The 72,089-nt window shown below is 43.4% G+C and overlaps 1 protein-coding gene across 2 annotated transcripts; it reads left to right on the top strand.

The window, feature by feature from the left end:
* Positions 1-30,969: 30,969 nt before the first annotated feature.
* Positions 30,970-68,151, top strand: YWHAG (tyrosine 3-monooxygenase/tryptophan 5-monooxygenase activation protein gamma). 2 transcript variants are annotated; one of them, XM_040336862.1, is made up of 3 exons: positions 31,182-31,270; positions 39,553-39,671; positions 64,839-68,151. In XM_040336862.1, the coding sequence occupies exons 2-3, from the start codon at positions 39,603-39,605 to the stop codon at positions 65,493-65,495; spliced, it is 726 nt and encodes a 241-aa protein (XP_040192796.1). In that variant the 5' UTR covers positions 31,182-31,270; positions 39,553-39,602; the 3' UTR covers positions 65,496-68,151. The 2 variants fall into 2 exon arrangements, with proteins under 2 accessions (XP_040192795.1, XP_040192796.1); XM_040336861.1 differs by lacking the exon at positions 39,553-39,671 and having other exon boundaries at positions 30,970-31,270.
* Positions 68,152-72,089: the final 3,938 nt, after the last annotated feature.

The following is a 72,089-nucleotide window of genomic DNA, read 5'->3' as shown; positions in this document are numbered from 1 at the left end:
TGGCTAAGAAAGCTGTATGGGGATATACAAATGCACGGCAAAAATGATCTCCCATCGTGTTTGACTGGCAGGAAAGGAGGAGAGGGTGCTCTGATGAGAGTGGGGGCATTGAGGACGTGTGGGGGAGGTGTTGGGGGGTTCTGTTGAAGAAAGGAGAGAGAAGGTCTAAGGCCTAGTTGTCCCCCACCATTTTCCTTTTACTCACAGCCAGGGCTGCTGTTAGAAAACCCGGGGCCCGTACAGCCTACCTGACAGGCCCCCTCCCCCCCTCGAAATATATCAAAACAATATTTTCACAAACAAATACACTAAAATCATTATTAGCAGACACAAACATAACAGAGAACCTGTGTGAACTAGCCCTTTTTAAAATATTTTTTGAAAATCTTTAAACTTTTTTTAATATCATTTTTTAAAGAATGATAAAATGTATTAAAATTTATTTTATTTTACAATTTGTTATTTTTTATGACACAGGTAAGCCAGCAGTGCTGTGGGGGGCAGCACAGTGACAGGGGGCACAGAGGTGGGTCAGAAGCAGGCAGAACAGGAGGGGGATTGGTACGGGGGAAGTAATTCTGTAATTGCCCCTCCATCCGACCACAATGATCCCCTCTGTTTGCCCAGCCCCCCTACAGGAGGGCTGGTGGCCCCCCCTATCTGCGGCCCTGCTCACAGCTGACACACAGACAGCTTCTTGAAATGTTTTGCTTGACACAGTTCCAGCCCTTGCTCGCTACAGCACCCACCTTGATGCACGGCCATTTCTATAGGAACGTGTGCGTTGGGATTAGTGCATTTTAAGTCACCAGCAAACCCCCCACAACCTGGGGCCCAGGGCAGGTGCTCACTTGGCCCCTCTCTCATCCATGCCTTGCATGCAAATAAGAGACAAAGTTGACTTTAATGAAAAAGCAGTATGCTGCAAAATCGTGTCCTATATCTTTTAGCAAAGCTTTGAAGTGTATGCAATGTATTAATTCAATTAGATCCCATTGACCTTGTTCTCATACAAAAAATAATACATCCAGGAAATATACTTGCATTATTTATAGATGAATGCTTAGTGCACACAACTTTAAGACACACTAAACCTTAAATACAGCCTTGTTTATGTTGTATTATGTGAAAACAGTAGGTAAGCACAAAATTATATAATTAAAGTTGCTATATCATTGTCAATCATTTGGCATAGACGGCACGCACTTGTGCAGTAGTGGGGTATCTCGCACCGGCGTAGTGTGGGAAGTCAGACCAATTGACGTCACATGCAGTCGTGAGCACCGCGGATGTCCTTCTCCAGGGGGTCAGGAATGGCAGACAACAGTAAGGTAGGATCAGGACCTTGTGGCCAAATCTGGGCGGGTTTACCCCCTACCCCTTCCTTGTATCAATGCTGTATCAATTGTATCAATGATGCATTCATTTTGCTTCTACAGACTTATCTGACACCCATTGGCTCCCGCCTGGTCACAAAAAGATCCCTCACCAGGCACCTGTTTTATGTCCAATGAACTCCCAACCAACTTGATGACTTAAAGCTAAATTCCAGGAATGCAGCTCCTTTGTAAAAACTGAAGCCACACTATGAGTTAAGTGTGGCAAGATGCATGACACCTCCAGCTCTATCGTTTATATCTGACCGCTTTATACTTTATAGTACTCCCGGAAGAAAGCTATCTTTGTAGATTAGGGAGAGTGATGCTGATCTCTCTGAGCTCTGCATCTTGAACAGGAGAGTTGCTGCAGTTGCTATACCCACCTCTTCCCTCCTCCTGCCGATTCACAGAACTTTTTTATTTGAACACATTCATAAAATACAAAGGTGTTTCTCAATTGGCTATGAGTGGGCATGGCTGCTCTGTGTGCCTTTCTCTTTTCTCACAGCCCCAATTGTCTGGAGTGTAAATCCTGGCAGAGTAATGAACCCATTAGATATAAATAATAGAGATAAGCCCAGGAGATGTCATGTAGGTCCTTGGACTTAACTCATAGTCTGCCTTCACTTTTTACAAAGTGGCGGAATTCCTGTAATTTAGCTGTAATCAGTATCCAGTCAACAGGCTGATGGTGTTAAAGCAGATGGATAGGCCAATAAGGGCAGTTTTAGTTAATAGGGAGATGGTAGATCGATGATGCTTAGTTCCAAGGAGTGGCTTTTTCATGAAGTTAAACTCCTGTGACAAAAAAGATGACAAGTGCACACAGATAAGACCTTAAAGTGGAGTTCCACCCAAAAGTGGAACTTCCATTTTAAGTACTCCTCGCCCCCTGTCATGCCACAATTGGCATGTCATTTTTTTTGGGAGGGGGGAGTGGGTACCTGGTTTTGAGAGGGGCTCCCTGTCCCACTTCCTCCTTCTGTCTTCTGGCCGCCTAGGTGACCCCTCCCTCCCTGCAATCTTCTGGGACACATCACAGGTCCCAGAGGGTTGCCTGGCCACTGACAGAGTGCAGTGCAACTCCCGCATGCGCAATGTGTGCCCAGCTGTGAAGTCACAGGCTGTCACAACTGGGCGCCCACACTTACAATGCCGGCACCGCGGAGAGGCAACAGACGGCCGCATCACTGGACCGTAGGACAGGTGAGTGTGTGTTTATTAAAAGTCAGGAGCTACACTTTTTGTAGCTGCTGACTATTAATAAACGTAATAACCAGTGGAACTCCTCTTTAAGTTGGCTCTAAAGGCTCAAGGTTTTTTACCTCCAGCGAGAGCCTCAGCTGTCCACTCTCCCTCCTCATTGGCTGAGACAGCAGCGGGAGCCATTGCTGTTAATCACAGCCAGTGAGCCAATGAGGAGAGAGGGGGGTGGGGGCGAGTCACAGCTCTGTGTATGAATGAACATGCAAAGCCGTGTCTTGGGAGCGAGCCTGCTCAGGTGCCCCCAGAGCCAGCTGCTAGCTCTGGGGGCACTTGACAGAAGGGAGGGGCAAAGAGCACTGGTGAGAGACCAGAGAAGAAGAGGAGGATCAGGGCTGCCATGTGCAAAACTGCTGCACAGAGCAGGTAAATATGATTTATTTATTTGAATTGCCTTTAATATTACTTTAGTAACTGGATAAGTATACATCTAAGTAAATCAGGCAGATACATTTTATGACTTATTTATTCTGGTCTCCCAATCCTAGGTGTAAGCCACAAATGTTTTTTTTTTGTTTTGTTTTTAACACTGATTATGACACTTTTAAAATTTGTTATACTTTAACAGTATTTATCTTCAGTTTTTAGCCCAAATTTACAACTGGAACCAGTGAGAAATGTGGACAGATGATACCACTTTCTTCATTCCTTATTATGCTTTCATCGGTTTCCTTTTCTGCACTTTGGACAATAAAATGCAACAACAGAAAAAAAAAGGATCCAGTGATATGGTTTAAAAGTGTATCTTGTACAACTGATCTGTAATAAAAGCTGTCATTGTTACCTAGAAATACGTGTTTCAGAAATCGTGTAAGTAGACCCCCCCCCCGGCCTATCGTTTTCAGCCAAGGAAGCTGCCATGTTTGCATTTGTTTAATCTACATCTGCCATGATGCTACACATGTGATCAGTTATGACACCAGCCATTGGATGGTTTGACAGTTTGGTTGAGAGCACAACCAATGGGAGTGTTACATTTCCAGCACGTGTCGCAAATGAAACTGTTTACTTCCACTTTAAGATGTAACAGTATAAGAAACAGAATATATTTGGGGCGAAAACATTTATCAAAAAATTATTCAGGATATTTCTGCAGTACAAGTACATTTTCCCTGCTATAAATTCAGTGTGCTCCCAACTTCCTGTAGTGAGATGACAACGTTGTGTCTCTGATGCTCTGCAATGAAGGTGTTTTTTTATGCTATGTGAGTACCCTCATCGTTTTAATAATAAACTACCTATTGGATTAAAAGTACTACACTATCCGGAACCCCCTTTCTTTTTATTACTTTCCTTGTTTCCACTGAAAGACAAAGACAAGTACAGACCCATATTGGTCCAGGAACACAAGGGAGAAACAGCCATTACAAGTGTGTATATGTATAAAAAAAAAAATATATATATATATATATATATATATATATATATATATATATATATATATACTGTAAGTCTCTCCTGTGGAGGATTCAAAACAGCATGACCTAATTGGGCTCCTCGATCACCCATTAAGCCCGGAACCGAACAAAAACGCAGGACATGACCCGGCTTCCCACAGTATAGACGGAGGCCTAGCGTCCTGCGTTTGGTATGTTCACAATTAGACAAACGCACAGCCCCTACATCCGTGGGTACTTTCTCAGACCCGACAGGAGAAGAGACAGTATGGGTCAGTGATTGCCAAGGAGGAGATTTACAACCAAGTCTAAGAGGATTATAATGTCCTTGGCACTCTCTCTCTAACTAACATTCAGAGAAGCGAATGTCCACCAGGATACACAAGTTGATAAAATCCTCCAGGCCCACTGGGACCTCATGGTTAGGTAATTCGTCCGCTAGTCCTCTGTGGAATAAAGCCTTAAGGGCGCATTTGTCCCAGGTGGTCTCTGCCTCTTGTGTGTGAAATTCTATGGCATAGGATGTTACCATGTGTTTACCCTGATGTGAATCAAGAATACTGGACTTGGCCGCAGACACCCTGTCTGGAACGTCAAATATTTTCTCAAAAATCTTCATGAAAGTGGGGTAATCAGTAAGTACAGGAGACACTTTCTCAAAAAGAGGTGACAGCCAGGACAATGCTCTGCCCTTCAGCAAGGAAATAAAAGTCACCTTGGCTTGAGCAGCAAACACTGAAGGTTGATTTCTAAAATGCAACCGGCAGTGGTTGAGAAATCCCCTGCAATCAGAAGGGTTACCATCATACCTCTCAGGGAGAGGTATTTTAGGAGCAAGAGAACCCAGGGGGGTTAGACACGAAAACATGTTCCCTAGCCCCAGTCCCTAGGTTAATAGATGCAGCAGGACTGGACTCATGTGCTATAGACAAAGAGGATAACATAGCTGAGATAGCACCTAGTTTCTCCTCCAATGACTTCACACAGTTGGTCTGTTCTGCCAAACATTGTCCCTGAAGAGCGACTGCCTGCACCAACTCGCTGAGGTCCATCTGGCCCTAGTATAATATCCGGTCTGCCAGGAGACTAACTATCCCTCCAGTTTGCTGACCGGTAGTTATACCAGTCTTAGGTGGAAGGCAGTTGAGATCCTGCAGCCAAAAATACAGGACCACAAAGTGAAGTGCAAACAGACTAAATTAAGGAACACCAAACAAACAACTCATGGTTGGTAGAGAGTGAAGTCAGCGAACCCTGATCAGAGTAATTCAAAGGAGTAGTCCAAGAGACAAGGCCGGGAACAGGCAGAGTTGGCAACAGTAATGAGCGAAGCCCAAAGGAGTAATCCAAGAAGCAGAATCAGGAACAAGCGGAAGTTAGAAACCAACAAAACAATATCATACACCAACAAGCAATAATGGGAACCTATATTAGATGAAGACAGGAAGGGGGAGTGAAGATTTATAGCAGGGATATGTAATTAGCGGACCTCCAGCTGTTACAGAACTATCAGTCCCATGAGGCATTGCAAGACTCTGACAGCCACAAGCATGACACCTAAAGGCAGTGGCATGATGGGACTTGTAGTTTTGCAACAGCTGGAGGTCCGCTAATTGCAAATCCCTGATTTATAGGGTCACTAGATAAGGTGACTGCCTACAGCTGGTCACAGGGTGGAGCCAGCATCCAAACTCATTCTACCTTAAAGGAAGTTCCCTGGTGGCTCAGGCAATAGGAAACCATCCAAAGAACCCCAGTTTCCAGGATCAAATCCCAGACATGGCGTGACACAGATGATGTAGAACACAGATACCCTTCTCCTGGAAAAGAGCAAGAATTACCACCAATATCTTGGTAAAGGTTCTGGGTGCTGTTGATATGCCGAAGGGCAAGCACTGGAACTGTAAGTGAAGTTCCCCTATGTTGATCCTTAGAAATTATTGGAAATCATGATGGATTGGTATATGTAGGTATGCATCTTGGAGGTCTATAAAGCCCATACAATCTTCTGGCTGTACTGTTAGGGTGACCCTGTTGAGGGCTTCCATCTTGAAATGTTCAATCTGGATAAACCTATTTAACAATTGTAGGTCTAGAACTGGTCTCCATCCCCCAACTTTTTGCCTACCAAAAAGATTGGGGAATAAAATCCTAAGTACCTTTCTGATTCTGGAACTGGTATCACTACTTGCTGATGGACCAGTGTTTGAACATATTGTAGAAGGATTTCCCTTTTTTTCTTGGAAGCTGTAATCCTAGTGGGCAGAAAGGAGGAGTGGGGCGGATGGTGTTTGAATCTCCAAAAATACCATTGAAGGATTGTTGAAGTGACTCACTGATCTGCACAGGTTTCCATTCAAACCCGAGTAAATGCACTCACTGGCCCAGTTTGGGCGGGCAAGGAGTAAAAAAAACTTAGATTTTTCATGCGCCGGGGTAGTAGCCTTTTGCTTTCCCATCTTCAAAAAGGTTGCTTGGGAGTCCTTCCAGCCCCTCCTGTATTCTCTTCTGAGGAAATATGTTCTGGCGTCCGTGGCCTTCTGCTGAAAAGTCGATTTTGTTGCAAATTTCCTTCTCTTATTCCTATTTTGAGGAATCAGGTAGCTCTTGCCCCCTGTAACCCTATTAGTTGCGGTCTCCAACTTCTCACCAAATAGGGCTTTCCCGTCATGCAATGCAGCACCATGTTTGTTTAGAGGAGGGATCTTATTTCTTGAATGGTAGAATAAAATACCTGGTGGGGAAAAAAGTACCAAAAACAATAATAATATGTCTAAAATACAGTCCATTTTGTTCTGCTCGCAACATAATATAGAATATTATAGTATAAGGCCCGGATTTAGATACGAGTTACGACAGCGTATCTCCGGATACGCCGTCGTAACTCTGAGTGTGCCGGGTCGTATCTATGCGACTGATTTGTAGAATCAGTTACGCATAGATTTCCCTAAGATCCGACCGGCGTAAGTCTCTTACACTGTCGTACCTTAGGCTGCATATTTACGCTGGCCGCTAGGTGGCGCTTCCGTAGATTTACGCGAGGAATATGCAAATTAGGTAGATACGCCGATTCAGAAACGTACGTCCGCCCGGCGCATTTTTTTACGTTGTTTACGTAAGGCTTTTTCCAGCGTAAAGTTACCCCTCATAAAGCAGGGGTAAGTCATGTTAAGTATGGACGTCGGAAACGACCGAACAGCGTCGTATTTTACGTCGTTTGCGTAAGTCGTTCGCGAATAGGGCTGTACGTAAGTTACGTTCACGTCGAAAGCATTGACAGTTTGTGGCATAATTTGGAGAATGCGCACTTGGAAAGATTCACGGACAGCGCATGCGCCGTTCGTAAAAAACATCAAATACGTGGGGTCACAAGTAATTTAAATAAAACACGCCCACATCATCCACATGAATGAATTAGGCAGGCTTAAGCCGACACATTTACACTACGCCGCTGTAACTTAGGGCGCAAGTTCTTTCTAAATACGGAACTTGCGCCCTAAGTTACGGCGGCGTAATGTATCTGTGATACGTTACGCCCGCCGATAGATACGAAAAAGTATCTGAATCCGGGCCTAAATGTATATTTTTGGCTTGCTTTTTAGTTTCTGCAAAACTATGCTTTTACACATTCTTTTTTGGTGTGACCTAAACAGGGCAAGAAAAATTGTGTTGTTTGCCTTTCATTCTCTGTAGAACACATGACCTAAAAAGACATAAAACAAAAAACCTGTAATCTGCAAAAGTAAACGTTTTGCTGAAGAGGGAAATGTTAGAAAACACAGGCTTTTTTTGCCCTAAATAATATAGTACTGCTGTTTTGTCATTGGTATTGGAAAATTTCTGATGTAGAGTTTCCTTTGTGATCTGAAAAATGGATGTGAAAGGCAAGAGTCTTATAATCTGCACAATAGCCCAAAAAAGTCAATACCCAAATAACAGACCATTTTCTGACCTTCTGTAAGTGCTCATTCTAGGTGGGTGCATTAATTTCCCAATGCAAGGGGAAAAAAATCACATTATTTTTAATATAGCCCATTTTCTCTAACAAATACACCAGAATGAAGATGTGCAATAGCCAGGAGTAACTTACAGACCATGGGGCAGATCCACAAAGAAATTACGCCGGCGTATCTATTGATACGCCGGCGTAATTTCAAAATTAAAATTAAAATTTTACTCTGACCTTCTCTCAGCCCCAAACCCCTCCCCACCCTCTCTACCATCCACGTGGTTGAACAATCTCCCCTTCCCTAAACTCAATCAAACACAAATAGACAACCTTAACATGCCATGCTCAGACGAAGAATTAGAACAAATTATCAAAACACTTAAGAAAAATTCCGCCCCAGGCCCAGATGGATTCTCGTCACTTTATTACAAACAATATTCTCAGATCCTAGTCCCACACTTGAAGAAACTTTTTAATTGCGTCTTAAAAGGCGATCACTTCCCAGACGAGATGCTACTTGCCAACACTTTTCCAAGTCATTTCTCACTTCTCACATGGGAATGTACCGTAGGAAGTCTTTTCTGACAAGATTTTTTCCTGCGTAGAAAATGTTTAATTTTAAGGCTTAAACATGTTTTCATATTTTAGTTAGCCCACAAAGAGATAAAGCTTTGTACTTCCCAGCTTTTTGGCTTTGCAAGCTAAAATGTTGTGGACAATGACAATTTGTTGTATATGTTTTATTCACTGAAAGAAACAATATTCTTCTACAATTATACCATTTTCTTATTCAATATACTTTAGATTTACCTTCAGCGATGTCGTGCAAGAGACTGATTGCATACAGTTTGAAAGTGTTTAGGCTTGACCTCATATTATATGGTTTTGATAAATCTAAAGGACACCTATATCATATATGGCCAGCCTTAGGTGTGCAAATAACAATTTCTCTATTATTTGCTTTTTTTTTGTTTATTACAGGTTCCTCATGAAAAATAAAAATTAAATGTCGATTCACAAAATAAAAAACAGTGTTCGTTACCTGGTAATTCAGTTTCCATGAATTTTCCAGGACAGCATATGAGAGAGAAGCTCCACTTATCTAAAACAGAAAGCACATGACTGACAATTGTAATTGTAAAAAAAAAAGCTCAAACTATTTGGTTCAGTAATAAGAGAGAACCAAAGGTGCTCATATTCCTAGCCAGGCCTACTTGCCCGTTCCACACACCCTGTTCTACAGTTTCCCATATCTCCTTTATAAGGGAGGGTATCCACTACCTCTCTTCCCCAGTTTCTTACCCTTGCTGTCCATAGGTTGTAAGCCCTTAACATTTCAACTAAATGTCCTGAAACACTTGACAGCTTATCCTCCCCATGTATTTTTGAATGGCCATCTGGCCTTACTCGATCCTGACTGAACGCCATTTACAGCTATACCAAAACTGCTTTATACTTACAACACTTATATTGTTTCTTGTACTTTTAGACTTTTACTTATTGTTTCTCTTTTTCAAGTTTTTTTTTTAATATACCAGAAAATTAACAGCTGACCATGTTGTCTTCCCTCCCACAACACAGTTGGCTCCCAGAAGGTGTGTCCAGAGGGCGCTAGACAATACATTATACTATACATACAAATTCTAAACTTGCTTAAATTGTTTACATACGTTGGTTACTATTTGTTAGGAAATGGTTTACCTGCTAGTGGCGCTGTTGGTTCATTTTATCGCAGTACTAGTGTCAGCCAGCAGGTGTCTCCTAGCAGTCTGGAGCTGTCAAGAAAGGTTTCACCTGCTGGTGGCACTGTTAGATCTTTGGGCCACAGTACTGGTGTCCACCAGCGGATGTCTCCTGGCAGTGTGGAGCCGACATCATCTCTTGCGATCAGGCGTCATCTGAGGCTAATTGCAGCAGATGTGTATTTATACCCAGCAAGCATTTACACACTTGCCTTGGTATTGTCCTTGAGCCCTGACCTGTCTGTGAACCTGTACCTGAACCTGTACCTGTTCCTGTCCCTCCTGTTATCCGGTACCCCTGCCCTGCAGCCTGATCCCATCAACCTTCTCCCTGTCCTGTCTTGCTCCTTGCCCCCATCTGGTGATCTCCCATATATGACCCTGGCCTGGCTACGTTTACGGATCTGGTATTCCCCATCTATTGTACATACTTGTTTGTTATTTGTGGGTCACTGTCTGGTTGTTGGATTGTTGTACACTGTTTGGCATTGAAGGCGTTTTTGCATCTATATTCACTTATCTTAATTAAAGCGGTGGTTCACCCTTATTAACATCTTTTTAGCATAAAATGAGGCATAGTAGCGCGAGCTACAGTATGCCTGTCTTTATTTTTTTAGTCCCGTACTCACAGTGTAATCGTAGAGACAAGATTCCGACTCCCCGCGGGGAATGGGCGTTCCTATGGAGAGGGAAGGTGATTGACGGCCGGCTCTGGCACGTCACGCTCCCGAAGACAGCCGGAACAGGTCTCGGCTCTTCACGGCGCTATACAGCGCCTGCACACAGACTATGCGCAGGCACCGTGAAGCGCCAAGTCCTATTTCGGGTATTTCCGGAGAAGCGTGACGTGCCATAGCCGGCCGTCAATCATGCTCCCTCTCCATAGGAACGCCCATTCCCCGAGGGGGGTCGGAATCTTGTCTCTACGATTACACTGTGAGTACGGGATTAAAAAAATAAAGACAGGCATACTGTAGCTCGCGCTACTATGCCTCATTTTATGCTAGAAGAAATTTTTTTTTTTTTTTTTTTATTAATAGGGTGAACCCCCGCTTTAACTACATTATTTCACTTCCAGATGAAGTCGAACTTGGCCAAGGTGGGTAAAGGTAATGCTCAGTCCCCAATAGTATGCACACAACAAAGAACAAAAATGCCCATGGGACTTTAGAAAATCACACCTCAATTTTTTTTATGCACTTTAAAATACAACTTAATTTACCTCTCGAGTTATGCTGTAGGCATTGTGGAGAAACTGTTTTCAAAACCTACAACAGAGACACCAAAAAATTTTTATTTTTTTATTTTCTAGTAAAACCCTCCAATGTAGACAAACATGCTTCTTAGCTCTTAGAAACCAACTAAACCCTTATTTCAGAGTCTTTGCTTTGAAAATTAAGCTTCTCTATTAGGGAAGGTTCAGCTTCCCCACGGAAAATTAACCACTTAAGGACCGGACCATAATGCTGCCTAAAGACCCAAGGTGTTTTTACAGTTCGGGACTGCATCGCTTTAACAGACAATTGCGCGGTCGTGCGACGTAGCTCCCAAACAAAATTGGCGTCCTTTTTTCCCCACAAATAGAGCTTTCTTTTGGTGGTATTTGATCACCTCTGCGGTTTTTATTTTTTGCGCTATAAAAAAAAATAGAGCGACAATTTTGAAAAAAATTCAATATTTTTTACTTTTTGCTATAATAAATATCCCCCAATAACATATATAACATTTTTTTCCCCCTCAGTTTAGGCCGATACGTATTCTTCTACCTATTTTTGGTAAAAAAAATCGCAATAAGCGTTTATCGATTGGTTTGCGCAAAATTTATAGCGTTTACAAAATAGGGGATAGTTTTATTGCATTTTAATACATTTTTTTTTTTTTTTACTACTAATGGCGGCGATCAGCGATTTTTTTCGTGACTGCGACATTATGGCGGACACTTCGGACAATTTTGACACATTTTTGGGACCATTGTCATTATCACAGCAAAAAATGCATTTAAATTGCATTGTTTACTGTGAAAATGACAGTTGCAGTTAGGGAGTTAACCACAGGGGGGCGCTGTAGGAGTTAGTGTTCCCTTAGTGTGTGTTTACAACTGTAGGGGGGTGTGGCTGTAGGAATGACGTCATCGATCGAGTCTCCCCTATAAAGGGGATCACTTGATCGATGCAGCGCCATAGTGAAGCATGGGGAAGCCGTGTTTACATACGGCTCTCCCCGTTCTTCAGCTCCGGGCAGCGATCGCGACGGAGCGGCTATAAACAAATAGCCGCGCCGTTGTCCCGGATCGCTCCCCGAGGGGACCCGACCGCCGCAAGTCGGGCGGGGGGGTCCTGATCGGACCCCCCACCCACGTCTAGGCAGGGACGTACAGGTACGCCAATGTGCCTGTACGTGCCATTCTGCCGACGTATATGTACATGCGGCGGTCGGGAAGGGGTTAAAAGTCAGCAGCTACAAATACTGCAGCTGCTGACTTTAAATATATGGACACTACCTGTCCTGGGAGCCCACATTTGAGTGGAAATCCGCTTTAATTTGTTTTAATTACTTCAAATACAAGCAGCTAGAGAGCTTTGGATTGCGAGCATAATTCATTCCAGAAACATGCTTGTAATCCAAAGCACTTGTATATTAAAGTGAATTTCCCCATAAGAAATAATGGAAAGTCAGATGATTCATTCTCCAAATATTTATTCATAGGTCCTTCAGTTTATAGTCCATATTAAAAGATTATAGCAATGTGATAGGTTGTGTAACCATAAAATGTCCATCCACAAATGGAAGCTTCCACAAGGGGATTAGAAGCAAAATCCAGGGGGCGTGGCCTGGACGTCGATGGCGCTGGACGTGTTCTGAGGGAGCTCTGCCTGTCCTAAACGAATCGATAGCCATCCGGTACCGAATCAGGATTCTATTTGCCCCAAACTTAGAATCCGGTACCCGGGACTCTCCATAGGCCGCATCGTTCCTTTTTGGGAGATCCGGATGATTCGCCAGCTCTCTGGTACATGAAGAGGCCTGATCCCTCATAGGATCACAGCGGCCATTTTGAGGCCTACAAAGCCTCGGACATCACCGCGCTCAATTTTGGTCGGATCGGCGGAGCGGTAAAAAAAAAAAAAAAAAAGAAGAGGAAGAAAGGGGGAAGGGAAACGAGAAAGAACCCCCATCCACGTTATACCGGGCTGCCTGACTCATAGAGCGGGCGCCACTGGGAGAATACCCGTTCTTCAGCGGAGGAGCTACCCGCTATAGTGACGGACACCGAGGCCTTTTACCTCACGGGTGCACAATCGCCATAATATTGCCTAAGTAGACACGGTCGGGTGGAATAGGGATTGCTGACGACCCGATCGTAGTGACACTCTTACCTGATGCCCTCCACTCTGCGGGTGATATCCGGATCACACACCCCATCTTGAAACTGGAGGAAGGACTCGTTTGCATAGTAGGAGGCCCTATGACGCAGATGATATTACTGATGCTGAGGTAACGTTGCCATCTTGTGGCCTACCAGTATACCGACACAGGACACTCAAAGTGAGGTAGATATTACAGCAATTGAAAATTTTCCCTCACTAAATCTGCATATAAAAGACTAGCCTTCAGAATAAGGTAACCCTGAGCCATATATAGGTCATTAATATACTATCTACAACACCGTGGATGTGGGAGACTAATATTCAAACATGTTGTTCTAAGGCTAGCAGAGACCTTGATTTTTACCAGATAAGTAGGAGATCCACTGACATACAACGGAATTCTACAAGGATTCATACTAATAATATTAACAGAGGTATAGGTATACACAGTGATCCTTACACCCTGTGGGGTGTCAAATTATCGCCTCAGAACTGGATGAAATACCTTGGAAAACATTTATCTTTTCTATAAACTGAGGATTATCCTATGATTATCCCTACTATGGGAATTTACTGAGGTGTTTCAACGCACCGTCTGATGTTAGTCGACATGAGCTGCAATTCTATATGCTAACATGAAACCTGCATGATATGTAATTTGAGGCGTTTTTATGAAGCTGGTCTTTTTACAATACTTGCTATAAAGGCTCAAAACTGATGACTGATCACATAATTAACGCCCATTGACTGATGATAGTTATAGGTCTACTACACCTATAGGAGCTGATATTGGAGTGAACTGTAGATTCTAAACTATAAAGCGACTTTACTCATACTGATACGGTTTCTTTACAGCGCTTCTCATATATGAAGGGGAAACAGGTTAAAAAAAAAATAAGAACTCAATTATCAAAGAGTGTCTCCTTGATATGGACACCCCTCCTATTACAGGTCCTCAGGTGTCTATGGTGGAACCTCAGTTAACAGAACAGTTCTCGTCTCATGTGCCGCCCTCCTCATCATCTCCTTTATTAGGTTCATCTACAACTACAGCCTTATTTTCATCTGTAGTTCGGGAGGGCATAATACCCGCAATGGCAGAACATGGGATTTCTGTGGTGCCTCCCTCACATGACCCTGTACAAGTGACTGCTAATACTGAAAATGCTCCAGAAGTTTCTTTCAATGTTGCTGATCTCTATAATAGGATCTCTGAAATGATGGAAAGGGGTCTAGCTCTTACGGCTGAGAAAATTACTAAAGATATTAGGGCAGACTTCCAATGTCTTGGCAACAGGATTGACTCGGTGGAACATAAATTGGACACTAACGTTTCGAAAACTGAACAACATGATGACCATATCCACTTCCTACAGGAACAACTAGAGGCCGCTCAGGCTAAAATTGATGATTTGGAAAACAGGTCAAGAAGAGAAAACTTCAGGGTTAGGGGTCTACCTGAGTCCATTATGGACATTCATTCAGCAATACGAGACATTATGAAAATCCTCCTTCCATCTATGCCTGATATAAAATTAGAAATTGATAGGGCTCATAGATCATTAGGCCCACTAAGAAAAGATGGCTTACCCAGGGATGTGGTGGTCAAGCCTCATTTTTTCTCTACCAAGGAGGACATTATGAAACGGTCCAGACAACAGGAGAATCTTCAATACCAAGGTAATACCATACAAATATTCTCTGACATTTCTCCATATACCATTCAGAAAAGAAGAGCAATGAAACCGTTATTGTCTGCCCTCATCAACAAAAACATCAAATATAAATGGGCTTTCCCCTTCGCCTTAAAATTCAATTATAATGGTAGGAACCATGTGATCCATAGTTTCCAAGAGGGTGAAAGACTTCTGTTTGATCTGAAAATTATTTCTCTTGAACCTGCTATGGACACTACTCCACCTCCAGTTCAATCTACCAAGAGAAACACTCCTACTAGTCCGACTCAGAATCCATGGAACAAGGTCAAATACAGGAAAATTGGAGGTGACCAAACACCCTGAATATTGAATAGACTTACTCAGGACGTATTTCTTATTCTTTAATTCAGATGAATTTTATCCCGGATTCTTTTTTTTAAAAAAAGGGAAGACTCCGGGATTACATATCTAGTTTAATGCCGTTTTTATTTAGATTTTTCTCCTCTTTTTTGGTCATCCTATGATTCAAATGCCTTTTTTCTAAAATTTGTTTTAAGGTGTTATGTTTAATTTGTCGGCAACTGACGACGGTGAGGTATTGAACCTCAACTTACCTCTTGTGTCGACACTTTGTCGACCCAATGGGTAAGAATATAGTCCTTTTCTGGGACTATGCAAAAATTTCTTGTTTGAATGAGGGAAGGAGAATCAATCTCTTCCCCCATTCTGGGTCACGAATTGACCTTGCACGATCTAATAGTTTATTGTGCTATATGTTTTTTTATTTTTCTCTTCTTATCTCTCCTTTTCATTTCTTTTTCTTTCTTCTTCATACTCTCTTCGTTTCTTCAGCCTGCCTGCCATTGTTCGTATTTGCGAGACTATTGATGATATCTGTACGGTCCTGCATGTTCATAGATGTCGACAAGACTTATGGCTGGATCGAATGATGTATCTAAACCCCTTAGTGTTGTTACTCACAACACTCAGGGGTTGAATTCTCCTGTTAAGAGGCGCAAAGCTTTTCAAGTATACAAATCTCTCCGTGTAGATGTGGTTTTCCTTCAAGAAACCCACTTTCCTAAACGATACAACCCTTCCTTTATGCATGCCCACTTTCCATTGTTTTACCTAGCTAAAGCAGAAAACAAAACTAAGGGTGTGGCCATTTTGTTTTCTAGGTATTGTAATTTTAACCTGACTAAAGAATTTGGAGATCCGGAAGGTAGGTTTCTATTGTTACAAGGTACCCTTGATGGCAGACTATACACATTTATTTCTTATTATGCTCCTAACAGAGGTCAGAAAAAGTTTTTCTCTCAGATGCTTGACACCCTCCGACCATTTATGGAGGGGATCATTCTTATGGGTGGAGACTCTAATCTAGCTTTTGACACGGGATTGGATAAGTCCAAACCTTCTGTCAATGGAATCGTCAGACCGACTAAACTTAGTCTACAAGTAGCACGCATTCTACATCAGTCTAGATTAACTGACATCTGGAGGGAGTTGAACCCCAAAATTAAGGACTATACTCACTATTCTAACCCTCACCATTCTTATTCGCGTATAGATCATATATTAATCTCTAACCATCACGTCCCAGCTGCCATTAAGTCTCACATAGTTGATGTTTCTTGGTCAGATCACTCGATGGTTCTATTGTCACTGAGGAGAGAGGACACTTCTCCTAAAGTGTCTCATTGGACACTAAATAAGTCTATTTTGAAGGACCCTGCCCTAATGAAGGATATTGAGCAATCTCTTCTAGAATACTTTAAGCATAATGATACAGGAGATGTGTCCCCTGAAACTCTGTGGGCTGCCCACAAGGCTTCTATCAGAGGCAAAATTATACAAGTGGCCGCTGGCCTCAAGAAACAAAGAAACATAGACATAAGGAAGCTGGAAAACAACTATATAGAGCTCCGTAAAAAACATAAATCTGATCCTCTTAACTTTCCTACTCAGGCACTTGATGCAGCTAGATCAGCCCTAAACTTGGTACTTACCACTAAAGCTGGGGAAGATATGGAATGGACTGGAGCTAATTTCTATAAATTTACAGATAAAATAGGCCCGATGCTAGCTCATAAACTCTCTCCCAGATTTCAATCACGATCTCTCCCTAAAATAAGGATGACTGATGGTTCTCTTACCCTGAATCCTAGGAAGATAATGGAGGCCTTTCATGATTTTTTTTCTAAGCTTTATGCATCCACTGAAGATTCTTCTTCAGAGGGAATGGATGATTTTCTAGACAATTTGAATCTACCTCAATTGACTGAAATACATAGAGAAATGATGGAGTCTCCCATATCAGCTGAAGAAGTATTGTTAGTAATTAAAAACCTGAAATTAGATAAAGCTCCGGGCCCTGATGGGTTTTCAAGTGCTTATTATAAAACATATTCGAGCATTTTAACACCCTACATGGTTAAATTTTTCAATCACATGACCGGTGGAGTTCCCATAGACAGGCAACTTAATTTAGCTTATATTTCGGTTATCCCAAAGCCAGAAAAAGACCATAGCCTGGTGGAAAACTATAGACCTATATCCCTCATTAACAACGATCTTAAGATACTCACTAAGGTAATGGCCAATAGAATGTCCTCTTTCATTGGCCAGTATGTTAGTAAAGATCAAGTAGGCTTCATAGCTGGAAGGCAAGGTCCTGATCAGGTTAGGAGGGCTGTGGATCTGATCTCCATTTTGAACTCGGGTTGGACTGGTGATACTAATCAAAGGGGAATGCTTCTTTCTATTGATCTACAGAAAGCATTTGACTCAGTATCATGGCCATTCATGTTAGAAGTGATGAAACGTTGGGGGTTTGGCACGAAATTTCTTGGAGTCTTATCTGCACTTTACTCTCATCCTAAAGCTAATATACGCTTTCAGGGTATTTTTTCGGAACCTATTGAGATTCATAGGGGTACTAGGCAGGGTTGTCCTCTGTCTCCCCTGGTGTTTGCAATAGTTATGGAATCCTTGGCTATAGCTATTCGTGAAAACACAAACATCAGGGGAGTTAGATGTGCCAAAATGGAGCATAAATGTGCCTTATTTGCAGATGACCTTTTACTGTTTTTGACCGCTCCAGTTACATCCCTACCGGAATTATATTCTCTTTTAGACAAATTTTCTATGGTTTCAGGTCTAACTGTAAATATGGCCAAGTCTAGGGCCCTCAATGTTTCTCTCTCTGAATCCACGGTTTCTCTACTGAAGGAAAATTATGGATTCAAATGGGACACCTCTTATATCAAATACCTAGGTATATATTTGACCCCCAACATCCAAAACTTGTATTTGGCCAATTATCCACCTATGTATAGAAAACTTGAGAAAGATTTGAGAGATTGGGGGACTCAGAATATAGGTTGGATTGGTAGAATTAACTCGGTTAAGATGACTCTTCTCCCTAGGCTTTTGTATCTTTTTAGATCATTACCCATACCGATAATTAAAAGTCATCTAAAATCCTTTCAAGGAAAGATTATCAAGTTTATTTGGAACAATAAGGGTCCACGCCTTCCATCTCGCACTCTCTATAACTTACCTGAACAGGGGGGTCTGGGGGTACCCAACTTATTATGGTACTATCAATCAGCAAGATTGGCACAGTTATCGGAAACTTTTCTTAAACATGAACGCCCTGACTGGTTAGATATAGAAGAGCAGGCGACCCCGAATCTAACGATAGAGGAGTTAATGTGGAGTCCTACCAAGAATAGGCCTTCTATTTTATCTCCGACTCTTTCTCAAACTTTTGTTTTATGGGATTCACTTAAAAACAATCCCTCTCTAATTTCTAAAGGCAGACCTTTATCGAGTGTTTTTCTAGACCCACTCTTTATTTCTAAAATTGAAGTAGATTCGTTCAAATGGTGGCATGACAAAGGGTTGTATCGTATAGGCCGTTTTTTTTTCGCGCTCGGGTCCACTTCCTGAACAACACTTCATTGACAAGCTAGGTCTTCCTGTCTCAGAAAAATTAAGATTTTCTCAACTACATGACTATGCACAAAGCCTATGGGATAGTGGCTCGATATCTGGACTATTGACACCTTATGAAAGTAATTGTGATCAGGGTTTAATCAGGAAGGGGAATATTTCAATCATATATCAATCGCTTGCTAATAACTGCACCAAATTACCTCATATGCTGGCCTGGGAAAGGGAACTTAATAACAACTGGGATTTATCTGACTGGTGCAGTAATTATACTAGATCCATTAAAGGATATGTGAATATATCCCTTGTAGAGGCTAATGTAAAAATTTATACTAGGTGGTATTTAGTTCCCGTTAAACTGGCTTCCATGTATCCGTCAACTTCGCCCCTTTGCTTCAGAGGTTGTCAGGGATTGGGGTCTATGGTACATATATGGTGGGAATGTCCCAAAATACGTGGATACTGGAATAAGGTGTTCAACATAATAAGACGTGTCACAGGCTGTAATTTGCATCAATCCCCCACTATCGCTTTACTTCACGGGATGTTACCCCAAACCTCCAAGGTTACTAGAAAACTCATCCTATACATTCTGACAGGTGCCAGGATCACAATTGCAGCTGCGTGGAAAAAATCTACTGTCTCCATCCGGTATATGAAACAAAAGGTTACATGGATTATGAAACAAGAAAAGAGTGAATTATATTTGGAATAATAAAAAACATAGGGTGTCTGCTCAAATTCTAAAACGGGCCAAGAAAAAGGGAGGCTTAGCTGTACCCGACATCCGATTGTACTATAATGCTTCGGTTCTCTCAAGGGTTATAGAATGGGCTAAAGAATCCCAGGACAAAAGATGGATAAATATTGAATGCACATTAGCAAGGGCACAGTTAGGGAGATTAATTTGGAATCCACCACAACACAGATCCTTACACACTTCAACACACACAATTACTCATAATGCATGGAGGATCTGGGATAGACTTCACAAACAATTAAAAACAGAATTCAACTCACCCTTTATTGATATAAAAGAAAACGAATATTTTATCCCAGGAACAAAAGAAGTAGGGGGAAATTGGATCACAAATAGAACACAGTTAAAAGATATAACACTAGATGGTAAAATTAGGACACTTCACGATATTAAACATAGGATTGGAATTAGGGCGCTCGACGAGTGGAGATACTTGCAGTTAGTCTCATTCGTCAAGCGCCTACCACACCCTTTGAGGTCCCAAGAGGATTACACCTTATTGGAACAATTGTGTAGCACCGAAAGCTCAAAAGGAAATATATCTAAAATCTATAATTACTTGCAGAAAATGGAAGAGTCAGACACGCTAAAATACATCCAAAATTGGGAAAAGGACTTAGGGGTCCCAAGGGGGAAAACGACCATAGGAAGAATCCTGAAAATGACGCACACCTCGGCAGTAGATGTAAGAACTGCCGAGATGAACTTCAAATGTTTGACGAGGTGGTACGCCACCCCAGATAAAATGGCAAAATTCAGAGGGGGAGAGTCAGAGAAATGCTGGAGAGGTTGTGAGTCAAGGGGAACAATGGCACATCTATGGTGGGACTGCCCGAAAATTAAAGCTTATTGGAAAAAAATCTTGGCCCTGATAAAGGTAATAACAAAAAAAGAATTGGAAGATAACCCATGGGTAGTGCTCTTTCATGGGGGGGAGACTCCAGAGAAGGAATACAAGGATTCACTGATCCCTCATTTATTGAACGCAGCGAAAAGATTGATTCCCCTTAAATGGAGAGACGCGAAAAGTCCGCAAATGTGGGAGTGGATCGACTCCGTAGAGGACACTTATAGGAGAGAGAAATTAAAATACGGGAGCTATCAACACAAAGTAGGGGAAAAGGATATATGGGTACCCTGGATGGAATTTAAAAAATCCTGGAGGTTCGCAGAAAACCTGAGAGAGGAATAGGAACGCATTTTTTTTCAATTAAGGGAAGGAATTCTTACAGTGGAGTCGTGGGATGGTCAAGGGAGGGGAGGGGTAGGGGGGGGAGGGGGTATTTAGTTGGGGAGGGGGGAGATGGGGTGCTGGGCTTTTCTTTGTCACGCAGATAAAACCTTTTAAATAGTTCCGTACTTACTATAAAAGAGTGAGTTCTAAACGGTGAAAAAAAAAAAAAAAAAAAAAAAAAAAAAAAAAAAAAAAAAAAAAAAAAAGAGATGAAAATATAAAAATAAACAAATAAATAAAATATAAATAACAAGTATAAAAAATTGCAAGAGAAATGCACCACAAATGATGCTAAACCTGATGTAGAGACGGAATTATGAATAAAATCATGAGCAAGTCTCTCGCTGTGGGGAAGTCTGAAGTGGCAAAAAAAAAAGAAAAAAAAAAAAAAAAAAAAAAAAAAAAAAAAAAAAAAAAAAAAAAAAAAGAAAAGAGGGTCTGTTCCATGTTGGATATGTCTACTCTTTTCCATGAAATATGGGAACCGTGGATGAAATTTATGGGAATATCTTTTATCCCATAAAGGCTGTGGTGATATTTATATCCTTAGGACGATGTTGTTCGTTGGCAGGCAGGCTGCCATCTCTTTTTCCTTTTACTTTCACCTGATCTTCTTTTTTTTTTTTTTTTTTTCTTTTCTTCTCTTTTTTTTCTCTTCTTTTCATTGATTGTTATTTGATTTGATAATTTTGTTTTTTACACGAGGATAACATCCTTGTTATTTCTCACTCTCAGAGTGTTATGTTTAGAAAAAAAAAAAAAGATATATATAAACATTTGTATTAGCCTATGTTTGAGTTATCTAAAGATTCCACCAAATTTTTGGGGATGTTAGGTATGTTAAGGGTTTTGAAAATATATATTTACAGTTACTGGTGGGTATTGGTGATAGTTATTGGAGGGAGGAAAGGGGGATTTAAAGGTTTGCTTAACCTCTTGGACACAGACTGTTCCCAGTGGGGGTGTCAGAGAGGTCTTTGTTATACAGAAATCCTGCCCTTTGTTCGTTCCATGAAATTAGACCCAGTACACACATGGGTTTTTTTTTTATTGTGTGACAACAATAAGTCTAAGGAATTATATAGTATATGGAAATATCCTTTTATTTATTTAATTATAAATTATTGGTTATACCTAGCTTTTCTTTTTAACTATTACAATCTGTTATACTCTCACCGTATGGTGATAGCATATGATATGGCTGTATATGATAGTCAGTTTCTATGACAAGAACATCTTCTATGTAAAGCAATGCATTGGATTTATTATTTACTGTGTATTACTAAATTGTATACTGCTGTTTTAGTACAAATGTATGTACTTTTATTGAAAATAAACATAAATTTGAATGAAAAAAAAAAAAAAGAAGCAAAATCCAGCAGAAGCTACAGAATACAGAGAAGAGAGGAACCTCTAAGTGTAGCAATATGTTGCTAAATGTTGTACCTTTAATAAATGTAACCATATTGCTACATTTAGAGGCGCTTCTCTTCTATTTTATACTCAGTTGTGACATGACGCTACTTGTATATCAAGACATCGCTTGTATATCAAGTCAAATTTTTTTTTTTAATTTAGCTTGTCTTGCAAATCGCTCTCAAACCAAGTTACTCTCAAACCAAGGTTTTACTGTACTAGAATAACACCTAAAAGCATGTACTTCTTTTATCATCACCCAAACCATCCACAACTGATTCAATTAAAGTTTTGCCATCATTACCAGTTCTGGGCAAGTTTAGGCATCCAAAAATAGTTTTCCTTCAGTATAAATATATGTGCAGATGTTATTTTTGGATAGATGTTCACTTAGCCAGAGTCATACTCCTAGAATAACTATGATTTAAACAAATGAGCTAGTAAAAATCACACTTAAGTTTAGGCCCATAAGGTGTGGCTGAAAAAGACATTTACAGTATGATTGATGCATGTCCATGAAAGATAATCTCAGCAAAATGCCTCAATTGTTTAAATAACGAAACAATAATTAAATAATTGTTTAAATAACTAAACTGGAAGAATAACTAGAACATTTGGAATGTTATTTACATATATTCTATCCAAACTTTATCAAACTAATTATGGTAAATAAGGACAGTCGCATCAAACAAATGCTGTATTATTACTGAACAGAAGTTCCCGGTATATCTAAAACCACACCTTTTGTTATTTGTGTTTAACCATTTGAAGACCAGGATAATACTGACACTTTTTGTTTACCAGTAAAATCTGTATTTTTCTTTGCTAGAAAATTACTTGAAACCCCTAAACATATTTTTTTAGCAGAGGTCCTAGAGAATAAAATGGTGGTGGTTGCAATTAAAAAAAAAAAAACGCTTTAATGAATTTTAATGCAAAAAAACACGATATGTAACCCACAGACACTTTAAAATTGTGGACGTGTGTGAAATGGCGGCAAACTACGATATTTAAAGATCTTGATAGGTGAGGCTTTGATAATGTTTACAGGTTACACGTTTAGAGGTCTAGTGCAAGAAATATTGCTTTGACTATAAAGTTTGTGGCGATACCTCACATGTGTGGTGCAAATACCGTTTATATATGCATGCATGACCTATGTATGCGTTTGCTTCTGTGCATGAGCACAAAGGAATGGGGGCACTTTAAAAAAAATCATTGTTTTTACGCTATCCCCTTTTTTTTTTAATTGCTTTTATTCCTATACCAAGAAATGTAAATCTCCTTTACAATAGAAATAAGAGATAACAAGTCCTCTTTATGGAGACATTTGTTTAGTTCATAAGGCCCCAAATTTCTCCTGAAAAGCATGAGATAAAAAACAAAAAAATCAAGGAAAAATAAAAACACGGATCTCATGGTTTGCAAGAAAGCCCTTCCTCTTCTGGAGCCTGAAAATGTAATCCAGTTGCTAATCAGCTGCTAAGATTGCTTTAAGATGAAAAAGCATTGCTGGCTGAAAAAATAAAAAAAATACCAGGGTTATGGCATACAGCTGTAGCCATAACCCCAGTATGACCACTTGAAGCCACCCTATGGAGAAGGGGCATTTTTATTTTATTGCTGTATTTGTCCCATAGATTTCTCTTTGCTTCTTGTCCCAGAGCCATAACAGGACACAAGAAGAAATCTCTCCAAAGTCAAGGTAAATACCTTTGTAACGTTATCCCCGCAGGAGCTGCTTGGTAGATTGGGTTCTCTGTTTTGTTTGCCTCGACTTTGATAACAACCTCCGCTCCACTGACACACCAGATTAAGTAAATGAATACTGCTCTGCTACTGGGAGCACAAATACATATACCTTGCACACAACTAAGGTTCAGTATCAAAAGGCAAATATCAGACTGGTTAATGGCAAATGAATGCAATATATTGGCAAGGGTTGCAGTAAATAACAGTATGCACATAAATGATTAAAGGGGTTGTAAAGGTTTGTTTTTTATTTTCTAAATAGGTTCCTTTAAGCTAGTGCATTGTTGGTTCTCTAACCTTTTCCTTTTAAATTTCCCTTCTAAATGTTTTTTTTTCTTTGTTTTCTTTGTCTGAATTTCTCACTTCCTGTTCCTCCTCAGTAAGCTGTTCAGTAAGCTGTTCTGGCTGACTAACCACCGCTACGCCTGCCGTAGCATATCGTATTAACGCTACACCGCCGCAACTTTGAGAGGCAAGTGCTGTATTCACAAAGCACTTGCCTCTAAAGTTACGGCGGCGTAGCGTAAATCTGCCGGCGTATGGGCGCGGAATTCAAATGTTAAAGATGTGGGCGTGTTTTATGTTAATTTTACTTGACCCGACGTAAGTTTTTTCTGAACGGCGCAATGGGCCGTCCGTGGGGGTATCCCAGTGCGCATGCTCGAAATTAACCCGCAACAAGCCAATCCTTACGACGTGTACGTCATTCTACGCAAAGCCCTATTCACGAACGACTTACGCAAACAACGTAAAATTTTCAAAATTCGACGTGGGAACGACGTCCATACTTAACATTGAGTACGCCTCATATAGCAGGGGTAACTTTACGCCGAAAAAAGCCTTACGGAAAAAGATGTAAAAAAATGCGCCGGCCGGACGTACGTTTGTGGATTCGCGTATCAAGCTAATTTGCATACTCAACACGGAATTCGACGGAAGCGCCACCTAGCGGCCAGCGTAAATATGCACCTTAGATCCGACGGCGTACTAAGACGTACGCCAGTCGGATCTAGCCCAGCTTCAGGCGTATCTTGTTTTGTGGATACAAAACAAAGATACGCAGGAGCAAAATAGAAGTTTCGCGGCGTATCAATAGATACGCCGTCGCAACTTCTTTGTGGATCTGATCCACTGTATATAGCTGGTTGCTAAGAAGGGGGCCGGGAAGCCGGCCGCCACTTCCTTAACATTCGATGAGTTATCAGCTGTCAGTGGGGTTCCCCGCTAACACCTAAATGTAAAAAAAAGAATTGCCGTGATGGCAGTGGTGAAGGCTACGCACTCGGGGCTGGCTGCTCCTCCATTTGGAGCACCAGATAACACTGACTTTACTGCTAACTCAACATGGCTCTTTGCCCCCCACCCAAAAGCACCTTGCCCCCCATGTTGATGAGGACAAGGGCCTCTCCCCCAACAACCCTGGGCTGTGGTTGTCGGGATGATGAAGAAAAGAATGGCGGCACTTCCAGCATAACACTTTTTATTTTATTGAAATTTCATTAAAAACAAGGACAAGAAGGGGCCCCCAGATTCCGCCCCCCCCCCCCCCATGTGAATGGGTATGGGGTACATCACATGGTTGATGATTAAAACAGGCACATCTAAGGGCTCATGCAGAAAAAAAAACGAGCTGTAATGCCAGGAAAAAGCAGCTGTAAAAACTTGCTTTTTAGTAGCTTTTTTGTTTAGGCATTGATGCACGTTTAGCTAAACTAGCTTTTAGCGGCATTTCTCTGCCTCTATTCAAAATCAATGGTTCCCTATGAGACCCTATTGATTTAAATAGAAGTCGCACCAGAAGTCAGATCACGATGATCCGACTTGCAGTGCGCTGAGGGTCTTGAAGAGGATCCCCATGCCAAAATGAAAAAAACAACGTGGAGCCCCCCCAAGATCATTTTAAGGGGAACCCCCACACCTAAAAACGGCATTGGGGTCCCCCCAAAATCCATACCAAACCGTTATCTGAGTATGTAACCTGGCAGGTCAGGAAAGTGACATCACCACCCCATCATGCCCCAGGCAGTGACGTCACAAGGAGCGGAGCCTCCATATGATGTTGGTGGGTGGCCCCGCCCCTTGGCTATATATGTATTGGCACATGGTGGCCCTAGCATTACATTGGGAGAGAGTGTTGAGAAAACATTGATGAAAGGACAGAGGGAGAAGACAGAGAAGACAGCGAAGATAGGAGAAGAACCGGAGGATGAAGACATCGCTGGAGGGAGAAGAAATCGTAAGGAGAATAGACGCCGGAGCTGCTTTAATAAATTACTTTCAAAAATCTGTTTAATGTTTTTATTTTTGACACTTTTTTGGGGGTGAATGGGTAAGATGTACCCCATACTCATTCACAAAGGGTGGGGGTCCAGGATCTGGGCCCACCCTTGTTAAAGGGGGCTTACAGATTCTGATAAGCCCCCGCCCGCAAACCCCAGACAACCAATGGCCAGGGTTGTTGGGAAGAGGCTCTGGTCCCCATCAACACCCCCATGTTGAGGGCATGTGGCCTGATATGGTCCAAGGGGGAGGCACTCGCTGGTCCCCCCTTTCCTGACCTGCCAGGCTGCATGCTCAGATAAGGGTCTGGTATGGATTTTGGGGGGACTCCCACGCCATTTTATTGGCGTAGGTGTTCCTCTTAAAATCCATACCAGATCAAAGGCGTGGGTTTCCTCCTAAAGATCCTCAGCGCACAAGTTGCACTGCAACTTGGATCATCATGATGCGACTTCTATTCAAATCAATGGGCTCTCATAGGGAACCAGTGATTTTGACATGTAAAAGAAAAACACCTGACGCAGCTTTTAGCAGCGTCAGATGTTTTTACAGCTCAACAGCCTCTGCTCCTGAACGCAAAGGCTGTCGTTTTTTTCTACTGCCCCTAAACCCTTATGCCTCCAAGTGCCTCTGGCAGTTTATGTGTGCATGGACACATAGGCTAACATGGAGAGGCATTTAGAAGCAGTTAAAAAGAACGTCAGACGCCCCTAACAGCAGCTGTAAAAATGTCCTGTGTGCATGAGCCCTAAGTATGCAGGCATCCAGGGTAAAGCTGTCCACATAGACCGCCCTCCGCACCGTCGGCTCTCACCGCTGTCAGTCTGCAATCATGAAAGACTATCCTGCAGAAAAGCTTACTAAAGCAAAGGCTTGAAGTGCTCGTGGAACGCGTCTATGGCGGTGTGGAGGATGATCTATGTGGATAGCTTTTCCCCGGATGCCTGCATACTTGAAACTGCCTGTTTTATTCATCAACCATGTGAGTTACTAAATGTTGTACCTTCATTAAATGTAACCATATTGCTACACTTAGAGGCGCCTCTCTTCTTTTTTATACTGTTGTGACATGACGCTACTTATTAAGACATTGCTTATTTATCAAGTCAGAATTTATTTTAAAAAAATTGTTTGTCTTGAAAAACACTCTCAGACCAAGTTATTCTTAAGCTCTGTACACACGATCGGTTTGTCTGATGAAAACGGACCGTTTTCATCGGACGAACCGATCGTGTGTGGGATCCATCGTTTTTTTTCCATCAGTGAAAAAAATAGAACCTGTTTTACATTTTTCCTTTGGATAAAAAAACAATAGAAAAAAACGATCAGTCAAAAATCCACGCATGCTCAGAATCAAGTCGACGCATGCTCGGAAGCATTGAACTTATTTTTTCTCAGCACGTAGTAGTGTTTTACGTCACCGCGTTGGACACGGTCGGATTTTTAACCGATGGTGTGTAGGCACGACTGATGAAAGTCAGCTTCATCGGATATCTGATGAAAAAATCCATCGGATTAGATTCCATCAGATATCCGTTTGTGTGTACAGGGCTTAAATCAACGGTTTTACTGTAATGAAACAAGACCGAAAATTTGGAAAAAACAAACAAACAATATTTATTACTTTCTGCCATAAAACTATTTAAATAAAAAAAAAAATCTAATTTCTTCATAAAATTTTAGGCAAAATGTACTCTGTTAAATGTTTTTGAGAAACAAAAATCACAATAAGTGTATATTGATTGGTTTGTGTGAGAGTTATAGTGCCTACAAACATTGGTAAACCAATATGGTGTGTATATATATATATATATATATATATATATATATTGGATTTTTTTTCTCTTATACTACTAATGGTGGTGATTAGGACTTACAATATAGGGGCACTGCGATAGTGCGGTGGGCAATCTGAAACTGACGCAGGGGGGAACAGACTAACTGCCACTGACATCACCAGTGACACTAATACAGTGAACAGCATACCTCCCAACATTTTGAGATGGGAATGATGGACACCTACTAACTAACGTATGTAGGCATAGGACACACCCCCTGCCACACCCCCTTAGAGCAGAATTAACCAAAAAAAAAGTTAATTAAATCCACAAGGACTAATTTTTACCACTACTATTCCTTTATATTGGCTTTTAAAATTTACAAATGCAGCAATTTAGAAATTAGATGAAAGGTTTAGCACTGGGAAACACTTTTTGAAAGATAAAAAGTGCATTTTTTATACAACTATGTGGATCAGACCAAAATGAGCGACAAATGAGGAGGAAAGAGGGACAGAGGGACATTGTTCCAAATCAGGAACAGTCCCTTGAAACCAGGGACAGTTGGGAGCTATGGTGTACAGTGATACAGTGGAACGTCGGATTGCGAGTTAACGAGCGTTTCGCAATACGAGCACTGTATTTTTACAAATCCTGACTTCGTTCCAAAGCCTTTGTGAGGTTTTGCAAGTTCAGCCGAGCTGTCCTCGGACGTTTCTGAGTGTTTCTGAGTCTCTCCGACCCCCCCCCCCCACCTCTGGCCACATAAGGTATTGCATGCCATTGAAGTCAATGCGGAACTAATTATTTTCGTTTCCATTGCCTTCTATGGGGAAACTCGCTTTGATATGCGAGTACTTTGGATTACGCGCATTCTCCTGGAACAGATTATGCTCCTAATCCGAGGTTCCACTGTAATACTATATGCTGTCATTGTACTAATGCCACTGGCTGGGAAGGGATTAACCTCTAGGGCAATCAAGAAGATAAATGTGTGCCTAACTATGTGTAAAGTGTGCTGCTTTTACTACAGATCTGTTTCTCATCCCCAAAGCAGGGATGAGAAACTGATAAATCGCACCCTGTGTACAGAGCTGTGTTTTTTACCAACACAGAGCTCTAGGCTGTGATAGCACACAGACAATCAGCAGGTCCTGGACATGAATCATTGGCTGAGACTTGCTGACAGGCTCCCCCTGTGTACAATCACAGTGTGCGCCCTAAGACCCCTTTCACACTGAGCCGCCCATAGCGTTGGCGGTAAAACTCTGCTATTAAGAAAATATTGTGTTGCGCTTGCGCTTTTTACACAAAACTCTGCTATTTTTCCCGCAGACGCTATGGGCGGATTTCAGCCAATAGCAGGGCGCTTTTAACCCACGCTACTGGACGAGAAAGGGTTAAAACCGCCCGCAATGCGCTGCTGAAGCAGCATATTGCGGGCGGTATAGCTGCGGTGTCCCATTGATTTTAATGGGCAGCAGCGGTGGAGGAGTGGTAAACACACCGCTCCAAAGATGCGGCTAGCAGGGCCTTTTTTACCGTCCTGCTAGCGCACCGCTCCAGTGTGAAAGCCTTCGGGCTTTCACACTGGAGACAATGTAGCAGCTGTTTTAGGGCCGATTGCAGGCGCTATTTTTAGGCTGCATTCACACTGTAACGCGGCGTACGCGGCATATTTTGACACAATTTGTTAACTTTTTTTTTTTACAAATCATTTGCATTGATGTCTATGCCGAACGTCGCCTGAAAAAAAGGGTCCGGGACTTGTTTTCAGGCGGCAGGCGTACAGCGTTCGGCGTGAGATGTGAACCATCTCATAGACATCAATGCAAATTCGCCCCTCCAGCGGCACGAGTGTCGCGCTTCAGGCGTATATACGCCTAGGTGTGAATGGGCTCTAAATGTTATAGCGCCTGCAATACGCCCTCAGTGTGAAAGGGGTCTTAACCCAGAGGTAGGCAGCAATACTTGTGGCTTTGCCTACAGCGGCCACTCATCTGCAGTACATTGCGGGCGGTTGGTTGCCAAGTGGAGCTTCAGTCTGGGCAAAAAAAAAAAAAGAAAAAAAGAAAAGTCAGCAGCTACAACTACTGTAACTGCTGACTTTTGATATAAGGACACTTACCTGGTTTCCTACTGCGCATGCGTGAGTCGCGCTGCGCTTTGTGAATGATCCTGCTGTGTTGTGAGACCTGTGCGTGTCCCAGAAAGCAGCAAGTAAGGAGTAGAAGCAGGAAATACTCGGAGATCGCCACAGCGATCTTACCTGGAAGTGGGAGCGGGTATCTGTCAAACCAGGTACCCACTCCCCCCACCCAAAAAGTGGCAGTGAAGGGAGGGATGCAAACACTTTTGGGTGGAGCTCCACTTTAATGTAGAGAACGGATTGAGGTAAAATAAACGTTTTGACTTTAGAAGCACACAATTCCAGAAGACAGTCAGGGAGGGCAGTATATGTCCTCTTTGAGGAGGCTCTGCATGTGTATGGGATAGACATCATTCCATGGACAATGTTTGGTACTTTATCCTTCCTCCACAGTACAGGAGTGTGGAACTCTGAGGAGAAGTTACTATTGAAGAGAGCCCGCTCCATGCACACTCCTCCATATGAGGTAACATGGTGCTACATGATGAGGACAGAGCGCACAGTCGTCCTTCGCTGGGACTTGTAGTCTTTTCAGCAAGGCGTTTCCCTCTACAGACGTTGACGCCGCAGGTCTGGAAAGACTACCATTCCCACACTGCAAAGGGGCGCAGCCATGAGCTCCTCGGCCGCTGTTTCGTCAGATTAGGGGACCCGTCAGAATCTGTAACAGAAGTGACGTTCTATCGCGTCCATCTTGGTACACCCAGCACACGGCCGCAGTAAGGATACCGCCTCTAGCCACCGCCCAACAACCCGTGTGCGCCTCTCACAAGGCTGGGAGCCGCCGACTGGCCTTTTACGGCTGCTGACATCAGCGTAGGAGGAGGAAGAGTGGGAGACGGAGTTAGGAGGGTGATGACGCCACCGGGCGGTTCCACACACGATAGGAGGCGCGAGTAGGGTGGGCGGTCCCCGGAGGCACGCGCAGACAGCAGGGAGTCACCGGCGAGAGCAGAGACCGTTATTCAGCCGCAGGAGCAGAAAGCTGACTGACACAGGGATAGACAGGCAGCGCTCAGCAATACAACAGGGCGTAGCTCTCTCTCTCCCCCTGACACCTTCTCCTCAGTGCCAGCACTCGCCTTTCCGAGCTACAAGATGGTGGACCGCGAGCAGCTGGTGCAGAAAGCCCGACTGGCCGAACAAGCCGAGAGATACGACGACATGGCCGCTGCTATGAAGGCGGTAAGTGTGTTCATGCTGCACCCCGTACCGGGGACATGGGGGAGAGTCTCCCGCCTCTGACTGGTAGTACTGACCCTAATAGGGCTCCTCTCTCCATAGGGTGCATGTGGCCTTATGGGTGGGGGAGGACAGATGTACACTGCAGAGATCTGTCTGCTCCATGGCTCATCATGGCACTAGGTGGAGGAAGGAGCCTCATGTGCTGGCATCAGGCTGCGCTGTCATACCTCTCCTGTCACTGACATCCCCAGGCATCACCCCCCTCCCCTTCTAGAATCACAATTCACCATGTCTGTCTGTCCCAGGAATCAGCTGCTGCCACCCATCACACCCTACTACATTCGCCTTCATTTAAAGAGCCAGCCCCACTGTCTGCCAATCTCTAGCCCTGATCTTCCTTTTCTCTGTCCCTTCCATTCAGAAAGAGGAAGAAATATCAGGCAATCACATCTTTTCTTAACCCCCCCCCCCCCCCAGACAAAGCAATGGTGGGAGGCAGTACCAGTCCTTCCAGAAGATTCTGCATTTGTCATATTGCAGAGAAGAGGCTGGACTGTCTGGAGGAGGGAGGGGAATCAGAAAAGAGGCAATTGTTTAAATGGATGGCTGGGAAAACTTGCTTGCAGGTGCATTAGACTTTTCTTTTCCTTTTTTTTTCCTCTCCTTAATCAGCTCTACATTTAAACATGATGAAATGATGTAGGATGGTCATCAGTCCTTGCATAGTACCATGGCCTCTTGTGTTGTCATATAGGTAATGCACTCCTGTCTACTGATTTGTCTACATTTTATGGTGTTTCTTTGGAGGCAGTTATTGGTCCTTTTACACATTTAAAGCACACATTAGGGGTGTGTGTGTGTGTGTGTGTGTAAGAATGCACAATACACAAGTCGCTTACATACTCCCATCATTCAAACTGTGTGTGTGTGTGTGTGTGTGTGTGTGTGTATATATATATATATATATATATATATATATATATATATATATATATATATATATATATATATATATATATATATATATATATATATAATTATATTCTTTTTTTAATATATCAATTTATAATACACACACTATATTTTGTATTTTTTCACTGAGGATTATCAATGGATGTGTGTGCCCCCAAACCCCCCCCCCCCCCCCTCAATCCATGGAGGTAATGCACGCACAAAAAAAAAGAAAACTGCTAGGGGACAATGAGTTTTCTATGCAGAAAGTTGTCTACACAGATGACTTGTATGCAAAACGATGTCCTTCTCTGCCCTCACACAGTTCAGCTGGAAAGTGTTACCTCACCTATTTCCATGGCAACCAGCGATGTCATTTGGAGACGGAATCTGCATTGCACCCAGGTGGTTGGTACCAGACAGCATGTATGGCGGTTATCCAAGCTAGTGCAGCGATGAGACCACATTTTAGCTTGCCAGATCGGAGATGCATTACAGCAAGGAGTTGCACGAATTAGAATTATTATTGGTTTGTTTGAAATGGTTCGATCTTTCAGTTTGAATACAGGGTTTGTTTTTTCAAATCTTTGATCCCTATATGACAAACGATACTATAGGTGAACATGGGTTTCACAGTACAGATGTCATACAGGTTATTCTTTGTACATCATGTTCTGTATATTCAAGTAAAACACTGACTTCCAGAATCTTTTGCATCTGCATAACTGATACTGATTTGTGTTTTGTCCCATGCCGAATAGATTAATATACTTTTGTTCCCAGGTCAGTGTTTCTGTAAAATGTTGCACTGCTTTTGTACAAAGGACACAAGATGCAGACTAGGCTGCTATGTACAACCTGCATTTTCCAGTGGTTGTAGCTAAACTGCGCAAAGCTGGCCACACATTAGTCTGGTTCTACAACCTTTTTATAAGCTACCAACAGCTATCTAGTACAAGGGCCTGCCTGATTGTATACAAATTGATTGGATAGTTTAGGTAGGTCCTCCATGCTTTTGCAAGGAAAGTCCCATGAGGCATTGAAAGCATGACTCCCAAAGGCATAGGCATGATGGAACCTATAGTTCTGCAAAAGCTGGAAGGCCTGAGGTTGGTCACCCATGTACTACATAGTGTTAGTCAGATCATTATGTATATGGTGAGCTGATGAACCAAATATACATTCTGCTTATGGACATTTTGAAAATGAGTAAGCCATTTAGAAAATGATCACACACCTCTTATGTTTAGCTTAAAATGTTCTTCATTTGATAGCACCAGTAGGTGATGCACTCTTTAGTTAGAAGATCAGGAAAACATTCTGATCATGCAAAGTATGAAATGCAGCACTCGTGTGACATGCATAAGTGGATTAAAATTAAAAAAAAAACTTCTGATTTTAAACAAATAACTTTTCTATAGCTTCAACAGGGCAGCGTAAGCATGTGTATAAAGCTGTTCAATATATAAAGTAATTTACCAGCTGACCAGAGTTTCATCCCTGTTCTAATTCAGATTTAGTGTGAGCTGAGCCATGGCACTTGTCTTTACCTACGACTAAGATTTATTATTTTTCTCTTTTATACATGCATGTCTGTTTAAAAAGAGACTATTTATTAAAGGCTTAACCAAAATGATTTACCAGTAGGTGGAGTTCTGCTGAGTCACCACCTCATTTACCTGGACTTCAGTGGGATGTTTGTGCCTTTTTTGGTCCTGTGTCTCCCTTTAAGTTTTACTCTTCCAGCTATAATAGTAATTTTCTTTTGCTTCACCAACAGGGTGGAGTCCATTTAAATTGCTAGTAAAAATGCTTTATTTTTAAATCCACTTGATTTAAATCATACTTTTTAAAGACCAGCTGTCATCTCTGTCCCGTAGCGGCTTCTCCTCTGACAAGCTGTTGACTCACCGACAGTCGCATTCACTTTAATGGGACGCGTGGTGATGCGCTGCTATGATGGATCTGAAATGACAGGTGCTCTTTAAAGCGGAGGTCACACAAAAATTAAATCTCCGCTTTTCGGAACCCCCCCCCCCCTGCACCCACTTCTGGGCAAAGACCCCCTGCGAGGGTCAAGCCACTCCCCCTCTCGATGTGTTCTGCGGAAACACGCAGGTCCCAGAAGACAGCGGGGACCAGTGAGGGCGCGACTCGCGCAGTAGGGAAGCGAAGCCGCAACGCTTCACTTCCTGATTCACTCTCCGAGGATGGCGGCGGGGGCAGCCATTATTTCCGATACAGCACCAAATACATTAGTTACATGTAATGGTGTATATCCCATTACCTGTATGCTGCTGCAAATCTTTTAGTGTGCTGGATACTGACCGCCTATCTTACAGTGCTCTTGGATGCATTGTGTAAGAATAGTAATGCCTGCCCTCTGAATGGTGGATAGGGAAGAAAGGGCTTGGCAAGTGGCATAACTCATACTAACAGCAGTGGCTGTTAAATCTCACAACTCCACAAGATAGTTTCTCAGGACAGTATCCAGTGGGCATAAAGGAGATACTGAAAAGATTTTTACAGGAAGCGGCCTGCAGGTAATAGGATCCACACCATTACACTTAAAGGGGTTGTAAAGGTGTTTTTTTTTTTTTTTTTTTTTTTATAAATAACATGGTATACTTCCACTGTGCAGCTTGTGTCCCCAAATGGCGTTTTCTGGGGTCCCACAGCACCTCGGATTACCTCTTCTGGGAAGCGCTCTCCCAAGGGGGTTACCTTGTGGGCGGGCTCCTGTGTCCTGTATTCGGTATCCTTAGCTGCCTACTACAGGACTCAGCCCTGCCCCCCCTGGGGCAGTGTCATTGGATTTGATTGATAGCAGCCATTGGCTCGTGCTGCTGTTAATCTATCAAATGAAGAGCCGAGAAGACCGGGCAGAGGAACAGCACGTTCATGACGCAGGGCTCATGTAAGTAAAATCTTAAAATGTTGTTTCACTTTAATGCATAGGCTGCATTAAGGTGAAAAAAACATGAACCTTTACAACCCTTTTAACTAATGTGTTCTGTGGTGTATTCCCCCCCCCCCCCAAGATACTATATTTCCACTTTAGGTCCTTTCTGCTTCAATTTGGAACAAGCATATGCTGTAAATGAGTGTCGAAGCTCCATATCTCTGTACTTGTTCTGAATTGGCAACTCGACACTGAAGCTGACAGCCAGAAAAACAGTGTTGTCCAAAGGAGAGTTGGGCCTCATGCACACAGAGCTTAAAAAAAAAAAAATCCTGCTTAATTATGCAGGCGTTCAGTTGTGGGTTTATTTTGATATGCTTGTAAAAGCACCTCTATATTAGCATATGTGGCCATGCGAACATAGTTTACGGGAGAATTTACAGCAGAGCTCCACCCACCAGGAGAATCTCTGCTTGTTCACACCCTTTTTCTTCCAATTTCTCGCAGACAAAATGCTTGTTTTTTTAATTGGGGGCCGACCGATATTTCGCTTTTTTAACGAAATCGACATCGGCCGATTTGAGTGAAAACAGGCCGATTGTGAGGGATCAGAAGCAGGGGTGTGCTGGGTGGAAATCTCCCCCCCCCCCCCCCGTGGCCTCCCCCCATCTATTCGAAACGGCTATCACAGCCGCTGTTTGCTGATTTTTTATTTATTTTTTCCCCAGTGGAGGAAGTCTGCAGCTGATTGGCTGTTACTGGCCACTCTGCTGGTGGACTGACATTATTAATTACATTCTTGAGCTGTACTGTGGGCACTGGTTGGCATTAGTGAGATGCACTGGTGGGCCCTGACGGGCTCCACTGGTGGGCACTGACAGGCTGCACACCACCTCTCCACCCTAAACGATAACCTCCTCACCACCCAAGATTTGCTGAGATGAAGGGAAAAAACAAATAAAAATCTGCAACATATTTCGGCCATCGGCCCCCCCGATTTCTAAATATCGGCCAGAGAAAAAACCATATCGGTCGTCCTTTATTTATAATCCTATGTGGGCTTAAGCAATGGCATCCCTATGATTCTCACATGGCAGAATCCTTTTATGAATGTGTCAAAGTGATCTCTTGATTCCTCCTGCAACTGATGTTGAATGAAAATCAGGCAGCAAGGCTATAATACAGTATCTCACAAAAGTGAGTACACCCCTCACATTTTTGTAAATATTTTATTATCTTTTCATGTGACAACACTGAAGAAATGACACTATGCTAAAATATAAAGTAGTGAGTGTACAGCTTCTATACCAATGTAAATTTGCTGTCACCTCAAAGTAACTCGACACACAGTCATTAATGTCTAAACCACTGGCAACAAAAGTGAGTACACCCCTAAGTGAAAATGTCCAAACTGGGCCCAAAGTGTCAATATTGTGTGGCCACCATTATTTTCCAAGGCAGTGGTAGTTTTGGAGGTGCATTTGGGGTCATTATGTTGGAATATTGCCCTGTGGCAGGAGGTGTCTGTGGTTGAACATGTGATCCGCTTCCATACAATGCTGAATGTGAATCTGGGAGGTGGAAGGAAGCTCTGCAATCTCACCCTTGTTTATGATCTCCCATAACTTGGAAACCTGATTATTAGGAGTGCATCCTGTGGATCGATCGTTTACGGTTTGGAGGTGGAGGAAGTTCGGATGGTGCAGTTTGTCAGTGCTTGTTGAACTCAGCCTTCTGGTGAGTAGATACCCATGAGGGGAGATTGACACACGGGAGAAGTTTGTGCAGTGGAGTGTACACGGTGGAAGTCGCCTGCAGTGGCAAGCACACCATATTTATAAGCACCTTTTCACTGGACTCTGTCACATGCCCTTTTCTCAAGAACTATTTCTTCTATGGACTATCGTAGGAAAGAGGGGTCACGTTTGAATAGTGACAACTAGCGCTGCTTTCGTAATGAGACTCGCTTGTTGTAGATTTATTAAATTTGTTTTATGTCCCAGTACATGTTGTCATTCATGGTTCCCTCAATGAACTGTAGCTCCCCAGTGGCGGCAGCACTCATGCAGCCTTAGAACATGACACTCCCACCACCATGCTTGACTGTAGGCAAGACACACTTGTCTTTGTACTCCTCACCTGGTTGCCGCCAAACACGCTTGACACCATCTGAACCAGTTTGTCTTGGTCTCATCAGACCACAGGACATGATTCCAGTAATCCATGTCCTTAGTCTGCTTGTTTTCAGCAAACTGTTTGGGGGCTTTCTTGTGCATCATCTTTAGAAGAGGCTTCCTTCTGGAACGACAGCCATGCAGACCAATTTGATGCAGTGTGTGGTGTATGGTCTGAGCACCAACAGGCTGACCCCCCCCCCCCCCCCCACCCCTTCAACCTCTGCAGCAATGCTGACAGCACTTGTGCGTCTATTTCCCAAAGACAACCTCTGGATAAGACGCTGAGCATGTGCACTCAACTTCTTTGGTCGACCATGGCGAGGCCTCTTCTGAGTGGAACCTGTCCTGGTAAACTGCTGTATGGTCTTGGCCACCGTGCTGCAGCTCAGTTTCAGGGTCTTGGCAATCTTCTTATAGCCTATGTCAGGCCTCGACAAAATCTGTGCGCTCGGTCGCAATTGCGACAAGAAATTCTGACCTGGCGCCTGGGGAAGCTTAGTCCTGCAGAAGGCCGCAAAGCCGCAGCTTCAATTACCGGCCGGCGTGGGCCTGCCGCGATCGCGCGGCGGGGGAGGTGGGGCGCACGGAGACACAGGATTCTGTGTCTCCGTGCGCCTGCCGGCAATTGAGGCCGCTTCCTTCTGTGATCTGGCGCCATCTTGTGGTGGCCGTTGGCATTACAAGTAAAACAGCAGTTCTAATGTGTTTTTCACTGCCATCTCCTTCCCTCTAATTAGAACCCCCATACATCTCCTCCCCCCGCGATCGCGGCAGGCCCGCCGGTAAGAATAGAGAATAAAATGGCGGTTGTTGCAATACTTTCTGTCGCACTGTATTTGCGCAGCGGTCTTGCAAGCACACTTTTTTGGGGAAAAAAAATACTTTGTTTTTTTTAATTAAAAAATAAGACCGTAAAGTTAGCCCAATTTTTTTTTATATTGTGAAAGATAATGTTACGCCAAGTAAATTGATACCCAACATGTCACGCTTCAAAATTGCGACAACGTTTTACCCTTTAAAATCTCCATAGGCGACGTTTAAAAAATTCTACAGGTTGCATGTTTTGCGTTAGAGGAGGTCTAGGGCTAGAATTATTGCTCTCGCTCTACCAATCACGGCGATACCTCACGTGGTGTTTGAATACCGTTTACATATGCGGGCGCTACTCACGTATGCGTTCGCTTATGTGCGCTAGCCTGGCGTGACGGGGTGCGTTTTCTGGCTTTTAACTTTTTTAGCTGGCTCCTAGATTCCAAGCAAATTTGTCAAACCCTGCCCTAAGTCATCTTTATGCAGAGCAACATTTATTTTTATTTTTTTCTATTCAGATTCTTAGTTCTTTGCCATGAGGTGCCATGTTAAACTTCCAGTGACCAGTATGAGAGAGAGTGATAACACCTGAGACCTCCCCATTCACACCGGAGACCTTGTAACACTGAATCGCATGACACCGGGGAGGGAAAATGGTTAATTGGGCTCAATTTGGACATTTTCACTTGGGGTGTTCTCTTTTGTTGCCAGTGGTTTAGACATTAAAGGCTGTGCAAGTTATTTTGAGGGGACCACAAATTTACACTTACAAGCTGTACACTCACTACTTTACATTGTAGCAAAGTGTAATTTCTTCAGTGTTGTCACATGAAAATATATAATAAAATAATGCTGTGACTCGGCTCAGGTGCCCCCCCCCCCCCCATAGCAAGCTGCTTGCTGTGGGGGAACCCAACAGGAGAGAGGGGCCAGGATCACAGAAGAAGAACCCAAGTATAACATGTTTGTTTTTATAGGGAAAAAGAGACTTTACAATCACTTTAAAGCGGACTTCCACCTGTGTTTTAGTTTATTACAAGTCAGCAGCTACAAAAAGCATAGCTGCTGACTTTTAATAAACAGACACTTACCTGCCCCACGGTCCAGCGATGTGGCTGTCCAGAGGCTCGCTCCTCTTTTGGGTGGAACTTCGCTTTAAAGCTGAAGTTTAGTAAACCATTTTTGTTATACAGCAGCAGGGACATAACTTGCTTGTGTCCTGGTTAGTGTAAAAATCCTCCCTTTTTAGTGTCCTCCACAGTGGTGAGTTTACAGCACTGCACAAGTTATTTACCTTGACTCTAATTCACAAAACTTGTATTTATACAGAGTTCTGTGAATGAAGAAGGTGATCCTGTCATTTATCTGTCTGAAAATGCTTTGCTTTTGTGAAAATACAAGAAGTTCTGTACAGAGCTTGACAAATTTTGTTCTGAATCTAGGAGCCAATTAAACTTGGGAGCGACTGAGGTGGTCGATCTTGAATTTGCACATGGAAGGACTGGAGCCAGGCATGCTGCTGGGTGGGACCGCTTTCTCACTGGGTGGTTTCAGGGGATTTGTGAGTATAGAGATTTGACACTTGAGGTTGTTGGGGTGTGCGTGGCATGTTGTGTGGGCTGGGCTCTGCTCTCCCTACTTGTGTTCAACACCACCCATGGGGACTGGCAGAGAGAAGGGGTGGCCTAAGGTGCACAAATATTTGACAGAGGGGTGTGGGGGGGACCCTCTCTGTATGGAGAGAAACATTGTCTCTGCTGTGGGTAAAGCAGCAGAGTTGGTGTTTCCCATTCCGCCAGTGAGAAGCCGTTCATCCTTGGACACTGCTTGGACATTGGAGGAGGGGACAGTAGAGGAGCCTGGCTATCCCTGACTGTTGCTCACAAGGGGCAGAACATCAGACTCGTGCCCGGCCTGCTGCTCGCATTTGGGGAAACCACAGAGACCAGCTAGGGGGAGAGAGGGATTGGCTGCATGTCTGGGGTGTTGGGCAATGGGAGTTGCAGCGAGTAAGCTGGCAGAAGCCCAGGTGCCAGTATGCCGTTTCCAGTCGCAGTGTCAATTTGGCGCTTGGGAATTTGTTGAGCCCTTGTTCTGTGAATGGTAGATGTGCTGGAAGCTCATCGCTGTGTGGAGGACTCTGCCTCACTGGAGGGAGGATTTCTACAGTAGCTAACAGGTTGAGCTGCACAATTAATAGTTAAAAAGTTGCAATCTTAATTAAATTTTCACCCCTCAGTTCAAAATTTGAAAGTGCTTTGAGAACTGACTTTTTTTGTATTATGTGACCCTACAGCAGGGTTCAACCAGCGCCAGGTCACCGTAGCGACCAGAAACCACGTCCTGTCGCCTAGGCTGCCACCAGCCCACTTACGGAAACTGATGCCCCAGACATGCAGCTCCGGGTGCCAATCCCCCCCCCTCCCAGCTGGTCTCCATGGTTTCCCCATCTGGCGGCATCACCGTGCAGTCCTGTAGAGCAGTGGTCCTCAACCCTGTCCTCAGGGCCCACTAACAGGCCATGTTTGCAAGATAACTTAAATACATCACAGGTGATATCATTTGCTGCTCAGTGATTGCAGTATTCTAGTCTGCATCTCCCCAAGGTAATACATAAAATCTGGCTTGTTAGTGGGCCCTAAGGACAGGGTTGATGACCACTGCTGTAGAGGAAGAGGTGCTGGGAGCTTGTCACAACCTCCGTCCACTAGTTGTTGGGACAGCGAGTGGATTCATGTGCTCCCTTCTCCTGCGCTCTGCGGATCTCCTAACATGTGCAGAGCGCGGATAATGGCCGCCTGACTGAGCTCCCTGACCTTGTCTCCGGGATGGACTGCCGTAGTGGAGGACCTGTCAGCAGGCATTGTGATCAGCGGGGGGCCAGTCTGCCGGAGTCTCAAGGTACTATCATAATTATCCCCTCTGTCGTCGCCATCATCACCCCCCCCCTGCCATATGCATTCCCCTGTACCCCCACTGTCAGCTTCCTACCACCCACCCCCTTAAATTTACTGGTGCACATTACATATGATGGATGCAGGGAATTTTTTTTTGTCTTTCAGACACCATCAATGGGCAGGTACTTTTTTTTTTTTTTCAGTGACACCAAGGATGCAGGTGCATTTCTACCCAAGTCCCTGCTCACCCATAGTGCAGTGACCTGTGTTTTAATAAACATATGCATCCCCCGGTCATCACCCCCCCCCCCTCCCTGTACCCCCTTTTGGTACATCTCTCCCCCCCCCCCCCCCCAATGGGACAGGAAGTGTTTGTAGGATTGGCAGGTAAAAATAAATGGGGTGGAGCTTGAAAATAACAGTGCAGCCAAGAACTGGTTAAGCAGTAATAGATTACATTGTTAGGTTTAGATACGCTTTTGTCTTGAGCAATTAGCATGACAGAAAGCTTGGGTACACCAGGAGCTCATCAAACTTGGTAAGCGAATTCCATCTTTTTGAAAGCTCTTGTATCCCTTAATACAGTACTGTTGTCTCTGCTTGGTCCAGTGAGTCTGCAGTAACAAAGGGCACAGAAGGTGCTTTCAAGTTGACAGACATTTCGTTTCGGTTCCTAAAGCAAAACTTTACCCATAACTTGATAAAAAAAATAATTGTGCTACTAAAATGAGTATGCTGTAAATTGCCTCCAGCATGTTCCTGTTTCTTCTTGCTGGTGGCTGCCACTTTGCCGAAGCCCGGAGCCCCTGAGCAGCAGTGAATCTCTAGGCTGTCAGCAGATCGGCCTCTACATTTTTGGCACAGTGCTGAGTAGAGCAACTGAGCATGTGCAGAGAAGAGTGAGATAGTGTATTACTGGATTTTAAATTTGGAGGTGTTTTTCAGGCGCTTTATCGCTAAAAATAGTGCCTGTAAAGCACTTGAAAAAAGCCTCAGCTGCAAAACCCAGTGTGAAAGCCTGAGTGCTTTCCCACTGGGGTGCTGCGGTGGCAGGGCATCGAGAAAAGTCCTGACAGCAGCTTCTTTGCAGCTCTTTAGGAGCAGGTAACTCAACGCTTCTAAAGCGCCCCTGCCCATTGAAATCGGTGGGCAGCAGCAAAACCCAACTTTTAACCCTTTTGCGGCCGCTAGCAGGGGTTAAAAGCGATGCCGAAACGGTAAAGCGGAGCTTTACCGCCGACGCCCGGGTGCTTTCAGTGTGTAAGCAGTCTTAATGTTTTACATAGATGTACTTGCAAAAGGGGCCAGCATGAAATCTAGAAGCACTTAATTTTCTAAACAAAGTATAATAAAATGGTTGTGAAAAATTAAGGTAAATGTTTAGGAGTCGATAAGCCTGCTCACACAATTTGACCCCCAACTTTTTTTTTTTTTAATGTAACCATTAACTGGTTAAGTGAGGGCTCTGGTGATTTAGCTTTGGTTTCAGAAATGCATCCCTTGGAAGGTTTCATAACAAAATTGAATGTGGCCTAGTGCAATGTTTCTCAACTCTGGTCCTCAAGTAATCCCAACAGGTCATGTTTTCAGGATTTCCCTCAGAAAAAAGGCAGTAAAACTGATCAAATCACCTGTGCAAAATAATGGAAAGCCTGAAAACATGACCTGTTGTGGGTACTTGAGGACTGGAGTTCAGAAACATTGACCTAGTGCACTTTAATGATGTGCCTCAATTCCTTCATAAAAACTCCATACAACCAATGTATTTGTCCTGGGACGCAACACATAGGACCAATGAATTTTATTATATATATATATATATATATATATATATATATATATATATATATATATATATATATATATATATATATATATATATATATATATATATATATATATATATATATATATATATATATATATAATTTTAGCCACTTGCCCACTGTACACCATCATATGACGTCGTGGGCTTTAAGTGGTGGCATTTGAATGTTACTTGTTACATTTTTTTCAGCCACTGATTCCCTGCAATGTAATCGCAATCATAGCGGCTTTTCAATTTTTGTCTTGCACTTTTAAAGTCCTATTTGTAAATGGGGACATGGTGTCTGAAAAAAAACCTTACCATCCTAGGTTGCAATTATTGAAGTATCTGTAAGGCTGTCTTTTTACTAAACTGACTAGCTATTAGGGACTCGCGAACCGTCTTTCCGCACAGAACAGGAATGTGTGTTTACATCCCTGTTCTGCCTCTCGCGGCCTGTGTTCATCGTCACCGGTCACGAGCATTGGCGCACCCCCCACCCCCCCCGATGCAGCGGGCGTGCACCTGCTCAAAGGGACCACTGTACAGCTACGTTTTGCGGGATCGTGCCGACCTGCTACTGAAAAAAGACGGCGCCTAGTCAGCATGTGGTTAAAGTGGAGCTGTAACTGGAAAAAAAATCTTGGGACCAGTAAAATTTAAAAGTACATGATATTCATGTGCAAAGGAATGTGTAAACTATATGCTTGTAGTCCAAAATAAAAAAACATACCTTTTTGCACCTCCTTTTCTTTCTTTTTTTTGTGTTCCTCATCATACCTCTTCCTGGTAGCGTCATTTTCCCACAGTCGGTCACCTCTAAATCCTGTGTGTGCACTGTAGTAATCGGCTTTAACATTGCTAACCAAAGACATCCTTCTGTATGTGGTCTGCTTGGTCCTGCTTTACACTTGACTGAACAGTGAGCACAGAACAAGGTTTCAATTATGTCCCCCCCCATCCTCCCCTTTCTGTTGCCTTCTCTTCAGTGCTTCATCAAAATTACTTAATGTTCGCAGTGGCTTTAACCCTTTAATATAGCCTTGTGAACGCTCAGTGCCTGAACTGTCCAGTGATTGCAGGTGGCCATAGTCGCTGTCAATAATCGCATGGAAAAATCCGACATGCTGCTTGTACTCATGTTGATCGATCGTTCAGTGTGGGTACAATTGGCCTGCCCATGCATGGTTTGAATCTTGGCTTGTCTCTGCTTAACAGGAAGACATTAGAATGGTCTATGACTTGCTTTAGACAGTAATGTAACAAGTAGGGGGGCATTTGTCTCAAATGAGGGCTGCAGAGGTCAGAATGAAGCCCAAACCATGTATAGACACAGATTCAGCAGAGAATCGCACAGAGGGGAATATGATTTCCCTTTCCTCTGCAATGGAACCTTTGTCTGAGATGACGGGGATTGAGTTACTAAACGGATGAGTGATGCAATATCATGAGGGGTAACGGCTATTGCTGTTTCTTGGGAGATCAAGCTCTCCCCACAGTGAGCTTTTAGCAGATCTTTTACATGACGTCCTCCAAGAATTGCTCCCCAGGGGCACCCGGCAATGTCCACGACCACGGATCCTCAAGACCCGGCACATTACAGATCAGGGGTAAAGGGCCAATGATGGCAGCACTTTCAAAAAATATGGACAGCCGCACACCAAAATCAACCTTGGAAGGTAACCTTTATTGGTGCAAAAGGATACAAGCACTACAAGGCACAGCAAGCAGTGGGATACAAATCTGATGCGTTTTGCACAGAGGTTTAGTGCTTGGTCACTATCTAAGCACTAAACCTCTGTGCGAAACAGATTTTTTTATCCCACTGCTTGCTGTGCCTTGTAGTGCTTTTATCCTTTTGCACCAATAAAGGTTACCTTCCAAGGTTGATTTTGGTGTGCGGCTGTCCATATATTTTTCGTTTGATTTTTGCCTTGTGCATTGCCAGCACCCACGGTCTCTGAGGAGGACATTGATTGCTTATTGCACTCGCCAGGAGCGGCAGTCTTTCTTTCCCCATTTGATGGCAGCCCTTTACAACGTCATCAGGCTGTCCAATGACTGTGTGATCACTTGTAAACAAACCAAAACATGCCCAGTTCAGCTCCTCCCCCTCTCCTCATGCTGAACGGTACAGCATGTGATGAGAGGGGGAGCCGGGTGCATCAGCGCTGTGGGCTGGATCTAAAGTGCCCACAACACTGATCTAGGCTCAACCGTCCCCATCCATGGCTTATTCAGGCTCATCCATGTCACTACCGTGCCCATCAGTACCAGTGCAAAGAATTGTGGGTAAAAAATTACAACTGCAAAAAACAAAATTATCACTAAATACCTTGGAATGTCTACTTTCCAAAAAGAGTAATTTTGTTCTTTTCTGACTTGTGGTCTCAAGAAATTATATAGGCTGTCGGTACATCAGGTGTGATCAATTTTCAATGATTTGCACCATAGCTAGGTTACACCGATTTGCGTTAATTTTTAGATATGTAGCAGTATACATTTTGGCGATCAAATACCACCAAAAGAAAGCTCTATTTGAAAAAAAAAAGGCAAAGATTTCATATAGGTACATTGTTGCATGACTGAGCAAGTTGTCATTCAAAATGTGAGCACCGAAAGCTGAAAATTGGTCTGATTAGGAAGGGGGTTTAAGTTCCCAGTGGGCAAGTGGTTAGGTCCTACTAGAAAAATAGCAGTGCACTCCCCAGTGCCTACTGCCTTTATTAGCCGTATATCAGTTATGAGATCTACTGACTGATTTTTAGTCTTGAGATTTAAAGCGGAGTTCCACCCAAAAGTGGAACATCTGCTTCCTTCCCCTCTCCGGTGCCACATTTGGCACGTTTCAAGGGTGGGTGGGAAGGACGGATGGTGTTGACAGGTACCCTTCCCCACTTAGGGGAGACGGTCCGCCGTCTCTCAGAGTTTCGGCCTTCCTTCCACCGCTGCCAGGCCAGTTAGAAAGCTGTTCTGTTCGTGCATGCACAGTAGGGAATCGGCTGTGAAGCCGAAAGGCTTCACTGACCGTTTCCCTCATGATTTGCGGTGGTGCCGAAATCGTGTGCTCCCTGGACAGGCAATTGTTCATATATTAACCGCTTGCCAACCGCTGCACGCCAATATATGTCGGCAGAATGGCAGCGGTGGGCAAATGGGCATACAGGTACGTCCCCCCTTTTTTAAGAAGGCGTGCGCGCTGCCGGATGCGTGCCAGCCACACTCCGTGATCGTGGGCCCCGCAAACTCTGTTCACCGGCGGTCCGATCATGTCACGGAGAGGCAGGCTGGGGAGATGCCTTTGTTAACCAGGCATGACAGGACACTGATCTACTGCCCCCCCCCCTTTAGAATCGCTCCCTAGGTCACGCGTAACCCTCCTCGCCCCTATTGGTTAACCCCTTTCCTGCCAATGTCATTTACACAGTAATCTGTGCATTTTTATAGCACCGACCGCTGTATAAATGACTGTTCCCAAAATAGCGTCAAAAGTGTCCGATGTATCCGCCATAATGTTGCAGTCATAAAAATCTCTGGTCATGAAGGGGGTAAATTCTTCCGGGGATGAACTGGTTAAAATTTAGCAGCTACAGTATGGAACTCCTCCTTTAAGCTGGCCATACATGCATACATTATACCATTTTCTTCAATTTCCTTTAGATTTACCTTCAACAATGTAGTACAGAAGCCTGTCTGATTGCATACACATTGAAAGCGTTTGACCTCATTTACATGGTTTTGGTTACATGGGGTCCCTGGGTTACAAACAAAATAGGGTCTGTAGGTTTGTTCTTAAATTGAATCCATTTGTAAGTCGGAACAGGTACACTTTTTAAGTGTAGCTCCAGTCCAAAAAACTATTTTTAAAGCGGAGGTTCACCCAAAAGTGAACCTCCGCTTTTCGGAACCCTAACCCCCTCCGGTGTCATTTGACACCTTTCAGGGGGGAGGGGGTGCAGGTACCTGTATAAAACGGGTATTTGCACCACTTCCTAATCTAGATTTTGGCGGGACTCCGCCACCTCTGCATCACCCAAAGACGTCCCCCCCCCGCGCCGTTGTGTTCTGGGAAACACGCGGCTCCCAGAACACAACGGGAGCCAGTGGGAAGGGCACAGCATGACTCGTGTATGTGCAGTAGGGAACCAGGCAGTGGAGCCGCAGCGCTTCACTTCCCGATTCCCTCACCAAGGATGGTGGCGGTGAGTGGTTTGATCTTGTTCTTTAAGTTATGTACAGTGCATTGAAAGTATTTATACTCCTTGAAATTTTCCTAATTTTCTATGTTGCGACCAAAAACTTAAGTGTATTTTATATGGATTTTATGTGATGCACCAACACAAAGTGGCACATAATTACGAAGTGGAAGGAAAATTTATAAATGTTTTTCAATATTGTTTTATAGATATCTAAAGCAGGGGTTGACAAATTTGCTTGGAATCTAGGAGCCAGCTAAAAAAGTTAGGAGCCAGAAAACGCACCCCGTCCCGCAGAAGCGAACACATACGTGAGCAGCGCCCGCATATGTTAACGGTGTTCAAACGCAATTTTGAAGCGTGACATGTTGGGTATGAATTTACTCGGCGTAACATTATCTTTCATAATATTAAAAAAAAATGGGGATAACTTTACTGTTGTCTTATTTTTTAATTAAAAAAAGTGTAATTTTTCCCAAAAAAGTGCGCTTGTAAGACCGCTGCGCAAATACGGCGTGACAAAGTATTTCAACGATCGCCATTTTATTCTCTAGGGTGTTAGGATAAAAAATATATATAATGTTTGGGGGTTCTAATTAGAGGGAAAAAGATGGCAGTGAAAATAGTGAAAAATTACATTAGAATTGCTGTTTAACTTGTAATGCTTAACTTGTAATACCAACGGCCACCACCAGATGGCGCCAGCTCACGTGGTGGTAATAACTTGTAATACCAACGGCTCACCACCTTCCAAGCCAAGTCGCCAGGACACTATTTCTAGTCGCCATGGCGACCTGGCGCCCGGGATTTGTCGATCCCTGATCTAAAGTGTGGCATGCATTTGTATTCTTCCCCTGCTGAGTCAATGCTTTTTAGAACCGCCTTGCACTGCAATTACAGCTGCAAGTTTTTTTGGGGGAATTCTTGCCCATTCTTTGCAAAATGGCTCAAGCTCTGTCTGATTGGATGGAGAGTGTCTGAATAGCAATTTTCAAGCCTTGCCACAGATTCTCAATTGGATTTAGGTCTGGACTTTGGGCCATTCTAACACATTTGCATGTTTAGGGTGGTTGTCCTGCTGGAAGGTGAGCCTCTGCCCCAGTCTCAAGTCTTTTGCAGACTCTAACAGGTTTTCTTCTAAGATTGCCATGTGTTTGGCTCCATCCTTCTTTCTATCAATCCTGACAAGCTTTCTGGTTTCTGCTGAAGAAACCATCCCCACAACATAATGCTGCCACCACGGTGGGGATGATATTCAGTGTTTTCTGGCACTCGTGTTTTGCTTTTGTTTGGTCTAATCTGACCAGAGCACCTTCTTCCACGTTTGCGGTGTCCCCCACATGACTTCTTGCAAATGGGGACTTTATGGCTTTTTTTTTTTCTCCAACAATGGCTTTCTTGCCACTCTTTCATAAAGGCCAGATTTGTGGAGATCATGACTAATGGTTGTCCTGTGGACAGATTCTCCCACCTGAGCTATGGATCTCTGTAGCTCCTCCAGAGTTACCATGGGCCTCTTGGCTGCTTCTCTGATTAATGCTCTCCTTACCAACCTGTCAGTTTAAGTGGATGGTCATGTCTTGGTAGGTTTGCAGTTGTGCCATACTCTTCCCATTTTTCCAATGATGGCTTGAACAGTGCTCCATGAGATGTTCAAAGCTTGGGATAGATAGATCTGTTTTTTTATAACCTAACCCTGCTTTAGACTTCTCTACAACTGTATCCCTGACATGTCTGGTGTGTTGGCCTTCAGGATGCTATTTGTTCACTAAGTTGCTCTAACAAACTTCCTGAGGGCTTCACAGAACAGCTGTATTTATTCTGAGATTAAATTACGCACAGGTGGACTCTAATTACTAATTGGGTGACTTCTGAAGGCAATTGGTTCCACTAGATTTTTAGTTGGGGGTATAGGAGTACAGGGGGCTGAATACAAATGCCCACACAATTTCAAAACCTTTATAATTTTCCTTCTACTTCACAATTATGTGCCACTTTGTTACATAGTAGGTGAGGTTGAAAAAACACAAGTCCAACCTATGTGTGTGACTATATGTCAGTATTGCTTTGTATACCCCTCTATGTTGTGGTCGTTCAGGTGCTTATCTAATTGTTTCTTGAAACTATCAATGCCCCCTGCGTAGACCACCGCCTGTGGAAGGGAATTCCACACCCTTGACGCTCTTGCAGTTAAAAACCCTCTACGTAGTTTAAGGTTAAACCTCTTTTTCTTATTTTAATGAGTGGCCATGTGTCTTGTTCAATTCCCTTCCGCAAAAAAGATTTATCCCTATTGTGGGGTCACCAGTATGGTATTTGTAAATTGAAATCGTGAGAATAAGTTCAGTGCTTGCAGCCTTTCCTCATAAACAATATCCTCCAGACCCTTTATTAGCGTCGTTGCCCTTCTTTGTACTATGCAGATTACTGCTAATCATACTGTTCTCTTTACTAAAATCTTGTGTATAGTCCCTTATCCTCCTCCAAGAGCTTACATGCTACTTATGTTAGGCTAACTGGTCTGTTATTCCCAGGGATGTATTTTGGTTCTACATTGGCTTTTCTCCAATCGGCTGGTACCATTGGTCAGTAAAAATTAGGAACAATGGTCTGGCAATTACTTGACTGAGTTCCCCTGGGGTGCAAGTCATCTGGTCCCGTTGATTTATTAATAATTTTCCCAAGTCTAATTCTGTCCTGTTAACCATTACGGTGCTTCTTGTAATGTGTCATGAGGATAAACACTGTAGTTTTGATTACTGAAGCCCTCCGATTCCCCCGTGAAGATGAAGTATAAATTCAATATGCACTTTTGCATTGGAGTTAAGCCATCCAGGATTGTTCGCTCTTTAAAATGTATTACCCAATGGGATGCATTGGCTAATGCCCTTATTTAATATGCTCTTAAAGCAAACCCATCTCTCCTCCGTGTTCTTTGTTTCTAAGATTTTATCCCAATTTATGCCTTCTAGCAAGGTTCGTAGTTTAGGGAAGTTGGCTCTTTGGTAATTCAGTGTCTGTGTTCCCCTTATGTTTCCCGTTTGTGTGATTTATACTGAATCCAATTGACTTGTGATCGCTGTTACCTTAATTGCCCCGTATTTCCAGATCTGTAATCGGTAGCAATGAGAGATGGCATGGGAAGGTACTGTAGCAGCCACAGCCAGTAAAGGCCTAGAGGAGGGAGAATTCAATATTTAATTAATGTAGACTACAAAGAATGCATGCTTTACATTAGAGGTCGACCGATATGGGTTTTTCTATGGCCGATGCCGATATTTAGAAATCAGGGCGGCCGATGGCCGATATATAATGCAGATTATTTTGGGCCGATTTTTTTTTTTTTTTTTTATTTATTTTTTTTGCTAGGGGCGGGTGGTGCCGTGTTGTGGAGAGGGATGGGTGGTGCAGTGTTGTGGAGAGGGATGGGTGGTGCTAGGCGTGGGTGGTACTGCGTTGTGGTAATGAAGATGATTGATTTGCAATGCATTGTGAAAATGAATGAGGATGAGAGTTACATTGTGAAGAGGATCTCCACAATGTAACTCTGATATGCACCCAGAGTCATCCTCATCCATTTTCTCAATGCCAGGTTTCACTTTAAAAATACATAAAATAAAGTCTGCAGGGGGGCACAGTACAGTAGCACTTACCCTCCATACATGCTGGTATCTATCTGCATGCACCTGATAGGCTAGGTGCATGCTGATGAGATGACCAGCCAATCATTGAACAAGTGTAATAGAAGCAGCCAGCAGGCTCCGCCTCAGGAAAGGAAGACAGAGCTAGTGCTGGCCACGATTTCCTGCTGGGGGGAGTTACCAAGTCAGGTGGAAGATGCTTGTAAAGGGCCAATGATTGTTTCTGTAATACAGCACGCCGAGGAAGGGGGCGGTACGATGCCAGTAAAATCTCTCCTTGCCTTCTATAGTTGCCGTGCGGGGAGGATTCAGGAATACATGCTGCGGGAGCACTGGTCAGTACTGCAAGGCAGGCGGCCATGCCGGCCGTTTATTGTTATAGCCGCGAATCGGCCGATTTATTTTTTTTTTTTTTTTTTCACAATAATTGGCCAATGACGATTTCATAAAAACGGCCAAATATCAGCCGATATATCGGTCGACCTCTACTTTACATTTCTAAGATTGTCAACTGTGTGCTCAGTAATGTGGCTGAGAATGAGGGGTGAGTTCATATTTAACGTATGCGGGCCTAGTGTACCCTCACAATTGCTGTAGTTCCCAAAGGTTCATCGGAAATGTAGTTTTCTCTTATCGTCGATGGACAGACACAGCCTTCTCAAGTCTTGACAAGTGGGTTATGCTCATTGGAGAGGACTAGGCAGAACATGTTGGATATTTAAATACATGTTAACAGAGTTGAACAGCCACGTGTGTGTGTGTGTGTGTGTGTGTGTGTGTGTGTGTGTGTGTGTGTTTTTTCTTCTGCCTAGCAGAGGACGGGGCTCCCTTTGGGCCCAGCGCCCTGAAGACATTTTTTATTTTATTTGGGATTCTTCTATCAACTGCTGGCTGGGTGACAGGCTGGATATATAGATCCTTGTAGTCTGCTCAGTCCGGCCAGTGAGCGTGAGCACATCATTGCTAAGGGCTTGGTCTGCCACGACATACCCCATGACTCCTGGGGTGTCCGGTGGGCTTTTTTTGCTCCAGGGTCCACACATGACTAGGCTGTAGTCTCACTCACAGTGGACCGGGCCGACAGCTACGCCAACGCGGTTGTATGCCTGTCAGGAATGCGCCAGCGGGTCCTCACATGGACGGGTAAGTACAGTCCTTCCTGCATCGGTGGGTCGGTATGGCTGTGCATTCCTGGGGTTAGGGGGGGTCCTCCTATCCTCTTTCCCTGCTCTGTTATTTTTCCCTCTGCTACTATACCGCTGCTACCGGGGTAGACCATCTCATCCACATTGCAGAGTTTCGTCCGCCATTTTGGCGGCGCCAGTGCAATTTTTTGCAGTCTGCTATTTACATTGGAAAATCCCATTGGTCATTTTGTCGTGGCCGCGCTATGGCGCAGCTCATTATTGCGGTCGGCCATTTTACTGTGGTCATGCCCAGTCATTTCTGAGGCGTCCGGCCATTTTGTGTGGGGTTTTGGCCTCTAGTGCTGGCTTCTGAACGGCACACAGCACATATCTCCTCACAGCACACGCTGTATACTGAAGGTGGGCAGCGGCGCTGAGCAGTCTCTTGCTGGGTTGGTGAGTCCCCTGGGTAACCCCCCGGTCAGCACAGCAAGGAGGGTGGGCTTTTTCAGGTCTGACTAGGTCCCTGAGAGCTGTCTGTGGTTATGGAGTCAGTATCTGGCCCTTCTTCCCCAAACAAGCCTGAGGTGGCAGCTGGTGCCCCTGCACCTGCGGTTCACATGGACACTTTGTCGGTCCTGGAAACATTTGTTGCCAGGGTGGAAGCAGCGTGCGGGCGTAAGGGGGGTACAAAGTGCCCCCCTCCCGCCATCTCCTGGGCAATGCTCTGACTTAGACCCAGGCCTGGCTGCGGCACAGGACCCCGGTTCTGGGTTGTCGGAGGATGTGGACCAGGATCTTCCTTGTCTGGAAGACTCCTCCCTTTGGTCAGTACAGGACAGGGCGCTTATCAGTGCGGTAAGGGACTCCCTTAAGCTGGATAGTGCAGCTGAGGCATCCACTGAGGGCTCAGTCTTTTTTAGGTCCCACAAGTTGGCCCGCTTTGAAGGTTTTCCTTGCAGAAGGAGATCCTGTCCAAGTGGAACAAATCTCCATTGTCTCTGCATCGTCGAAATCGGGTAAGCCACCTAAGCAGTTTTTCTGAATTGGTGGCTGAGATCCCCGGCTCTTTGGTCTGGGAAGACGTTTCTTCCCTTCCAGTGGACAGTGATTACGACGGACGACAGCCTCACCAGTTGGGGGGGGGGGGCGGCGGCGTCTGGTGTGTCCAGTCGGCCCAGGGTCGATGGACTCTAGAAGAATCCCATCTGGCGATCAATGTCCTGGAACTTCGGGCGATCTGGGTTCCCACCTGGAGCGGCTATTCCCTTTTCCCCAGACTACCTGAGTTGCCAGATTCTGGATCAGGGGGAATAATCATTGCATCCGAAGGTGTTTCAACTCCTTTGCAGGAGGTGGGGGCACACCAGACGTGGATCTCCTGGCCTCTCGCCTTAACCGCAAGGTGTCGAGGTTCGTGGCCAGGTCCAGAGATCCATGGGCAGATGCGCTGGTGGCCCTGTGGGGTCAGTATCGGCTAATTTTATACCTTTCCCCCCATTTAAGTTGCTTCCTCGGCTGCTCCACAGAGTGGAGGCCGAAGGGATAATGATGATTCTAATCACTCCAGATTGGCCCCGGCGACCTTGGTACACCGATCTTCTACGCCTGGTGGCGGATGCACCCTGGCGGCTTCTAATGCGGGAGGACCTTCTGTGTCAAGGTCCCATACTTCATCCTGCTTTACAGTTGCTGGCATGGCTATTGAAAGCCAGGTATTAAGGGAACGAGATCTTTCCGACTCTGTCATCTCAACCATGTTGAGGGCATGGAAGTCTTCTTCCAGGAAGATCTACCATCGCACCTAGAAGGCCTACATCTTTGTGTGAAGAGATGGGGTGGCGTCCACGTACATATTCGGTTTCTAGGGTCCTGCTGTTTTTTACCGTGTGGATGGATCAGAAACTTGCCTTAAGCATCATTAAGGGACAGATTTCAGGCTTGGCTGTATTCTTTCAGCAGCCTTTGGTGGCTCATTCTCTGGATACCTTTGTGCAGGGGGTTCGTCATATACTTCCCCCCTCTTAAACCACCTCTTCCTCCGTGGGATTTGAATCTGGTGCTCGCGGTTCTTCAGGACCCTCCTTAGGAGAACAATCTCTCTGATGTTTTCAAGACACTATCTCAGAAGGTGGCCTTTTTGGTGGCCATTACTTCTGTCAGACGTGTTTTGGAGTTGGCGGCCTTGTCTTGCAGGTCGCCATACTTGGTCCTCCATGAGGATAAGGCGGTGTTGCGCCCGCAACCTTCCTTTCTTCCGAAGGTGGTTTCGGCCTTTCACCTTAACGAGGACATTGTACTTCCATCCTTGTGTCCTCGGCCGGCGCATCCTAAGGAGGTTGCGCTACATACTTTGGACATGGTACGTGCTTTGTGGGTGTACCTGTTTGCTACGGCTCCGTTTCTGAGGTCTGACTCGCTTTTTGTGTCGGTATCTGGTCCACAAAAGGGCCTGGCGGTCTCATCGGCCACCATTTCTCAGTGGATCAGGCAGACCATTATACAGGCCAGGGTAATTGGTGCTTCCTGGGCGTTCCGACATCAAGCGTCTATCACAGGTGTGTAAGGCCGCGACCTGGTCATCCGTTCACACCTTTTTTTTTCAAATTTAGTTGATGTGAGTGCATCTTCAGATGCTTCCTTTGGCCGCAAGGTTTTGCAGGTGGCTGTTTAAAGTTGCAACTCCTCCATTGAGCTCTGCTTGTTTGGGGTGAAGGTTTTTTTTTTTTTTTTTTTACTGATACTGTTCCCACCCCTGGTTTCTTGATACTGCTTGAGGACATCCCACTTGTCAAGACTTAAGAAGGCTGTGTCCGTCCATGGAAGATAAGAGAAAATAGGATTTTTAGGTTTGTACTGCTGGTTACGAACTGATGCTGCAGGGAGGAGGGTTATGTCCAGAGGGACCGCCCCCTGGGCGGGGATGTTCAACTCTGTTAAAGTAACATGTATTTTTTTAAATATGTTCTGCCTAGTCCTCTCCTATGAACAGGAACATAACCCACTTGTCAAGACTTGAGAAGGCTGTGTCCGTCCATGGACGACAGAGAAAAGGATTTTACAGGAGTACAAAAAATCCCATTTTTTTTTCCTGCAGGGAGGAGATCGTATGATGCAATCCCTGCTGTAACAACTCCTCCTTGGCACAGCAGAGGCTGTTATCTTTTGCATTAGAGGTGACTTGCTGAAAATTCAGTCAGACTTTTTTCTCTTCAGTGGTAAGGAATTTCACATTTTTGTGTAGAGCGGTGTACGAATGGGGGATTATTTTTATTTTTTTTGCCTTTACAGAGTTCTTTAACTTGGTATGCAATAGCTGTTGTAGGTTATTTGTGCAGTTTTTTCCCCAGCAGCTCTACATGCTCTGATGCAGAACAGTGCTCAACCTGTTGGTCCATATTTTGTATGTGGGTATGGGCCCCTTCCTATATGTCGAGTTCCCCTATAGCAAGCCACAAATTATGAGCATAAGAGGGTCACAATAAAATGTATAGCAATCATTATATGCAACGCTGCTTTGTTGCCATGCTTTGTTATCAACAACCAAAACCCAGGGCGTTGTGGCATCCTCCTCCAAATATTTTTTTTAGAAGTCTAGTTATTTGAAGTATTTGCTCAACGCCAGTGTATGTCATGATGTATATACGATAGAAATGATCTTCGTCTTTTTATCAAATTGGTCTTGCCTATTTAAAGTAGGGGTAGGTTTCCCCGCAATCTTGGTTTTTATTCCTAGCACTAATGGGAGTACGTTTTTAGTTCAGTAATCTGTGAAGGTGGACTACACACTAATGCACCTGGTATTTTAATTTACATATCAATGGTCAATGTGAAGCCAGGATCCATAACTATTTGCACTATGAAGTGAATAGGCTGGTTACTGGATTTTTTTCGAGCTGACTCCCAGGACTTAAAATTCAAGCGATTAATTTTAAAATCCAGAGAGCCTCTAAGAGCGGCGAATCTATCTCGAATAAATATTAGGTCATCTGCGGACATAAGTAGTTTTTCATCTAGGCAGCCTGCATGGATCCCCATCATTCGAGTAGATTGGCAAAGTGCTGTCGCTATGTGCTCCAATGCAAATAAGGTAGGGGAGCAGGGGGGCATCCCTTTATTGTACCCCTTTCAATCAAAAAGGGGGTTTAAAGTTCACTGCCTATCCTTTTTTGGGCCATTGATTTGTAAAACACTTCATCCAATTTCTGAAAGTCTGACCAAAATTTGATTTATAGATCCAGTCAACGGAACACTTTTTCTGATGTTGATCCTGTCCTGATTGCAGCTACAGGTGTGTAAAAACCTGGTGTAGATTTGCATCAGTAGACTTTCCAGGCATAAAGATAGTCTAGTCAAGGAGGAAACCTAGTCGTATTTGTTTGAAGGATGCTCCTTTTGATCTGGTCCTTCTGTCTTTTAGGGACCACCTTCAAATAGAGCTGCACGATTCTGGCTAAAATGAGAATCACAATTTTTTTTTTTTTTTTTTTTTTTTTTTTTTTTTTTAATTTGAAACAGATTTTTGCGGCGTAAAATCGCATCATACAAAAATAATTAGGCTCACTTTACTGACGATTGTAACTTGAAACCAACAAATGTCAGAAAAAGGTTTGTAGCTGGATTCAAAAAGACGCGCCTATCGCTATCTCATTTACGCTACGCCGCCGTAAGTTAGAGAGGCAAGTGCTGTATTCACAAAGCACTTGCGTCCTAAGTTACGGCGGCGTAGCGTAAATGTGTCGGCCTAAGCGCGCCTAATTCAAATTGTGAAGAGGTGGGCGTGTTTTATGCTACTGATACGCCGGCGTAAACCTCTCTGAATCTGGCTATTGGTGTTTAAGTGGCTAAACTTCTCATTTACACACCGAAGTCTGTTCCTTTTGATCTAAAGGACAAATTGTTACAATGTTTAGACTTGGTTCCACTGCTAAAGAATGTTTTATTTTTCCTTTCTTTTGAGGGCTTCAGCGGAGCCGAGAGAATTCTCTGCATAGAAGGTTGGGAAATACTTTGTCAAGATCGCAACAGGAACTGATTGTGGTACAACTGGTGCCGTCTACCTAATTTTTTTGCGATTGCAGGACCTTTAACGTAGGAAAGACCATTGGGGAACGAAGACAGAGAATTGGAGACCCCCCTTCTATTACTCAACGAATGGTAAACAAACTACCATAGGCCAACATATCGGCCTCTATCGCAGTTTCAACCCGCTAGCTGTCAAATTCCTGGTGTTGGAGGTGGGGCCTCTTGATTCCAGGGGAGGTGACCGTGATAAGGTGCTCTCGCCGCAACACAAGACACTCTGGTTTGAAAGACTTAATGCCACTGTCCCACCTAGCTTGAACAAGGTCAACTCTTTTAAGCCGTTCCTCTAATGGTCTTCCCTCTTTAAGCTATCTACTAGTCTGATTTACCTTTTTTTTCATGGCTCTTTGTTAAATTTAGGTAACTTCCTGCCTCCCCTTGCTTTGTATCCTCTATTTCCATGCAATGCCATTTAGATGGATGGATGGATAGATAGGCAGGGTTTGACAAATTTGCTTGGAATCTAGGAGCCAGAAAACATGCCCGTCCTGACGAGCTTGCGCGCAGAAGCGAACACATACGTGAGCAGCGCCTGCATATGTAAACGGTGTTCAAACCACACATATGAGGTATCGCCGCGATTGGTAGAGCGAGAGCAATAATTCTAGCCCTAGACCTCCTCTGTAACTCAAAACATGCAACCTGTAGATTTTTTTTAAACGTCGCCTATGAAGATTTTAAAGGGTAAAAGTTTGTCGGCATTCCACGAGCGGACGCAGTTTTGAAGCGTGATGTGTTGGGTATGAATTTACTCGGCGTAACATTATCTTTCATAATATTAAAAAAAAAATGGGGATAACTTTACCGTTTTATTTTTTAATTAAAAAAAGTGTAATTTTTTCCCCAAAAAGTGCGCTTGTAAGACCGCTGCGCAAATACGGCGTGACCGAGTATTGCAACGATCGCCATTTTATTCTCTAGGGTGTTAGGATAAAAAATATATATAATGTTTGGGGGTTCTAAGTAGAGGGAAGAAGATGGCAGTGAAAATAGTGAAAAATGACATTAGAATTGCTGTTTAACTTGTAATGCTTAACCTGTAATACCAACGGCCACCACCAGATGGCGCCAGCTCACACAAGGAAGAGCTGGGGACTTCACAAGGCAGCGGCCTCAATTACCAGACATCACGGGCCCCCCGCGATCGAGCGGTGGGGGCCTAGTCCGCCGCGATGCTGGAGAAAAGGCGATCCGCGGACTAGGCCGAAGCCGCGGCCTCACCTAAAACATCCTGCCCGCAGCGATCCTTGGAAAAGGCCGCGGGCAGGATCGCGGCAGGCAGGATGTTTTAGGCGAGGCTTCGGCCTAGTCCGCAGAGCGCCGGTCCTATGGAACAATTTTTTTTTTTTGCCCACCTTCCAAGCCAAGTCGCCAGGACGCCATTTCTAGTCGCCCTGGCGACCGGGATTTGTCGAGCCCTGTATTAGGGCTGCAACTAACGATTATTGTCATAATCGATTAGTTGGCCGATTTTATTTCGATTAATCGGATAATAGCCTTAAAAAAAAAATGCGTTTTAAAAAAAAAAAAAAATTGGGCCAATTTGTTGTTGGGCAGATTACAAAACACAAATTGCCACAAAAACACATTACATGCTTTTCTGCAGCTTCTCCATTGAAGTATATTAAACCAAAAAAAACAATGGCACCGTTTTGTGTTTAAGTCCTTGCCCTTTCCAAATACGCAGCAGCTGAAAATAAATCATGGATGTGAACGTGTCTCATAGGAAAACATGTAAATGAACTGCAGTGTGTTTCTGCAAAAAGCACCAAAAAACGGGTGTGACCCCGGCCTGAGATGTTTAGTAACATAATGGGGTTAAAAAAACAAAGTACAAATAATCGCTACTGTACGGGGTTCATTTTTTTACTGTGGGACAGTGAAAGTAATTTCAGTAGCGATTTGCGTTTTTTGTACTATAAAGGTCTTCTTTTTTTTTTTTTTTTTTTTTTTTTTTTTTAACCGCATTATGTTACTGGCCGATTAGTTGTCGATTTAATTGATTCGTTTTTTCGGCCCTATTAAAAATATATTTTAACATTTTTAGTGCTGTAATTGTCATATCACCTGAGGTCTTGTATTACCTATGAGCCTTCTTGTAGGGTTTTAAAAATGTCTTGGCATCAACTGTATATAGGCAAAATTACAAAAAATAGAGTATTTGTATGACTGGATTATTTAATTTTATATTGCTATATACATATATTTGTATTATGCTCCTATATACTTTTTTTTTTTTTTTCTGTAACATCTGTGCTCAGCTGCCTGCCTTACCTGTATCCGTTCGGGCATTCCAGGCACCCCCTTGTATTCCCTTTTTTGAACTGCTCCTCCTACTTGTGCATGCCCTGGTATGGGCTTCCGCCCTTTTTGCCATAAGATGAGCGCGCTTGCGTGACAGCTCTAACCCAATGACATCACACGCCGGTGTTTGTGAATGCCGCTGGGTTGGGGGAGTATACAGGTGAAACTCGAAAGATTAGAATATCGTGCAAAAGTTTATTTTATTTCACTAATGCAATGTAAAAGGTGAAATAATGAGACTACCTGCAAAGCAAATTACATGCAAAACCGTGATTTGTCATAATTGTGACAATTATGGTTTTACAGCTCATCAAAACCTCAAATCCACAATCTCAGAAAATGTGAATATTACTTGCAATCAATAAAACAAGGATTGTACATAGAATAATATCGGACCTCTGAAAAGTATAAGCATGCATATGTACTCAGTACTTGGTTTGGGCCCCTTTTGCAGTAATTACTGCTTCAATGCGGCGTGGCATGGAAGCCTGTGGCACTGCTGAGGTGTTATGGAAGACCAGGATGCCTAAATGGCAGCCTTCAGCTTCTCTGTTCAGTCTTTTTGACCCCGTACTTAATAAAGCACAGTGGACCAACACCAGCAGATGACATGGCTCCCCAAATCAACATACTGTGGAAACTTCACACGACTTCAAGCATCTTGCAGTGTGTGCCTCTCCATTATTCATCCATACTCTGGGTCCTTGTTAACCAAATGAGATGCAAAGATTGCTCTCATCAGAAAAGGGGACTTTGGACCACTGAGCAACAGACCAGGTCTGTTTTTCTTTAGCCCAGGTAAGACGCTTCTGACGTTGCTTGTTTAGGAGTGCCTTGACAAGAGTAATACGACATTTGAAGCCCATGTTCAGGATCCGTCTGTGTGGTGGCCCTGGATGCCCTGACTCCAGCCTCAGTCCACTCCTTGTGAAGGTCCCCAACACTTTTGAATGACCTTTTTCCCTGACAATCATCTCCAGGCTGCGGTCATCCCTGCTGCTTGTGCACCTTTTTCTTCCACACTTTTCCCTTCCACATAACTTTATATTAATGTTCTTTGATACAGCACTTTGGGAACATCCTTCTTCTGCAAATACCCTTTTGAGGCTTTCCTGCCTTATGGAGGGTGTCAAATTGTGTTTTTTTGCACAACTGTCAAGTCAACAGTCTTTTTTCCATGATTGTGATTCCCACTGAACCAGACTGAGAGACCCTTTGCATGTGTTATGGCTTAATTGGCAGATTAGAGTGGGACACTTTGAGCCTAGAATATTGTACTTTTTCACACTATTCAAATTTTCTGAGATTGTGGATTTGGGGCTTTTATGAGCTGTAAGCCAAAATCACCACAAGTAGGACAAATCACGCTTGAACTATCTTGCTTTGCATTTAATGAGTATATCTCACATATTTGTTTAATCTTTTAATTTGCATTGGTGAAATAATTAAACTTTTGCACGATACTTACATTTTTTCGACTTTCGCCTGTATAAGCAGGCTAAGCCTGCTTGTCGGTGCAATGGACGCCGGGATTTGTGTACCCAAACTGACATATACAGTAAGTACTCACCACTTCAGTCTTGATCAGCTTTTATTCTGTGTCTAGTGATGGCATTGCACCCCCTTTTCTTTTATCTCATCTGCACTTCCTCCTCCCCGCCTCCTTTTTTTCTCTTCCTCCTCCCCGCCTCCTTTTTTTCTCTTCCTCCTCCCCGCCTCCTTTTTTCTCTTCCTCCTCCCCGCCTCCTTTTTTCTCTTCCTCCTCCCCGCCTCCTTTTTTCTCTTCCTCCTCCCCGCCTCCTTTTTTCTCTTCCTCCTCCCCGCCTCCTTTTTTCTCTTCCTCCTCCCCGCCTCCTTTTTTCTCTTCCTCCTCCCCGCCTCCTTTTTTCTCTTCCTCCTCCCCGCCTCCTTTTTTCTCTTCCTCCTCCCCGCCTCCTTTTTTCTCTTCCTCCTCCCCGCCTCCTGTCACTTCACTGCATCTTTTCCTGTTCTGCCCCTTTTCTTCTCTCCCCCATCCCCAGCCTTCACTTTAACACCTTCAAACTTCCTCCCCCCCCCCCTTTTCACTATTTTATCTCGCATTCACACCTTTCCCATTTTTCATGGCTCATTTGCATCAACTATTTTACCTTCTTTTTTTAGATATTAGTCCATTGATTTTTTACTCCCAAAATAAAAAAAAAATAAAATAGAATGTTTTACTTACCCGAAATAGCTGTTGCTATGCGGAAGTCCCGAATCTGCCTCTTCATCCTCCGCGGTGAATTATTTTCCTCCTACACTTGGTTTCTTCTTGTGAATGGGGCGTGCTGCATTCTGGGAACTGTGTGTATCCCAGAAAGCAGCCGGCCCATTCACAAAGCGCCGCGCTGCTCGCGCATGCACAGTAGGAAACGGGCAGTGAAGCCGCACGGCTTCACTGCCTGTTTCCCTTACTGTGGATGGCGGCGCCTGGAGCTGCCAGGATCGGCCTCGGCGGGGGCCGACATCACTGGCGACTAGGACAGGTAAGTGTCCTTATTAAAAGTCAGCAGCTACAGTGTTAGTAGCTGCTGACTTTTAAAATTTTTTTTTTTTTTTTTTTTTTTACCTAACCTCCGCTTTAATCTTTGTATATTTTTCTGTGTTTTTTTGGTTGGAGACCAAATTCCCGATTTCTACATTATTGATTTTCTGGATGATGGTACTACTACCCATATTCATTTCACTTTAACCGCTTCCCGACCACCGCACACACTTGTACGTTGACACAATGGCACGTCTGGGCAGAAGGATGTGTGTGTGTGTGTGTATATATATATATATATATATATGTGTGTGTGTGTGTGTGTGTGTGTGTGTATATGTGTATATATATATATATATATATATATATATATACACACACACACACACACACACACACACACACACACACACACACACACACACACACACACACACACACACACACACACACACACACACACACACACACACACACACACACACACACACACATATATATATATATATATATATATATATATATATCCCCTTTAAGGATGCGCCATTGTGCACGCGCCGCCGCAAGCTCCTTGAACCCGACCGCGGGTCCCACGGACTCTTTCGCTGCGGGGATGGAGCAGGGAAATGCTAATGTAAAGAAACATCTCCCTGGTCTGCCTAGTGACAATGACGGTGATCACCGCTTCCTGTAATCGGAAGCGGTGATGACTGTCTTGTCACACACAGCCCATCCCCCCTACAGTAAAACACTCACTAGGGTACACTTAACCAGCGCCACCTAGTGGTTAACCCCTTCACTACCGGTGTCATTTTCGCAGTAATCGGTGCATTTTTATAGCACTGATTGCTGTAAAAATGACGATGGTCCCAAAAATGTGTCAGCCATAATGTTGCAGTCACGATAATAATCGCTGATCGCCGCCATTACTAGTAAAAAAAAAAAATATATATTAATAAAAAATGCCAGAAAACGATCCCCTATCTTGTAGATGCTATAACTTTTGTGCAAACCAATCAATAAACGCGTTTATTTTTTTTGCTTGTTTTTACCAAAAATATGTAGAATGCGTATCGGCCTAAACTGAGGAAAAACGTTTTTATATATATTATTGTGTGATAGATATTAAAGTAAAAAATATTGCATTGTCGCTCTATTTTAGTTTATAGCGCAAAAAATTACAACCGCAAAGGTGATCAAATACCACCAAAAGAAAGCTCTATTTGTGTGGGGGGGGGGGGGGACAACCGCGTAATTGTCAGTTAAAGCGACGCAGTGCCGAATCGCAAATATGGCCCGTTCATTTAGCAACAAAATGACCGGGGCTTAAATGGTTAAGTATTGGTTTAGAGGCTAAATTCAATCTTCTATAGCAGGGATATGCAATTAGCGGACCTCCAGCTGTTGCAGAACTACAAGTCCCATGGGGCCTAGGAAGACTCTAACAGCCACAAGCATGACACCCAAAGGCAGAGGCATGATGGGACTTGTAGTTTTGCAACAGCTGGAGGTCCGCTAATTGCATATCCCTGTTCTATAGTGTCACATTTAGCAGTTTGTTTCTTAACCACTTTAGCCCTGGAAGTATTTACTCCCTTAATGACCAGGCCATTTTTTGCAATGCGGCACTGCACCGCTATAACTGATTGCGCAGTCGATGTGTGTTTTTTTTTGCCACATTTTGGAGCTTTCTTTTGGTGGTATTTGATCACCTCTGCAGTTTATTTTTTGCGCTATAAACAAAACGGTCTTAAAGCAGCCAGATTGTACTAGTTTCCCTAATGCATCTTCTGATATGCAACTATATTAACCACTTCAATACCAGGCACCCCCCCTTCTGCCCAAGCCAGTTTTTAGTGCTGTCACTTTTTACTAGGGTTGTCCCGGTATCGGGACCGATACCGAGTATTTGCAGGAGTACTCGTACTCCCGCAAATACCCCCGATACTAAAATAGAATACTTGTTCTCCACCCCCCCCGCCGCCGTCGCGGCAAACCGCAAAGCCGCCGTTAATCAGGGAACAGCTTTCGTTTGAATAGCTGTATCCCCGCCGCGTATAGACGCCCCCCCTTGCGCGGGATTGGACGGATGATCTGTCCAATCCCGCGCAAGGGGGAGTGTCTATACGCGGCGGGGATACAGCTATTCAAACGACAGCTGTTCCCCGCACGCTGATTAACGGTGGCACGTGCAGCATCAAGGTGTGGGGGGACATGGCTGCAATATGTGGGGGGACGTGGCTGCAATATGTGGGGGGACGTGGCTGCAATATGTGGGGGGACGTGGCTGCAATATGTGGGGGGACATGGCTGCAATATGTGGGGGGACATGGCTGCAATATGTGGGGGGACACATTTAAAAAAAGTATCGGTACTTGTACTCAGTCCTAAAAAAGTGGTATCGGGACAACCCTACTTTTTACTGCATGGTCATGCTAGGCTGTACCCAAATAATAGTTTTTTTATAATTTTGTTCCCACAAATAGAGCTTTCTTTTGGTGGCATTTGATCACCTCAGCGTTTTTGTTTAGCAAAAAAAATTTTTTTCCTTCTTTCCTTAATTTTTTTTTTTTTTTTTCTCCTTCACTGACAGGTGCTGATGAGCCAGCACTGAATGGCATCTATCTGGGCACTGACCATCATCCCTGGTGGCATGGTGGCTATCCATTGTGGGCATCCCTGGTGGTCCAGTGGGGGGCTGCACTGATGATCAGCGCAGAGACCCCCCCTGTCAAAGCTGCTGATTGGGTATCCTCTACTCTCGTCTGTCAGATGAGTGAGGTAAAGCTGATTAACGGCTCTTGTTTACACTGATCAGCCGGGATTGGACATAGCTGATCATGTGGTAAAGAGTCTCCAACAGACTTTACCGATATTGGTGTTGCAGTGTGTCAAAATGATTGCCGTGCTGCGCTCTCACCGGCTGTTATCCTGAAAGACATCCAGTCAGGGTAACTGATCAACCGTCCCATCAGTCATTCTGCTATAGGCCGGGCGGAAAGTGGTTAAATAACTTCAATCCCATTTATACTCTCCATGGAACAAAACATTTGGCCTACCACCCCGCTTTCAATTTAAAGCATGTGAACGTTAATATATTTAGTTGTCATATTTTTTCAAGATATTGGTTTACTTTTTGATATTCATATTTTTATATTTTACCAGGTGACGGAGTTGAATGACCCCCTTTCAAATGAGGAAAGGAACCTGTTGTCGGTTGCATACAAGAATGTTGTTGGAGCCCGTCGCTCTTCCTGGAGAGTAATAAGCAGTATTGAGCAGAAGACCTCTGCTGATGGCAATGAAAAGAAAATAGAAATGGTTCGTGCCTACCGTGAAAAAATTGAAAAAGAATTAGAAGCAGTATGTCAAGATGTGTTGAGCCTCTTAGATAATTTTCTCATCAAAAATTGTAGTGAAACACAGTATGAAAGCAAAGTGTTTTACTTGAAAATGAAAGGCGATTATTACCGATACTTGGCAGAAGTTGCCACTGGAGAAAAGAGAGCAGCAGTGGTTGAATCTTCAGAGAAAGCTTACAGTGAGGCTCACGAAATTAGCAAGGAACACATGCAACCTACTCATCCTATACGGCTGGGCTTGGCACTCAACTATTCTGTGTTCTACTATGAGATCCAAAATGCCCCTGAACAGGCTTGCCATCTGGCTAAGACCGCCTTTGACGATGCCATTGCAGAGCTGGATACGCTGAATGAGGACTCCTACAAGGACTCTACACTTATCATGCAACTCCTACGTGACAACCTAACACTCTGGACAAGTGATCAGCAAGATGATGATGGTGGAGAAGGGAATAATTAAAACCTCCTGATGGACTGGCAGCCGCACGCTGATGCTACTACCGCAGTCTTTATTTTTTTTCCCACAAGTGGGGGGTTGAGGGTGGGGGAGGGCAAGGAAGGGACAACCTCCCCAGGGAAGACCCTACCACCTGTCTTTGATTGCCTCTTCGACATTTTGCCAAAACACCACGAGTGGAAAGTTAGACTGGCTGTGCTAGTATGGAATGGCAGCCTAACACTGGCACATGGACTGTTCTGTAGTTAATAAAAGTGGAGCTGTTTTTATTTTAAGTTATCGCTAGACATATTTAGAAAGAGATTTAAGAATAGGAATAACTTGAATGGAATGCCTTTTTAATAGTTTTGTGGTTCCAGTAAGTTATTTTATATTTATATTTTTAGCTGTATGCACGTCTTGCCCTTCATGCTTTATTCATATTTATTTAATGTGTTGTGTACTTTGTACACTGCACCTATTATAACCTATTTTACACAGAATTCTACAGCAACCATTAATCCCTACTAACTTATTATTTACTCTGCCAGCAATAGAATAACTTAACAGTACTTAAATTGGCAATCGGTGAGATTGCTTCTTTCTGAAAAAAAAACACAAAAAAATCCAATTTAAACTATTGATGACGTTGGGTAGCTTGTGGGTTCAAAATTAAATTTGGATATACTTTAAATCTCTCTTCTATCTAGCGTGACACATACAATTTAGATGTCATAAACAGTAAAGTTTCCATAGTGGTGTGTGTTTTTTTTTTTTTTTTCTGCTAATTTATTCTTGCTCAGCCATAGCTTGGTTGATGGCTGCCCCTTCTTTGAAGAACCAAAAATTGCATCAGTTCTAAAAAAAAAAAAAAAATCTTTACTGAGTTGTAGGAATGAGTGCCTCGGGTAATATTTGGTCTTGCAATTATTGTGGGGCACAGAAAATGTAATGGAAAATTACCCCTTCTCCATCCTCCACTTTAAAAGGAAAAACACGTTTGTACAAATAGTCTGCAGTGTTTTTTGTTTTTCTGGAGTATTCTAGAGCCTTTAACTGTAGAGTTTTTTTTTTTTTTAAACGCCATAGGGTTTTTAGTTTCCTTGGCTACATTTTGACTAAAATACCAGGAAAATTGGCTGTTCAATCCAGTGGAATTGAGTATTGCACATAAATGGAATACAAATATACTGTACTTCTGTTTAAATAAAAAAAAAATCAACTTTATTCCCACAAATCCTTTTAGAAGGAATCCCCAACCATAGATGAGATGAATTGGATTAATTGTTTTAATTTTGTTAGGATTTCATTACATCATCTGCTACTGTATGTGGAAGGGTAGTTAATCTCGCATTTTACCATGCATTGTGTCTTTTGGCATGCATTAAATGGATAACTCCTGTTAGAAATCTGCTTTGTGTAATTTTCTGGTTTGATACTTGCAACCAAAGTTCTAAACGTTCTAGTTTAGAAGTATTTAAAAGGAAACTGTATAGGAAGATTTTTTTTTTTTTTTAAATTATTGCATATATATATATAATTTTTAAGCCATAGGTAACTACAGGACATGTGACAATTTTAGCTGATGCAACTTTCATTCAGACTTGATGAGTTCTGCTTACTATAGCAGTGCTAGAGTAGCGTGATTGAAGCCGTTATTTTATTCAGATGCCTAAATGAGTCTAATACGTATGGATTGGCTAATCAATTGCCAATTTACAGTTTTCCTTTCTGTCCCCTAATGTCTATCCAGTGATCAGTGTTAAATTTACTTGTCCCATGTGGAAGTAATTTACTGGAATTACATGAACTATTTTCATTTTCTTGGCTGCTATAAAACCTTAAAGATCTTAAGAGGGCTCCAATGCTAGGGATGATGAGTAGGTTCTAAGCAGCATTTTGTTTTTTATTGCACTTGCCTATTTAACAGTTTTTCCAATGAAATGACTACCGCTGCATTAATCTCAATACAATATTGTGCATGCTAGTGTTGTATTTCTATAACGTAGCTTGAAATTAAATTATACAGTAGATGTTATGTATTCCTATGGCAAGCCAACTACTCTTCAATTTCATTGCCTTTATTTTTAAGAAGCAAAAATTAATTTTCTCCATTGGAAGGCGAGGGTTAAAGGTAGACTATGTTCTACAGAGCTGTAATCTCGTATTGGTCTGTAATGGATGTTGCTATTGTGACATGCAGATATATAATTTTAATCTAAAAAGAGAAAAAAAAAAAGAAATACTACAAAAAATAATAAAAAAACAAATAAAAATGTATTAAAAATAAAAAAATTGGGTAGATGGGACATGGGAGGGATCCTAAACACCAGTTTTAGCCTAACCTCAATGTCTGGTGTTAGTCATGGTGAAATTCTAATTATTAATGTGTAGGACAATTGCTGTTTTTGAATAAGCCTATGTTTGTGCTTCTTTGTCATTGTAATGCAGTGAATTATTTAAGGTCAGATCAGTGGATTATCACTTTTGTTTCATTTTTATTTCAAACAAACTCCGTGTTTCAGTACAGATTATTATTTTTTTTCTTCTTTTTTTGCACACGGACCATTTCTAGCAGTTTTCCTCAGTGATGGAATATCATGAATGTGATTCATTATGTAACTGTCGCACATTGAGCAAATAAACTTACAGATCTGATGTGGGTGCTGCTTCAAAGTAATGTGTGGTGGTGTTTTTCTTCATTGTCCATCATGCAGTCTTTCTTTCAGACTTTCCTTTTTTGCACCCTTGTGCATTCCTCCCCAAATCTTTCACGTGCCTGTATAGTAGCTTTTTGTAGGGTTCTATGGTACCCTATAGAACATGACCGCACAATGTTGCCAGTGCACAGAAGATCTGCAGTGACGTGTAAACAAATCCAGGAGTCTAGGGTAAATGCATCTAGGGAGGAAGCTCGGTAAACCCAGTTGTACTTGGAAAGTATAGCTATCCTTTAGCCCAGGTTCACACTGGGCTGCGGGAATCAAGCCATGCGAGTTCAGCTGAACCCGCACGATTTCACTTCCGCTGGCAGTCCCAATTGCGGCCTGAAATCGTAAACTGTAGTACAGAAACTACTTTTTTAAATCGGTGCGGCATCGCACAGATTAGGACGGTGTCATTGCCGGCAAATGCTGCCGATTTGACATGACAAAACGCAGCAGCGTGATTCAGGACTTGAGCACAATTTATATTGTGCTGTAACTGAGGTTTTCGGTGTGACTTATTCACACTGCAAAGCAGCTTGGATCTGTGATGAAATGCACAATGTCTGCATTTTAATTGCAGCGCACTGTATATAATTGTTAGTCGCTATACAGCAGCTGTGTGGCAACATGTATGAAAATGTCGCTTTGTGCATGTCGGTTTCCAAAATAGCTGTGCTGTGCTGAAATGCACATCGCACCGCTCCCTCACCGTGGCTCACTGTAGCTGAAGCTGACACCTGCACACACTGAAATAGTGTGAATGGGTCCTTTTTGTTAAGGTTTTTTAAACTGCCACTCTTAAAGTGGAACTTTTTCCATAACTTGATAAAAAAAAATGTTAATGGGGAAGAAACCTACATTCCACATTAGCAATAATGCCACAAAAATATTAATTTGCCTCCCAGCATTGCTTCTGTTTCTTCTTGCCATTTTGCTGAATCCAAAAGCTGCCCCTGAGCAGAAGTAAATCCTAAAGAGGAACTAAACCCATCAGTTTAAATTTACATTTCTGGAATGCTGGGATTGCCAACTCACATTTTTCTTTTTTTTCCAACCAAACCATCAAATTGCTGGCGTCATAACTGATCACATGTGCAGCATCATGGCAGTTGCAGATCAAACAGAAGCAGCATACATAGCTGTAAAGGATCTGAGGATTTAATTTCACTTTAGTGTGGCTAGCAGATCGGCCTCTACAAACTCGGCAGTGGCTATAAATAGAGAGCAACTGAGTATGTTACTGGATTCTAAATGGGTATAGGCACTTATTTTGTTTTTTTTGTTTTACAAAGCTATAACTGCAAAAGGGACCAGCCCAAAGTGATCTAGCAGGACTTAATTTTCTGACTAAAGTTACTCTTTAAAGCGTTTGTTAACCCAAAAAAAGCATGTTAATGCAGTACTTGTGCTGTGTATTTTGGCCCCTTTTTATCATGGATTCTGAGCCATCCCCAGGGATGGTGTTACTTGAAGTGGTTGTAGACCTGTGACCCAATTAATTGTAAATTGGCTATGCACAGGGATGGACTGGCCATTGAGACTACAGGGAGTTTCCCGGTGGGCCGATGGCTCAGTGGGCCGGCTTCAGTGACAGCGGTCCGCCGCCCCCCCCACCACTCCTCTGTCTCTCCCTTCCCGCAGCGCTTACCTCCTCCCCGCAGCGCTCACCTGGGGGGGACAAAGAAGCAGGGGGTGGACCAGAGGAGCAGGGGGGATGACAGAAGAGCATGGGGGAGGGGACAGACAGCTGACTCAACAGCTATGGCCTGCAAGTTTCTCACTTCTGCCTAATCTTGTCCCATAAGCGGGGGCACCAAACTGATTCTTTGCCCCGGATGAAATAATGTATAGCTTCCACACTGGTACTGCCTATAAGGGTACCAGTACCAGCCGTTCTACTCTAATAAAGTAGAACGGCCAGTGGGTAGTGAAGGGGGAGAGGGGGCTTGGGTGGCCGGGGGGGGGGTGCGGGAGTTGTCCAGCCGCCATGGGAGAGACCTGTCAAAGTGGGCCAGTCTGGATTAAGTCCAGGGCCAAATTTTTGTCTCAGTCCAGCCCTGGCTATGCACAAATATTGCCTATGGATTTTCAAAGGTTAATCGGTTTGTTTATCTTGATGTGTAAAGATTTTATTTTTCCATAAAAGTTTGATAGTACAAGAAAGGACTATATCCTATAATAACATTGAGTGAACCTACCCTATGCAGTTTAGGAGTGGTACGACACACTCCTATGCTTTACAGCCACAGATGGTGTCCTTATCCTTTATTTAGATCTGCAGTTGATGTAGTGTTAAACATGTGATCAGTTATGAGGCCTGTCGTCTGCTTTTACACTGAAAGTGCCTGGGCGTCGGCGGTAAAATGCTGCTATTTTACCATAGTTTCCATGGGCTTTCACACTGGAGTGAATGGAGCTGCTGTTTCAGGGTGCCTCAGTGTGAAAGGGGTCTAAAGGTTTGCTGAGAATGGTCACAGTTGCCAAAGTGCTGATGTCCGCTCTCTCAACAAAGCATTAATTGAACAACTGGTAAAAATCTGAAACATGGCAAATAGGATTTTACAGTAAGTACAAAAGCTCATAAAACTTTTTTTGGTAAAATATGTTTAGCTAAATTTAAGACCCTTCCCGTATACCCATGTGCACCTAGAATGCATCTATGCAAGAATGCATAATACATAATTGTATAGGACCCCTTTTCACACTGAGGCCGCTTCTAAGCTATCAGTAAAACATGGAGTGCTTTCCATTTTATTTCAATGGAGAGGGGTGTTTGTCTCTCTCTCGAGAAACTACTTGGTGTGGAAGGGGTCTTGCAGATCTTGGGTATTCCTGACCATAGTGGATAAAAAATAAATCTAGGGCCATAATTTAGACCCCTTTCACACTGCAGCGCCACTTGTTTGTGCAGTGCCAGTGGGCCGGTTTTCTTAAGGTCACATGACAACGGGACCTTTAAAGACCAGTTTTGCGGCGATTTGGAAGTGCTGTTCATTCAGTTCAATGGGCTGGGGAGTTGAAAACTCCTGCAAGCAGCATCTTTTGGAGAGCTAAAAAGAAAAGTGCTCAGTGTTTGGCTCTATGCACACTGGAGCTGATAAATTGCAGTTTATTGGAGTTTGGGCGTTTTTTTTTTTTTTTCTCAAAGCCCATAAACTCCGCTCTGTTAGCCTATGTGGCCATGCACACATGGACGTTTTACAGCTTTAATGAGCAGATTATGGGCTTTTTCCCTGAATGCCTGAAAATTGCGTCGAGTGCCATTTTTGGCGTCAATCGCAGCTCGCCAGCGTTTAGTGTTTTTGATCCATTGGAAAAAGCGCTAAACACTATTGCAAAAGTACCTTGTACCCATGTTGATGGACAAAGGCCTCTTCCCAACAGCTCTGGCTGGTGGTTGTTTGGGTCTGTGGGCTGGGAGCTTATCAGAATCTGGGGGCTCCTAGATCCCGGACCCCCTACTCACCCTATGTGAATGAGTACGGGGCATGTTGTACCTCCTACCCATTCACCCAAAAAAGTGTCAAGAATGAAAATGCTACATACATTTTTAAAGTAATTTATTAAGGCAGCTCCAGCATCTCTTCTGCTTTCTACTCCCTCTGCCGATGTCTTCTTCCTCTGGTTCTTCTCTTTCCTCCACTGATGTCTTCTCCCCCTCTCTGGTTCTTCTGCCTCTGCTAGGTCTCCTCTCTGATGTCTCGACGTGCTCTCCCAGTGTAATGCTAGGGCCGCCGTGTGCTATTGCCTATATAGACATGGAGTTGGGACCACCTGGTGACATCATTTGGAGGCCCTGCCCCCTTGTGTTGTCACCACTCCATCATGCATTGGGCAGTGATGTCACAAGGGGGTCTCTGGGATCTGTTAAGGGGGGGCGGCCCTTCCAGATTCCAATGAGCTCTCCGAC

Source organism: Rana temporaria, chromosome 2 (genome assembly GCF_905171775.1).
Source record: "Rana temporaria chromosome 2, aRanTem1.1, whole genome shotgun sequence".
Taxonomy (NCBI): Eukaryota; Metazoa; Chordata; class Amphibia; order Anura; family Ranidae; genus Rana; species Rana temporaria.
Note: the sequence above shows the minus strand (reverse complement) of the source record. Positions and strands in the feature narration are given on the sequence as shown.

What these genes read in the sequence shown, in the direction of transcription:
- YWHAG (XM_040336861.1), top strand. Translation starts at nt 31,184, where the DNA reads ATGGTGGACCGCGAGCAGCTGGTGCAGAAAGCCCGACTGGCCGAACAA. An exon ending in TGGCCGCTGCTATGAAGGCG is followed by an intron (nt 31,271 to 64,838) that starts GTAAGTGTGTTC and finishes ATATTTTACCAG; the next exon opens with GTGACGGAGTTGAATGACCC.